The 66,327-nt window shown below is 47.0% G+C and overlaps 2 pseudogenes; one reads left to right on the top strand and one right to left on the bottom strand.

Moving 5' to 3' along the window:
- The first annotated feature begins 3,200 nt into the window (after positions 1–3,200).
- LOC109753571 (G-type lectin S-receptor-like serine/threonine-protein kinase B120) lies at positions 3,201–34,783 on the top strand (annotated as a pseudogene).
- Positions 34,784–35,841: 1,058 nt separating this feature from the next.
- On the bottom strand, positions 35,842–37,450 carry LOC109753595 (exocyst complex component EXO70A3-like; annotated as a pseudogene).
- Positions 37,451–66,327: the final 28,877 nt, after the last annotated feature.

Here is a 66,327-nt window from a genome sequence, read left to right on the forward strand (position 1 = left end):
CAGAAACAAGTATTGTAAATGGACGGTCTTTTATAAGTATGGATGTACTAGCGATTCGTCTGCTTGAGCTCCGGCTCGCAGGCACTTATTGCCAAATCACTTGGTTGCTTCAGAGCGTCGGTGCCTGTTATCACAACCATGTCACTCTCCATCTGGACTGTCAGGCTACTTGGGACAGACTGTCTTTTAGTCAGGTTTCAACATACTTGGATTCCCTTCCCATCACTCCATTTCTTAATTCCAATACTCATATTTTTGTACACTGACCTCTACCCATTGCATGTGTGTTGTAGGTGCACACCTTCCAAGTGTATATCCTGGACTTGGTGCCTAGAGGTGAAATGAGTAAGTCGATCTGTTGACCTGCACTTTTGCCCCTTGTGTTTCAGTTTCGGTCAAGGTGATATCCGTGTGTAGAGGGTCATAAAGCTTCGGTGCTTTGTATATATGTAAACGAGCTTTGCAATATGTTGACATCTACGCGTTCGTGCTTTGTAGTCTATCATCTCATGTACTCATGAACCTCATCCATGTCAATGTCCCTGCTCCGGCCTATGATCAATGTGTGATGTCGTTGTGTGCTCCTTGTGCATTATCCTATTATGATTCATATGTAATGATCTCCAGGTCACTTTGCCGCCTCCTGTTTGTCGTCGTCGTCCCTTTGGTACGTCTCACGCTAATTGCCTTCCTCCAACTGCCCCTTCCATTTTCGACCCATTATCTTGCTAATTTTCTTACCAGTATCTAAAAACCCCTGTATCTTACGAAGAATTCCCTGACGTTTTAGTACCCTTTGGGCTACTTTGCTATCTCTCTTAGAATATATCAATTACTCGACAAAACATTCAAATGCATTAATTGTAAATACCCACATCCATTATCTTAAAAAGTGCTCCATGAAATTGGCTTCCCTTCTTTTTTTGCGAATACGCTAGGCGCGTATCCTTGCATTGATAGAAGGAGAAGAACAACAGTTAGGCACTCCATCACTCTGTATACAGGCGGGAGCTCAAATTGCCTTTCCTTGTGATCCGTAGATCAATTCCTGAACCTTGTACTAGATGCCATAGAAGTAGTTACCACATATGTGTTGAGTTAACTCTCAAGCAAGATTTACTTTTCTAGGGAATACTGTTAAACATATCTGTCTATCCCTTTTGATTACATCAATACCACAGAACAGCTTCAAGCACAAGTTTTATCTTTATGGACTACTAAAAAAGTCATGGATGTGGCACTTTAACTGCAGTAATTTATGTACGATAAAGTAAACTACACAGCAGGGGGTCTTGGAAGGCAGTGATTATGTTGTACTATCTAGCGCCATGTTGCTTTCCAAGTATTATTTTAGCATTCGATCTGTGCTCCGAATAGAAATTGCCCAGTATAAAGCAACATGCTGAGACTGATGTAGATTGTATAATCGTCTAATCTACCGATCAAATGTAGTTATAATATTTCTTGTTGTTCTTCTCAGATGGAATGCGTTCAACTATCCGCTCTATGACGTGGATTGGGTGTCCAGACTCTGTGCGTGCTTGTATCTTGCCTGTGGCATTATCGGGTGGTCTTGAAACTGGCTCTATCAAGCTTATACACTCTGATGTACTTATATATGTAGATTTGCAGGTACCTATGTTAAGCTAAATCTCCTATGAACGTGCAATTTATTATCGACATAATATCGACATGCTTATATATGAACACACGCATGCATACTTACTTATCTATATATTCATTCCTTTTAAGATTGTTATTCATTTTGATTTGTCCATCGCTTCTACCGGGAACGCGTCATACCAATTCACCGAGTTAGAAACCGGACCAGAGCTATTAACCGACGTAAGCCGCGCTTTCCTACTTGGAAAAGAACTTCCCTTTGTGCATAGCTATAGTTTCTGGGTGTGGTTTGGCTGATATGTATTTTTAAGCATACTGCTGCTTGCATAAATACAACCCATTCAAAGTATTGTTAGGTCACCTTCAGCTTTTGAAATTTCATTATCATATACATCGCTTTCAAATCAGGAGATACACCGACCTCCATTTTACATAAATAATCGTGATTATTCTTGTACTATGTGGCGTTTGCAGACACAAGCTAAAAGGCGTTTATTGCTCGGTTTTCTTACTTTAATCTTGATAGTTATGTTTAAATTAATTGTTGTCCTCTAGAACCTTACCCATGATGTTTTGGTTTCGCAGGAAGTACTTCAGGTTGGCAATATCAAGGAGCTGACAGCAATTTAGGAGAAGATTATAATTATTTAGTCAATAGATTAGCACGCATGAAATCATATTTTGTTGTTGTGATTTTGCCTTCTAATTTAGTTGTCCCAATAATATATGTTCCTGTCAATATAATTTACTTTGCTTAATTTTCTGGTGGAGGTTACTGTGCTTGTTTCTTTTTGATCCTGTAAATTGCACTTGCCAGGCACAATGAAAAACCAAATTTGCAAATAGATGAGATTTAAACAGTGTGGTGACCCGTCTTGCATATAACTGGACAAAATCGCAACACACCGAAGTCATCTGTTTTTTCTAACCGTTTATCATTTCTTGTGGCTTACTGTTTGGCAGGCAATGTGTGGCGAGCCGTGCCCCTTATTCGCCTTACCGCTCTGCATCAAAGTTTCTTTGTTTACCTTACTGCTCTGCATCGAAGTTTCTTGGATTTAGGATCCTTGACTTTTGTAGCTCCACAAGACTTATAGTTGGCTCCATGTTTATCTTATGATCATGCCAACCTCCTTATGTATGCCAGATAAACCAATTACTATATTAGATGCAAACTTTACTATCCTCTAAACAATCATTGTTTTGATATATGTTTACAAGATGCCGAGATCATGTCCATTACAATCTCAATGTCCTGCTTATTTGGCCCGCCGTTCGGCGGGCAACGCGCGGCAAGCCGCGCCCTCTATCTAGTTGTGTGGTCATCCGAGACTCCTGCAAATGTGATTGACTGATGAGCTAATTACAACAAAAGCCACACAAAAGCCAGAGCAGCGTTTCCCTCTACCACCTCGTGGCGTCAGATCGTCCAAGGCTCCGATCAAGAAAGCAATCATTCCGAAGCATCTTCATGCCATTCTCCTTCTCCTTCCTTGGCTGCCCACTCTGAAAAGGTCCCCTACCTTTGATCCTCACAGCACAGGCATGAAGTCGTATGCGGAGGAGGCTGAATAGGTATGGCTCCCATCCAAGTCTTTATCCTCCTGTCACTAATTTGTCTCTGCAAATCCGACGACCGCCTTACTCCCGCAACGCCGCTCTCCGCTGGCGACGACAAGCTCGTCTCGGACAATGGTGTCTTTGCTCTGGGCCAATAGCTCCTGTGCGACGTCTTTGATGTGAATTGGAAGGAGTGCGACGTTGTTGGAATGAATGGCTATGATGCGACACATTTGAGCGTGTAAATAGCCCAGGGCCACATGGGGTGTTAAACGTGGTTAAATTGGTCGTCAACCAAGCCCGTTTATGTTAGGACATGTGGGTGCAACTTAATTGGTCCTCAAAACAGCTGACCGTGCCCTGCCGCCTGACCGTGCCAGGCCCGCCACTCTGCCCCCCTTCTTCTCCGGTGGCGGTGGATCTTGTGTTCTCGGTGGCGGCGGCGGAGCCCTCGTTCTCAATGGCGGCGGAGCCTTCGTCCTCAGAAAATGGTGAGTGAATTCGAACCCTAGTCACCCTCCCGTTCCTCTCTCGGACCCGTAGATCTCAGCTCGTTTCTCTCTGTTTTCGCTTGTTGAATCGATAGGTTGTGAGGGGAGCCCGTGGGCATACTGGGATGGAGCCACCAGATTCAACTTCGAATAGGTAATGCGCCTCTCTCCGATCCAATTTTGCATGCAATTAGGGCCTCGTCTGCTCTTTCTCACGGGCTCACACTGTCCGCCACTGACAGAGGGGATGCTGCCGCTCGGACCTTCGAATTGACGGTCAATTTCTTTCCATCAAAGGCAAAATTAGTTGATGGTAGCATTCAGAACATTGAGAGAGCCACAATTGTTAAATGGGAGGTTGAGTTTACAGAGATTGATCCACAAGCTCTACAGAACATGGGAGAGAAGGTAGTGAAGAAATGGGTGGAAAAAATTGGGAAGAATATTGTTTGGGGTCCAGAGCAAGAAGTATCACTGTTGCGGTTTGATGATTGGAAAGGAGAGTATGTGAGAATAGAAGATGGTGAATAGATTGTTGAAGAAATCGATCGGCAAAACGGCTGGACAAGCAAACGGGCTAATTTTTTTGCTGAGCTCGTTGATCTGAATATTTTTTCGAAGGTTGGATATGTGCCATCACAATTGGCTGCGCAGATGGTAGATGATGATTGGGCTACACAGAGGCCATTGATTCCCATGTGTACTGAACTTACAGTAATAGCCGAAGAGGGACAGGTGACTGGAACTGAAACTGAAACTGTAGCAACTGTTGATTGGAATGTAGTTGAATTAGATGAGCCTACTGATTTGGTCATTGCACCAATGCCTGACATTGAGATGGCCAAACTTTTTGGTATTCCAGTCGATGACAGAGATAAGCAGGAGAGGGGCGAATCTAGTTTGCCTGCTAATGCTGATGAAGATGTAGATGGACAGTTGATGGAACAAGCTGCAGATGAAGTAGATGATGCACATGATGATGAGCTGGTGCATGTGTATGACAAAGAAAACCCTGTCATTGAAGTAGGCAAGTTGTTCCCAAGCATGAAGGAGTTTAGGATGTGTTTCAAGACTTATGCAGTGAAACATGAGTTTGATGCCAAGACTGTTTGGACTGATAGAAAGAAGTTTTATGCGAGGTGCAGAGGATTTGATGGTAGTGTCAAGCCTTGCAAGTGGTACATATCTGCTAGACTGCAACCTGATGGAAGTACTGTCAGGGTTAACCAAATTCCCCAATCAACATACTTGTATTACAAGTTCACTGAGAGTATCAACCATGACATCACAACTTTGGGTTGCAGAAAAGATCACCCCAATTTTAGCCGAAACACCAAACATTACTGCCAAGAAACTCAAAGTAGACTTGGAAAAGATGTACCCACCACAGTGTGGAAGGCAAAACAAAGGACAATGAAAAATTTATATGGTGATTGGGCAAATACATTTAGGATGCTTTACAACTTCAAAGCAGAGGTGGAAAAGAGGTCACCTGGCAGTGTTGTGGAGATAGATACTGAGGTATTAGCCGAAGGTGAAGTCAAGTTCTCCAAGTTTTTTATGGCTTTGAAGCCTTGCATCGATGGCTTCAAAGCAGGGTGCCATCCATATTTGAGCATAGACTCATCATTTTTGACAGACAAGTGGAATGGTCAGTTGGTAGCATGCAATGCTCTAGATGGACACAACTGGATGTTTCCTATAGTTTTTGGCTTGTTTCAGTCACAAACAGAGGCTTCATGGACATGGTTCATGATCCAGTTGAAAAGATGCCTAGGGCCAGTGTCACCTTTATCTATACACACAGATGCATGTAAGAGGCTGAAAAATTCAGTGAAAAATGTTTTCCCACATGCTGAGCAGAGGGAGTGCTTCGGTCATTTGTGGATGAATTTGATCAAAAAATTAGAGGAGAAGAATTTGGGCGCATGTGGCCAGCAGCAAGATCTTACACTAGACAGACACACAAATATCATCTTGATAAGATAATGGCAGCATGCGATGAGTTTGGTCCATGGCTGAACACCTACCATTCTTTGTTATGGTACAGGTCAGGATTCAACACTGCCATCAAGTGTGACCACATCAACAACAATTTGGCAGAGAGTTTCAACAACAAGGTGAAGGAGTTAAAAGATTTGCCTGTGTATGACATGGTTGACCAAATCAGGATCATGCTCATGCGGTTGTGGGAATTGAGAAGAAGGATAGGTGATTGTCTGCAAGGTGATAAGCTTCCAGCAGTGGTACAACAGGTGGTCAATAGGAGCAGAAGTCTTTCACATTTGTTTGTTGAAAAATATTCACCTTGGGGTGCTGAAGTTAGAGATAACAAAACTGGAAGGAGACATGTTGTTAACACTGAATTGCATGATTGCACTTGCCTCGAGTGGCAACACACTGGTAAACCATGTGAGCATGCCATTCTTTTCTTAGAATCCCAACCGAAGATAAACATTCACCCATATTTGCATGAATATTATTCGGTAGCAAGATTCAAAGCTGCATATGCTACTCCAATTCCAGCACTTATAGATCAGTCTCAGTGGCCTGAAGTGGCAAGCCTAAACATAGTAGATTCAAGGCATGGTTTGAGAAAGGTGGGAGTAGTAAGAAGGGAAAGAAAGATGGAAAGCCAAAAAGGGCACAAAAAGGTAACAAAAACAGATGCAAGTTGTGCCAGGAACTTGGGCACAGAGTGGGATCTGTCAAATGCCGTTACACTCCTGATAAGCCAAAGTATGTTCTTGTTTATTTGTCTGTGTTTTGATTTGGTGCTTTTTTCCAATTACTATATCTATAACATTTTCCCAATGGCCAGGAGGAAGCGAGCAAGTCAACCCCTTGTTGTTGAACAGTGTTGGCCAACAAAAAAAGCAAGAGTCAATGGCTGTAGAAAGGAGAGAAGTGTGCCTGAGCCTGAGCAGACTGAAGAAAATCCTGCTGCAGTCAACATTCAGACTGAAGAAACTGATGTGGAGGTGCACACCGAAGAAACTAAATTGCAGTCAACATTCAGACTGAAGAAACTGCTCTCGAGGTTGAAACTGAACCTGAGCGTGTCGAGGTTCAGACTGAAGAAACTCATGTTGAGGTACACATCGAAGAAACTGAAACTGCTGTCAACATTCAGACTGAAGACACTGATCTCGAGGGTGTTGGCGAGGTGTTGAAAAGACCAGTGAAGAAAACCAAGATGATCAGTGAACTTGTGTGTGTAGTAGAACCAAAAACAAGAAGTGCTAAGGCGAAGAAGGGCACACGACGTGGGCGTGGTAGGAAGAGGTAGAACAGAGAACAGTTTGAAAATTTGTGTCATGTAATAATATTTGTGACTTGGTGCGTACTGGTAGTCACTATGTATCCCCGTATTTCTATTCGAACTTATTTGTTGGCACCTTGCCTAAACCAGCCAAATAAAATAATAGATAATATTGTGTCATTGTTTTAAATTCAAATTTGGATTCAAATTTGGGCTCAAATTTGAATTAGGGATGGGGTATTGATGTTTTAATGCTATCTAAAGTACCTCAACTGAAATATGTTTGCTTGCTGATCAATCCGAGCCCTTTTGGTAAGTTGAACTCATAGTCATGAAAAGTGTGTTTCAAATGACCTCCAAAGATAGGGTAAACGGCCTCATATTTAAGCAAGTTTTTTGGCACCTTGTCTAAACCAGCCAAATAATTTTTCTACACATCTATTCTACCTATATAGTGTAAATCTAAAGTCTCACTATTTATTGAATTAATTTTCTATTATTTTCTTTTCTTTTTGAAAAAACAAGGTTTAATAGAAAATTATATATAAAATAATTTTAAAACATGAAAATGAGAAAAGTAAGTTAAGATCTTTCTTAGTCAATCCAAAATGAAGTTTTGGTGAGGTTTTCACACTTTTCATTTTCAAAACCCCACCTACTCTCGGGTGCCCACTACTCTCTCCCTTGAACTCCATACTACATTGTTCGAGGAATGACAATTTAGTGAAGGATTTTTCTTAAAAATGTATGTAAACCATATTTATATTTTTTTCTCATTACTATACGACATAATAAGACTATGTGCACAAGTTTTATATTTTTTTGATTTTTTTGAATTAGTTATGCTCAACCCTAATCAGTCAAAACCCCTCGAAACCTCTTAAAACCCCTCAAAACCCCGCACACTACCGGGTCGTCGATCGTTGTGCGTGGACGGTTGAGATCAGGCGCTAGGGTTAGCTACAGTGTGCATCGATCCGCATGAGACACGCTGATTGGTTGAATCAGTGTGCATCGATCCGCATGAGACGCGCTGATTGGTTGAATCTGTGGGGTTTGGATCAGCCTCTCTCGTTGGGGCATCAGGACCGTTCATTTGAATCCAATGGCACGAGTTGACGCGGTGCATGGACCAAGCCTACGCAGTGCCCTTTCCATCGTTGCATGCGTGCCCGTGCCTACCCGCAGCATGCATGCCCACCCGCAGAACTGCGCCCGTGCGTTACATGCATGCCCTCGAAGTAGCCCTGCTCCGCCACCCCTATCGACGCAGTAAGCTGTCACATGCCTACCATTAGCACCGATGCAGCGTCGCATTAAAGCATGCACCCGGCCACAATGCAGCAGCCAGACCCCGCTGAAGACAACCAAAAAGCCAATGGTGCATGGCGTGCTCCTTTTTGAACGACACAATACTGGCATGATGGGTATCGATGCAGTTCAAACGGCGTGCTACCCGTTACAAGATGGGAAAATGAAGGCGTCCATTATTGTCACGTCTCCCATCGACCGAACGTTGCCCTCTAGCCAGGCCCTAGCAAGATGGGCAAATTAATGGGCTACGGCATGCATGCACGGGCGGCACACGCAGAGATCCCGGGGCAGGCGTGTCCCTTGACCCACGACGGCACAGACGCGTGCGTGAGCCCGTCCCCCTTGACCCGCGACCGGTGGCACAGAAGCATCGCAGCCCGTTTCCCACGCTCGTGTACACACTTTCATGGGGCGTCACCAAACGCCGCCCGCCCATTAATTCTACGGGGTGAAACCACATCGCACTTGGGCTATTTAAGCCGGGCACTATCATCTTCCTCTCCCTCCTCATCCATACCCCATCCTCTGCCTCCTCTGCCCTCCTTCTTCCTTCTTCTCCATCAAACCCGATCGAGCCCTCGAGCCACCCCGCCACCATGCAGTACAACGCCCCCACCTACCGCTTCCCCCCAACCGTGCCGGAAAGGCTCTACCCGGCCGGAGTGTATGTAGAGAGAACCCTTAGGGTGTGGGCGATCTCGAGGTGGAGGGGCGCAAGGGAGTTAACGGAGTTCTTCCTTGCGGCCGGCTTCCGCCACCTCCCCCGCGGCTCTCCTCGGATGTACCATCTTGAGGAGGTCAACCACAACGGCGTTGTGGTTGGGCTCCTCGCCACGTTCACTAACCCTTTTGATGTTTTCCATCTCCTCGGGCGAGCGTATTGGGTTGGTTGTGAGTTCATAGCTTTCACCACCTATAATATCTTCACCGACTTCAACAGCATCTTCCCCAACAACGGCGTTATGCACACGCTCCCGTACCCCATCAACAACGGGGAGGAGTGAAGGGCGGCGCCCGAAGGAGCGAGGTGGCGTTGTTCACCCGAAGGAGGAGGAGAAGAAGAACCCGCGTTTGGTGCCCCCCGATCTATTTAGCTTGCTATATATCTATCGTATTAGTTTTTTTAAGTTGTAATCGTTATGCTACTATTATTAAGTTGTATTAATATTTTAAGTTGTAAGGCTATCATGGAGTTGTAAGGCTATCGTGGAACTATGGGTTGCAATCATTATGCTTCTATATAATCATTATGCTACTATATATACTGTGTGTTTCGTGCTATTATTTGTAGATTGCTATGGGTTGTTCTTGCTTATTATTCGTGTATTGCTATGGGTTGCTACGGGCCCGGGTTGCTACACCCCAATCACCACACACACCATCTTCAAAATATTGGCCAAACCATGGACATGCAACTAGGAGCCCCATGCAAACCCACTATGGACATGCAACTAGGAAATGCAAACTAATTTACTTCATGCAAGCATGCAACTCATTTAGTTCATGGAACCGTAGACATGCATAAAAACAATTAACATCTAGTTTTAGTGCATCAAAAAATGATCCATCACAAAATTTAGTGCAAGAAAAAGGCCAAAGTAAAAACAAGCAACATTTTATTTGCCGAAGTTAGAGGTGGGCTGGTGCCCCTACGCGGGTGGGCTGGTCTTGGGCATGGTTATTTTCTCAGGGCCCATTTTCTCATGGCCCAACATCTATTCGGCAGCCCAGTTTTGTTTTTTACCAGAAACTGAATTTGGGTGTGTACTCTGTTAACTGAAGAACAAAAATAGAGGAAACAGAGCATAAACACTGAATAGGGCCCCTGAGAATATCATTACAATAATTCAAGCAAGTTTTGCTTCACACAAATTCAAATTCATCTAACAAATGATCCCCGGCTAACTCAAACTACTGGGCACCCCTGAAACTAGCTGACACACTAACTGAAACTCTAACAAATTCTAGCGATTGATGAACATCAAGTAAAATAAACCCATAGCAATGACACAACAATAAAATGCTCCAGCCATCATATTTGCTTGCTGCTTCAAATTGATCAGATGCTTTAGTTGCTTGCCAATTTTCTTCAATTCACACTTCAGTTCTGCACTGTGCATCATCGGATCGGCTCTGTCCGCCAAATTGGGGGCTTGTTCCACGACAAGCCGCCCCCAAAATTGAGCTCTTGGGTTGGGGTTGATCCCTCCAATTTCAACCTTTCAACATAGTCATCGAGCCACTCAAAATGCCCACATTTCTTCAGAACCTGAAAAATAGGGGGTCGGCGGCGCATGAATCCTAGATCCACCACCCATATCCACCGCCCTAATTCGAGGAAAAAAGAAAGAAATCGGGAGAAATTAGACCATAGGATTGGTCAAGAACACAGATCTAACTTGCCCCGGCTGTGGCTTGCTCAAGCATTTCACAAACTCGCGCCCACGGTTGCCATTTTCTTCCCTCACACAAGTCAAACGCTTCAGAGGCTCCATGCGCGGGCAATCGGGCCATCTTGTCAACGGCAGTGGACCGTACTGCGTCCATGATTGGCGGATGGCCGAAGTCGAGCTAGACATCACTCGCCGGCGGCGCGCTTCGTTACCGGAGCAGAGGAAGAAGAAGGTGGGAAAGGAAAGGGGCAGGGCAAGCAATGGAGGGGGGCGGGTGTGACGCCCCCGATTTGACCGTACACTAATCATACACGCAAACGTGTACGATCAAGATCTGGGACTCACGGGAAGATATCACAACACAACTCTAAAAATAAAATAAGTCATACAAGCATCATAATACAAGCCAGGGGGCCTCGAGGGCTCGAATACAAGTGCTCGATCATAGACGAGTCAGCGGAAGCAACAATATCTGAGTACAGACATAAGTTAAAAAAGATTGCCTTAAGAAGGCTAGCACAAACTGGGATACAGATCGAACGAGGCGCAGGCCTCCTGCCTGGGATCCTCCTAACTAACTCCTGGTCGTCGTCAGCGGGCTGCACGTAGTAGCAGGCACCTCCAGTGTAGTAGGAGTCATCATCGACGGTGGCGTCTGGCTCCTGGGCTCCAGCATCTGGTTGCGACAACCAGGTATAGAAAGGGGAAAAGAGGGAGGAAAGCAACCGTGAGTGTTGGGAATCGTAGCATAATTTAAAATTTTCCTACGCTCACCAAGATGCATCTATGGAGTGTACTAGCAACGAGGGGAAGGGAGTGCATCTACATACCCTTGTAGATCGCGAGCGGAAGCGTTCCAATGAACGTGGATGACGGAGTCGTACTCGCCGTGATCCAAATCACCGATGACCGAGTGCCGAACGGACGGCACCTCCGCGTTCAACACACGTACGGTGCAGCGACGTCTCCTCCTTCTTGATCCAGCAAGGGGGGAGGAGAGGTTGATGGAGATCCAACAGCACGACGGCGTGGTGGTGGATGTAGCGGGTCTCCGGCAGGGCTTCGCCGAGCTTCTGCGAGAGAGAGAGAGAGGTGTTGCAGGGGAGGAGGGAGGCGCCCAAGGCTGTTGTGTGCTGCCCTCCCTCCCCCCCCTTTATATAGGCCCCCTGGGGGGGCGCCGGCCCCAAGAGATGAGATCTCAAGGGGGGGGGGGCGGCGGCCACAAGGGGGGAAGGGGTTGCCTTGCCCCCCAAGGCAAGGGGGAACTCCCCCACCCTAGGGTTCCCAACCCTAGGCGCATGGGGGGAGGCCCAAGGGGGGCGCCCCAGCCCACTAAGGGCTGGTTCCCTTCCACTTTCAGCCCACGGGGCCCTCCGGGATAGGTGGCCCCATCCGGTGGACCCCCGGGACCCTTTCGGTGGTCCCGGTACAATACCGGTAACCCCCGAAACTTTCCCGGTGGCCGAAACTTGACTTCCTATATATAATTCTTCACCTCCGGACCATTCCGGAACCTCTCGTGACGTCCGGGATCTCATCCGGGACTCCGAACAACTTTCGGGTTTCCGCATACATATATCTCTACAACCCTAGCGTCACCGGACCTTAAGTGTGTAGACCCTACGGGTTTGGGAGACATGCAGACATGACCGAGACGCCTCTCCGGTCAATAACCAACAGCGGGATCTGGATACCCATGTTGGCTCCCACATGTTTCACGATGATCTCATCGGATGAACCACGATGTCGAGGATTCAGTCAATCCCGTATGCAATTCCCTTTGTCAATCGGTATGTTACTTGCCCGAGATTCGATCGTCGGTATCCCAATACCTTGTTCAATCTCGTTACCGGCAAGTCTCTTTACTCGTACCGCAATGCATGATCCCGTGACTAACGCCTTAGTCACATTGAGGTCATTATGATGATGCATTACCGAGTGGGCCCAGAGATACCTCTCCGTCACACGGAGTGACAAATCCCAGTCTCGATCCATGCCAACCCAACAGACACTTTCGGAGATACCCGTAGTACACCTTTATAGTCACCCAGTTACGTTGTGACGTTTGGCACACCCAAAGCACTCCTACGGTATCCGGGAGTTGCACGATCTCATGGTCTAAGGAAAAGATACTTGACATTGGAAAAGCTCTAGCAAACGAAACTACACGATCTTTTATGCTATGCTTAGGATTGGGTCTTGTCCATCACATCATTCTCCTAATGATGTGATCCCGTTATCAATGACATCCAATGTCCATAGCCAGGAAACCATGACTATCTGTTGATCAACGAGCTAGTCAACTAGAGGCTTACTAGGGACACTTTGTGGTCTATGTATTCACACATGTATTACGATTTCCGGACAATACAATTATAGCATGAATAATAGACAATTACCATGAACAAAGAAATATAATAATAACCATTTATTATTGCCTCTAGGGCATATTTCCAACATTCTCCCACTTGCACTAGAGTCAATAATCTAGTTACATTGTGATGAATCGAACACCCATTGCGTCCTGGTGTTGATCATGTTTTGCCCTAGGGAGAGGTTTAGTCAACGTATCTGCTACATTCAGCTCCGTGTGTACTTTACAAATAACTATGTCTCCATTTTGAACACTTTCACGAATGGAGTTGAAGCGACGCTTGATATGCCTGGTCTTCCTGTGAAACCTGGGCTCCTTCGCAAGGGCAATAGCTCCAGTGTTGTCACAGAAGAGAGTCATTGGGCCCGATGCATTGGGAATCACCCCTAGGTCGGTAATGAACTCCTTCATCCAGACTGCTTCCTGTGCTGCCTCCGAGGCTGCCATGTACTCCGCTTCACATGTAGATCCCGCCACGACGCTTTGCTTGCAACAGCACCAGCTTACTGCTCCTCCATTCAAAATATACACGTATCCGGTCTGTGACTTCGAGTCATCCAGATCTGTGTCGAAGCTAGCGTCGACGTAACCCTTTACGACGAGCTCTTCATCACCTCCATAAACGAGAAACATATCCTTAGTACTTTTCAGGTACTTAGGATATTCTTGACCGCTGTCCAGTGTTCCTTGCCGGGATTACTTTGGTACCTTCCTACCAAACTTACGGCAAGGTTTACATTAGGTCTAGTACACAGCATGGCATACATAATAGACCCTATGGCCGAGGCATAGGGGATGACACTCATCTCTTCTATATCGTGGTCGGGCATTGAGCCGTGTTCAACTGCACACCTTGCAATACAGGCAAGAACCCCTTCTTGGACTGATCCATATTGAACTTCTTCAATATCTTGTCAAGGTATGTACTCTGTGAAAGACCAATGAGGCGTCTCGATCTATCTCTATAGATCTTGATGCCTAATATATAAGCAGCTTCTCCAAGGTCCTTCATTGAAAAACACTTATTCAAATAGGCCTTTATACTTTCCAAGAATTCTATATCATTTCCCATCAATAGTATGTCATCCACATATAATATGAGAAATGCTACAGAGCTCCCACTCACTTTCTTGTAAACACAGGCTTCTCCATAAGTCTGTGTAAACCCAAACGCTTTGATCATCTCATCAAAGCGAATGTTCCAACTCCGAGATGCTTGCACCAGCCCATAGATTGAGCGCTGGAGCTTGCATACTTTGTTAGCATTCTTAGGATCGACAAAACCTTCCGGCTGCATCATATACAACTCTTCCTTAAGGAAGCCGTTAAGGAATGCCGTTTTGACGTCCATCTGCCATATCTCATAATCATAGTATGCGGCAATTGCTAACATGATTCGGACGGACTTCAGCTTCGCTACGGGTGAGAAAGTCTCATCGTAGTCAACCCCTTGAACTTGTCGATAACCCTTAGCGACAAGTCGAGCTTTGTAGATGGTCACATTACCATCTGCGTCCGTCTTCTTCTTAAAGATCCATTTGTTTTCTATGGCTCGCCGCTCATCGGGCAAGTCAGTCAAAGTCCATACTTTGTTTTCATACATGGATTCTATCTCGGATTTCATGGCTTCTAGCCATTTGTCGGAATCCGGGCCCGCCATCGCTTCTTCATAGTTCGAAGGTTCACCGTTGTCTAACAACATGATTTCCAGGACAGGGTTGCCGTACCACTCTGGTGCGGAACGTGTCCTTGTGGACCTACGAAGTTCAGTAACTTGATCTGAAGTTTCATGATCATCATCATTAACTTCCTCCCCAGTCGGTGTAGGCACCACAGGAACATTTTCCCGCGCTGCGCTACTTTTCGGTTCGGAAGGGGTGACTATCACCTCATCAAGTTCCACTTTCCTCCCACTCAATTCTTTCAAGAGAAACTCCTTCTCTAGAAAGGACCCGTTCTTGGCAACGAAGATCTTGCCTTCGGATCTGAGGTAGAAGGTATACCCAATAGTTTCCTTAGGGTATCCTATGAAGACGCATTTTTCCGATTTGGGTTCGAGCTTTTCAGGTTGAAGTTTCTTGACATAAGCATCGCATCCCCAAACTTTTAGAAACGACAGCTTAGGTTTCTTCCCAAACCATAATTCATACGGTGTCGTCTCAACGGATTTCGACGGAGCCCTATTTAAAGTGAATGCGACAGTCTCTAAAGCATAGCCCCAAAATGAGAGCGGTAAATCGGTAAGAGACATCATAGATCGCACCATATCCAATAGGGTGCGATTACGACGTTCGGACACACCATTTCTCTGAGGTGTTCCAGGTGGCGTGAGTTGTGAAACTACTCCACATTTCCTTAAGTGTGCACCAAACTCGTGACTTAAATATTCTCCACCACGATCTGATCGTAAGAATTTTATTTTTGTCACGTTGATTCTCAACCTCACTCTGAAATTCCTTGAACTTTTCAAAGGTTTCAGACTTGTGTTTCATTAGGTAGACATACCCATATCTACTTAAGTCATCAGTGAGAGTGAGAACATAACGATATCCTCCGCGAGCCTCAACACTCATTGGACCGCACACATCGGTATGTATGATTTCCAATAAGTTGGTTGCTCGCTCCATTGTTCCGGAGAACGGAGTCTTGGTCATCTTACCCATGAGGCATGGTTCGCACGTGTCAAATGATTCGTAATCAAGAGACTCCAAAAGTCCATCTGCATGGAGCTTCTTCATGCGCTTGACACCAATGTGACCAAGGCGGCAGTGCCACAAGTATGTGGGACTATCGTTATCAACTTTGCATCTTTTGGTATTCACACTATGAACATGTGTAACATCACGTTCGAGATTCATCAAAAATAAACCATTGACCAGCGGGGCATGACCATAAAACATATCTCTCAAATAAATAGAACAACCATTATTCTCAGATTTAAATGAGTAGCCATCTGGAATTAAACGAGATCCAGATACAATGTTCATGCTCAAAGCTGGCACTAAATAACAATTATTGAGGTTTAAAACTAATCCTGTGGGTAGATGCAGAGGTAGCGTGCCGACGGCGATCACATCGACCTTGGAACCATTCCCGACGCGCATCGTCACCTCGTCCTTTGCCAGTCTCCGTTTATTCCGTAGTTCCTGTTTTGAGTTACAAATATGAGCAACCGCACCGGTATCAAATACCCAGGAGCTACTACGAGTACTGGTAAGGTACACATCAATTACTTGCATATCACATATACGTTGGGTGTTGCCGGCCTTCTTCTTGTCCGCTAAGTATTTGGGGCAGTTCCGCTTCCAGTGACCACTTCCCTTGCAATAAAAGCACTCAGTCTCGGGCTTGGGTCCATTCTTTGACTTCTTCCCAGTAACTGGTTTACCGGGCGCGGCAACTCCCTTGCCGTCCTTCTTAAAGTTCTTCTTACCCTTGCCCTTCTTGAACTTAGTGGTTTTATTCACCATCAACACTTGATGTTCTTTTCTGATCTCCCCTTTCGCTGATTTCAGCATTGAATATACCTCGGGAATGGTCTTTTCCATCCCCTGCATATTGTAGTTCATCACAAAGCTCTTGCAGCTTGGTGGAAGCGACTGGAGGATTCTGTCAATGACCGCGTCATCCGGGAGATTAACTCCCAGCTGAGACAAGTGGTTGTGCAACCCAGACATTCTAAGTATGTGCTCACTAACAGAACTGTTCTCCTCCATTTTACAGCTGAAGAATTTGTCGGAGACATCATATCTCTCGACCCGGGCATGAGCTTGAAAAACCAGTTTCAGCTCCTCGAACATCTCATATGCTCCATGTTTCTCAAAACGCTTTTGGAGACCCGGTTCTAAGCTGTAAAGCATGCCGCACTGAACGAGGGAGTAATCATCAGCACGCTGCTGCCAAGCGTTCATAACGTCTTGGTTCTCAGGGATTGGTGCTTCACCTAGCGGTGCTTCTAAGACATAATCTTTCTTGGCTACTATGAGGATGAGCCTCAGGTTCCGGACCCAGTCCGTATAGTTGCTGCCATCATCTTTCAGCTTGGTTTTCTCTAGGAACGCGTTGAAATTGAGGACAACGTTGGCCATTTGATCTACAATACATAGTGTAAAGATTTTAGACTAAGTTCATGATAATTAAGTTCATCTAATCAAATTATTTAATGAACTCCCACTCAGATAGACATCCCTCTAGTCATCTAAGTGTTACATGATCCGATTTTAACTAGGCCGTGTCCGATCATCACGTGAGACGGACTAGTCAAGATCGGTGAACATCTCCATGTTGATCGTATCTTCTATACGACTCATGCTCGACCTTTCGGTCCTCCGTGTTCCGAGGCCATGTCTGTACATGCTAGGCTCGTCAAGTCAACCTAAGTGTATTGCGTGTGTTCCGAGGCCATGTCTGTACATGCTAGGCTCGTCAACACCCGTTGTATTCGAACGTTAGAATCTATCACACCCGATCATCACGTGGTGCTTCGAAACAACGAACCTTCGCAACGGTGCACAGTTAGGGTGAACACTTTCTTGAAATTATTATAAGGGATCATCCTACTTGCTACCGTCGTTCTAAGCAAATAAGATGCAAAAACATGATAAACATCACATGCAATCAAATAGTGACATGATATGGCCAATATCATTATGCTCCTTTGATCTCCATCTTCGGGGCACCATGATCATCTTCGTCACCGGCATGACACCATGATCTCCATCATCATGATCTCCATCATTGTGTCTTCATGAAGTCGTCACGCCATTGATTACTTCTACTTCTATGGCTAACGCGTTTAGCAACAAAGTAAAGTAAATTACATGGCGTTATTCAATGACACGCAGGTCATGCAAAATAATAAAGACAACTCCTATGGCTCCTGCCGGTTGTCATACTCATCGACATGCAAGTCGTGATTCCTATTACAAGAATATGATCAATCTCATACATCACATATATCATTCATCACATCTTCTGGCCATATCATATCACATATATCACTTGCTGCAAAAACAAGTTAGACGTCCTCTAATTGTTGTTGCAAGTTTTTACGTGGTTTGTAGGTTTCTAGCAAGAACGTTTTCTTACCTACGTATGACCACAACGTGATTTTCCAATTTCTATTTACCCTTCATAAGGACCCTTTTCATCGAATCCGTTCCGACTAAAGTAGGAGAGACAGACACCCGCTAGCCACCTTATGCAACTAGTGCATGTCAATCGGTGGAACCTGTCTCACGTAAGCGTACGTGTAAGGTCGGTCCGGGCCGCTTCATCCTACAATGCCGCCGAAACAAGAAACGACTAGTAGCGGCAAGAAGAATTGGCAAACTCAACGCCCACAACTGCTTTGTGTTCTACTCGTCAATAGTAACTACGCATAAACCTGGCTCATGATGCCACTGTTGGGAATCGTAGCATAATTTAAAAATTTCCTACGCTCACCAAGATGCACCTATGGAGTGTACTAGCAACGAGGGGAAGGGAGTGCATCTACATACCCTTGTAGATCGCGAGCGGAAGCGTTCCAATGAACGTGGATGACGGAGTCGTACTCGCCGTGATCCAAATCACCGATGACCGAGTGCCGAACGGACGGCACCTCCGCGTTCAACACACGTACGGTGCAGCGACGTCTCCTCCTTCTTGATCCAGCAAGGGGGAAGGAGAGGTTGATGGAGATCCAACAGCACGACGGCGTGGTGGTGGATGTAGCGGGTCTCCGGCAGGGCTTCGCCGAGCTTCTGCGAGAGAGAGAGAGAGAGAGGTGTTGCAGGGGAGGAGGGAGGCGCCCAAGGCTGTTGTGTGCTGCCCTCCCTGCCCCCCCTTTATATAGGCCCCCTGGGGGGCGCCGGCCCCAAGAGATGAGATCTCAAGGGGGGGCGGCGGCCACAAGGGGGGAAGGGGTTGCCTTGCCCCCCAAGGCAAGGGGGAACTCCCCCACCCTAGGGTTCCCAACCCTAGGCGCATGGGGGGAGGCCCAAGGGGGGCGCCCCAGCCCACTAAGGGCTGGTTCCCTTCCACTTTCAGCCCACGGGGCCCTCCGGGATAGGTGGCCCCACCCGGTGGACCCCCGGGACCCTTCCGGTGGTCCCTGTACAATACCGGTAACCCCCGAAACTTTCCCGGTGGCCGAAACTTGACTTCCTATATATAATTCTTCACCTCCGGACCATTCCGGCACCTCTCGTGACGTCCGGGATCTCATCCGGGACTCCAAACAACTTTCGGGTTTCCGCATACATATATCTCTACAACCCTAGCGTCACCGGACCTTAAGTGTGTAGACCCTACGGGTTCGGGAGACATGCAGACATGACCGAGACGCCTCTCCGGTCAATAACCCACAGCAGGATCTGGATACCCATGTTGGCTCCCACATGTTTCACGATGATCTCATCGGATGAACCACGATGTCAAGGATTCAGTCAATCCCGTATGCAATTCCCTTTGTCAATCGGTATGTTACTTGCCCAAGATTCGATCGTCGGTATCCCAATACCTTGTTCAGTCTCGTTACCGGCAAGTCTCTTTACTCGTACCGCAATGCATGATCCCGTGACTAACGCCTTAGTCACATTGAGCTCATTATGATGATGCATTACCAAGTGGGCCCAGAGATACCTCTCCGTCACACGGAGTGACAAATCCCAGTCTCGATCCGTGCCAACCCAACAGACACTTTCGGAGATACCCGTAGTACACCTTTATAGTCACCCAGTTACGTTGTGACGTTTGGCACACCCAAAGCACTCCTACGGTATCCGGGAGTTGCATGATCTCATGGTCTAAGGAAAAGATACTTGACATTGGAAAAGCTCTAGCAAACGAAACTACACGATCTTTTATGCTATGCTTAGGATTGGGTCTTGTCCATCACATCATTCTCCTAATGATGTGATCCCGTTATCAATGACATCCAATGTCCATAGCCAGGAAACCATGACTATCTGTTGATCAACGAGCTAGTCAACTAGAGGCTTACTAGGGACACTTTGTGGTCTATGTATTCACACATGTATTACGATTTCCAGACAATACAATTATAGCATGAATAATAGACAATTACCATGAACAAAGAAATATAATAATAACCATTTATTATTGCCTCTAGGGCATATTTCCAACAGTGAGTACTCATCCAAAGTACTCGCAAGCAAAGAGCTACACTACATATGCATGGGTATATGTGTAAAGGGCCATATCGGTGGACTGAACTGCAGAATGCCAGAATAAGAGGGGGATAGCTAGTCCTGTCGAAGACTACGCTTCTGGCAGCCTCCATCTTGCAGCATGTAGAAGAGAGTAGATTGGAGTCCTCCAAGTAGCATCGCATAGCATAATCCTACCCGGCGATCCCCTCCTCGTCGCCCTGTAGAGAGCGATCACCGGGTTATATCTGGCACTTGGAAGGGTGTGTTTTATTAAGTATCCAGTTCTAGTTGTCATAAGGTCAAGGTACAACTCCGGGTCATCCTTTTACCGAGGGACACGGCTATTCGAATAGACAAACTTCCCTGCAGGGGTGCACCACATAACCCAACACGCCTCGATCCCATTTGGCCGGACACACTTTTCTGGGTCATGCCCGGCCTCGGAAGATCAACACGTCGCAGCCCCACCTAGGCTCAACCGAGAGGTCAGCACGCCGGTCTAAACCCTATGCGCGCAGGGGTCTGGGCCCATCGCCCATTGCACACCTGCACGTTGCGTACGCGGCCGGAAGCATACCTAGCCTAGCAGGCGTTCCAGTCCAATCCGGCGCGCGCCGCTCCGTCGCTGACGTCAAGAAGAGCTTCGGCTGATACCACGACGTCGAGTGCCCATAACTGTTCCCGCGTAGTTGGTTAGTGCGTATAGACCAAATGGCCAGACTCAGATCAAATACCAAGATCTCGTTAAGCGTGTTAAGTATCCGCGAACGCCGACCAGGGCTAGGCCCACCTCTCTCCTAGGTGGTCTCAACCTGCCCTGTCGCTCCGCCATAAAGTAACAGTCGGGGGCCGTCAGGAACCCAGGGCCACCTCTACCGGGATGGAGCCACCTGTCCTTTCAGCCCCCTCACCAGAATCACTTGCGGGTACTCAACGAGCCGACCCGACTTTAGTCACCACATGTGTCATGTATATAAAGTATATAGTATATACCCGTGATCACCTCCCGAAGTGATCACGGCCCAGTGGTATAGCCTGGCAGACGGACAAGAGTGTAGGGCCACTGATGGAACACTAGCATCCTATACTAAGCAGTAGGATAGCAGGTAAGGGTAACAACTGTAGCAGCAATGAGAGGCTATGCAACAGAATAGGATTAACCGAAAACAGTAACATGCTACACTACTCTAATGCAAGCAGTATAGAGAAGAATAGGCGATATCTGGTGATCAAGGGGGGGGGCTTGCCTGGTTGCTCTGGCAAGAAGGGTTCATCGTCGATGTAGTCGATCACAAGGGTACCAGCAGCGGTCTCGGAGTCTACCGGAAAAAGTAACGGAGGGGGAACACAATAAATAACAGAGCAATCAAAGCATCACAAAGCATAACATGGCAATACGCAATGCTAGGGGTGACCTAACGTAGTACTAGGCGATACTGGCGAAGAGGGGAAACATCCGGGAAAGTATCCCCGGTGTTTCGCGTTTTCAGACAGACGGTCCGGAGGGGAAAGTTGCAGGTTCGCTATGCTAGGGACGCGTGGCGGACGAACGGTCTGCGTATTTAGATTTGTCTCGTCGTTCTGAGCAACTTTCATGTACAAAGTTTTTCCATCCGAGCTACGGTTTATTTTATATTAATTTTTAAAGATTTAAATCATTTTTAGAATTTAATAAATTAATTTAATTAGAAATTTAATTAATGCATCAGCATGACGTCAGCAGTCAACGTTGACCATTGACCTGGTCAACCTGACAGGTGGGTCCCACCTGTCAGGGGCTTTTAGCTAATTAACAGTAGTTAATTAGGTTAATTAGTTATTAGGTTAATTAATCTTAATTAGTTGATATTAACAGGATTAATTAAGTTAATTAATTATCTTTATTATTTATTTATTTATTTTTATTAATTAATTTTTTAAAATCATTTTTTTATTAAAACGTTCTCTGGGCGGGGCCCATGTGTCATAGGCCCCAGGGGCCATAGCGGGTGCCAGCGTTGGCAGGTGTGGGCGAGCGTGGGTGTCCGACGGGATAGACCCGAGCGGAGGCCATTGGGGCAGCGTGGGCGGCTCGCCGGAGCGCAGCCACGGCGAGCAGGCGAGGCGAGCCTGGCCGCAGATGCAGCCGGCGAAGGGAGGCGGGTGAGGTGAGCGGGCTCGTGGCCGACGAGGGCTCGCGAGGCGCGCGTGGGGTGCAGGCGCAGGTTTGGCGCGACGGGACTGCGACGCGGCCCGTGTGGGCACGAACGGCGGCGGCAGCAAAGGGGGGGCGGCGGCTAGAGCCAGCAGGCCAGGGAAGGCGCCCGGGATGCGGGGTTGCACGTCTCGGCGCGGCAAGGGACGTGGCCAAGGGCGGGAGCGCGACAACTATGGTCAAGCGCGACGACGAGCGTCGGTGACAGTGGCGAACGAGCTAGGGGAGGGGAGGCCGGAGCGCAGAGGAAAAAGGAGGGCGCGGGGCTCACAGTGAGCCGGAAGGGAAGGCAGCGGCTCGAGGTGGTCGGTGGAGAAACGGAACGACGAGGTGGCAGTCGGCGAGGCGGGCGACGTCGTCCTCGGGCGGTGGCGTCGCCGGGGGGCCGCGGCAAGGCGCCCAGATCAGGAGGGGGCGAGGAGGAGACGAGGCAGTCCCGCAGGGAGGCGGCGCCGGCGTGGTGGCGTCGAACGACGGCGGGGAGCGGGGCGACGGGCGCGACAGGGTCGGGGCACAGCGAGCGCAGGGGCGCCGCCCCCGATCCAGAACGTGGGGGGAGGAGGAGCGAGGGGAGTGGGGATCAGGGGTGCGTGGGTTAGGGTTTGGGAGGTTAAGGGGGCGCCGGCTGGGCCGGCCTGGCTTACACAGTGGCCAGCTAGGCCGAGGCCCAGCGAGGGGGGTTTCTTTTCCTTTTTTTATGTTCTATTTTTTATATTCTATTACTTTTCTGTTTCCTTTTATTTTAGTTTTATAAAATTTAAAAGCGACAACTGATTTGGTGTTATTACATAGGTCACAGCCCCAAATATTTCGGCACTTAAATAAAGTATTTTGCATTTGCTTATTATTTTAAAAAGCATTTTAGATAATTGTTTTATCGCTGTTTTAGTTTATTTAGTGCATTTAAGTATTTTATTAAAAGTTGATTTCTTCACCTACATTTATTATGGATTATTTGCCACATTAGGAACAATTTAGTTTTGACTTTTGAAAACTTTAATTGTTTCGACTTTAATTCAAATATGAATTTGGATCGGTTCTGAACTAACGCGAGATTAGCAACAGTAAACGGGGTGACATGGCATCGTTAACGTGGGATTACTGTTGCTTAATTATCCGGGCGTCACAATTCTCCTCCACTACAAGAAATCTCGTCCCGAGATTTAAGAGGGGAGTAAGGGGGAAAGTTCTGGTTACGATATTCTAACGGATCTTCTCGAAGAAGTTAATCCTTTGGTTGATGTCTTCAATTCTTTATTCCAATGCATCATGATGAAGTCATCGTCCTTTCTTCGGGAACTCCATCGTACTTACGAAGGACAAGGGGTAACTTCGGAATAACAGACCTCTGAACGGTTGACTATCTGGTTGATAACATCGGGGAAGGTGGCGGAAAGTAACTCTCGAATGGAAATTTAAGACAATATCGAGAGCAGAGTAAGGAGGTATCGTGGGGAAGTTTCGAGCGGGCAGGCAATCGTTTGATGCCTGAAGGGTTCAGAGCAACGGGAATAAGTATTGTGTCTGATACCAAAATTGATGATCTCACGAAAGGTGGCACGTGAATTACATACAAAGCCAAGCGTGAGAAATAACCTTGGGAAGAGGGGGTGTACAAGAGAGTCAGGTTTCGATCCTGTGGAACTATGGGTTATGGGCCCACCATGTGGTTTTTTTAGGAGCAGTGACATCTTGCACGGTCATGATAGCAAGGCATGTCAGAGAGTACCCTGTCAGTTATGTCGGCAACACGTTGGTACCAAGAGAGAGGGACGAAGAGAACCATTTTCCTGCTCGTTGAAACGAGGCGGACCAATAGGCAAGTTCTCATCCATCGGTGGCTACCGAAATGTCATCAACAAAAGTAACATGGTCTACTGAGAGAGTGGTACAACGAGGTGCTCAACTAAGCAGGGAATTATCTCTGCTTAGGTAAGTCAGATTACAAGAAAGGTTAAACAAAACAATGGAAAGGAAAATATGATTATCAGAGTAAACAGAACAATGGAAAGGAAAATGTGTTTAAACACATATTTCAAGGGTATATCCTTCCCAAGGACAAGCAGAGCATGATATCCATGACAGGATATAATGTAGAAAACCCTTTAGGTAAGGGGAGAGAAATTTCATGACATTACCCATACAACGGTGTCTGGATAATTGAGCAGGAAACAATTAGCTTTGGGCTTCAAATGTTCCTGTTGAAAATCGGAGTACCATAGACATGCTTCGAGATAGCATTGACATGGTCAACAGGTGAAGATCAGAATTTGGAAACAAAAAGGATCCATCAGGAACAACTTATAGAATAAGTCTTACAATTTCCTCATGGAAGAATAGCTAACCTTGCTAAAAAGGAAAACTTATAACAATAGGTCCTCCCGCCAGGTGTGCTGGGTATCATCACCTTACTGGGTCATAATAGACCAGTGTTATAACTCTTGGAAAAATGTTCCAACCATCATATATGACCGAGATTCAGATATGATCGGTGTTTGGATACCTCAGACTCAGGGTGCCTGAGAAGAAAAGGTGCAAAACAAATTGACGAGACGACATTGTAAGATTCTCGGGAAATGAACTATGGAAGCGAGTTCCGAACAAGGGTTCATCATTAAATCAAGGGGAGGTGAGGAGGTGACTGATTGACTCAGCGACAATCCATTGAGATTTCCAAAAGATGGATTTCCACAACTATGTGACCAAGGAGATAACATTAGCTAGATCGAATGATATAATGAGGTATGCTCGAGGAAAACATACCCAATTAAACATTGGTGGAAAGCTGCACAAAAAATATGGGCTTAGGTAGCATGATCAATGTTGGAATGGTGATTCGATAACCAATAGTCTAAGCATGAACTATCGACCATTAACTCCAAAGCAATAGGATTGCTAGAAGTTTTGTATTCACGCATCATAGTTCAATTGTCGGTATTCAGGTTAGAAACAACACGGGGATCAGAAAACAAATGGAGATGGCGAGAAGTATTGATATATCAAGAATTCTCAAGAGGTGGACAAATTCTCACAATATCCTTGACATAAAGGATGGTAATACTCCAAGGTAGAACATAACATAAGCTGGTTAGCAAGGAGCTCCATAACATGATCAAGTTTGTGATGAAAGGAATGTAAGGATGTTGTCGATGGTAACTCAAATTACCAAGGAACGAGGATGGCACTTATCATCAAGAATTCCATTGATATCCTGGAAGGAGTCAAAATGTTGCTGAAAATCACGACATTTTGTTGTCGAGGGGATCCACCAAGAAGCAATTGATCAGCGACTGCATCAAGCAAAAGGACTGATGCAACAAAAGATTATTGGAGCCACAGATACTACACAAACTCGGGGTCAAGTTTGTTGTTCGAGGTGAAACGATATGACGAGGAAAATCGACGTAAGCTTAGCTCATCGTCGAAAGTGGTGCTCCGGGAATAAGGACCAGGTAGCACAGTTAAAATCATGAAGATAATGATATAGCCAAACAGGCTAGGAATGGCGTGATCGGGTACAAACTCGTACTTAAAGAAGATTACTAAGAGTTGTTGAACCGTAGTGCGGACTCGGTTCAGTTATCGGTGTCTTTGCGTGATTAATAACTCAGAGCCCGTGGAAAATTGGAATCAGTGAGAATGTAGCACTTGATGAAGAACTCATAAGAAGTTATGCAGTTCCATGATAATCTCGAGATACCAGGGGGTAATACTCGACGACAGATCAAGGTAGAGGTTGGACTAGGGTATTGCTCTGCAGAAGACAAGTGCTTAAACTTGCACGAGAAATGGTATTTAAAGGAGAACATGGTCAGAACCACAATTGAAAAAGGCCAGATCCCAGATATAAAGATGAACTTATACCCAGGGAATAATTAATTTAAGAGAAGCTTTAATGATAAGATCTACATCGTGTCCATGGGCATGAACACAAAGTTCAAGGTCGACTCCCACTTCTCCAATGCATAACCTTTCATTCACTTCTCGCATTCGATGAAGTTGTATGGTAGAAAATTATCTGGTAAAATACCAGAAGGGTATGGCTTGTGAAAACCTTCGGGTTCATACGGATTAGGGGAAGGCATAGGTTCAACCCATCGGGCATCTTAGTAACATATACCACAAGTTTCAAATGTAAATACGCAAGCTCGAAAGTAGAGCATGGTTGGCCAAGCAGAGGATACAATTTACCAAAGGCATTATGTATCAGGGGAGGACTCACAAGGTGATTGAATATGAAGGACACTGTCGGATAACAATCCAACAATGGATCGGGCGATCCACAACGGAGCTGATGTGAGTATCGGTACTCACTCAGAGGAAGAAAGAATGCAGAGGCATCAGATTCAAGAATCACCTGATTAGTCTGATGCTTAAATAGAAAGAAATTATGGTTTCCAAAACGAAGGATCAGAAGCAGACGCTCTGATCAAGGATGGATAAGTTGAAAACACTTAGGGGCACAATCAACGACAATTTGATTGGCGAGAACTAGCTCACGTTTAAAATGACGTCTGAGCCGGGAGGATGAATTCTAGGATCTGATTGAGGATTGCGAGCATTCGCAACATATCGAATCAAGTGACTCGAAATGATAGTGATAGAGGATGTCAACGGAGATTACTAGAAGTATGAAATTAACCATAATGCAGGAAGGCAAGGAAATCAAAAGCAATGGGCTGATGAGGATCCTTAGAAAATTGAATGGTATTCCGAGTACTTTTGTGAAACACCTGAACAGCTAGGGATGAGCGGATACTCGGCAAGTGCGAGGAATTATCCATAGGGGTATTTATGTGGCAAGGAACTGCAAGGCAGTGGTATAAGGGATTCTTAAAAGCCGGAGAGCAATTCGATGTATCTGGTAATAACAAGAGAAACCCAGAGTAATTGTATGAACAACAAGTGTATGTCGTTATCCATATGGATATATCGGTAGTAGGGAATTGAAAAGGCAGAGGGCACAAGGGTCTCGGGAATGATCGAAGAGTATCTTCAACATCTTTTGGTGCAGTCGGCGACCATCTGTGATAAGGGGCTCTCCGGGAGAAAGTATTTACGAGACCCTATAGTTAGTCTTTTTAGAAAAATCATTTAACCCGAATAGGAGAGAGTTCAGAGTCCCAGAGTATAGACAAGGAGTAAAAGATCCTAATACCACCCAATGGCGACGTGGGCCCGTAAGCCACACAGCCATGTTAGTAAAACAGTTTTCACTGACTAGACTCAACTTCGGCCAAGGAGTTGGAAAGGGGGATTCCTACAGGCAGTTGGCTCTGATACCAACTTGTGACGCCCCCGATTTGACCGTACATTAATCATACACGCAAACGTGTACGATCAAGATCAGGGACTCACGGGAAGATATCACAACACAACTCTAAAAATAAAATAAGTCATACAAGCATCATAATACAAGCCAGGGGGCCTCGAGGGCTCGAATACAAGTGCTCGATCATAGACGAGTCAGCGGAAGCAACAATATCTGAGTACAGACATAAGTTAAACAAGATTGCCTTAAGAAGGCTAGCACAAACTGGGATACAGATCGAACGAGGCGCAGGCCTCCTGCCTGGGATCCTCCTAACTAACTCCTGATCGTCGTCAGCAGGCTGCACGTAGTAGCAGGCACCTCCAGTGTAGTAGGAGTCGTCGTCGACGGTGGCGTCTGGCTCCTGGGCTCCAGCATCTGGTTGCGACAACTAGGTATAGAAAGGGGAAAAGAGGGAGGAAAGCAACCGTGAGTACTCATCCAAAGTACTCGCAAGTAAGGAGCTACACTACATATGCATGGGTATATGTGTAAAGGGCCATATCGGTGGACTGAACTGCAGAATGCCAGAATAAGAGGGGGATAGCTAGTCCTGTCGAAGACTACGCTTCTGGCAGCCTCCATCTTGCAGCATGTAGAAGAGAGTAGATTGGAGTCCTCCAAGTAGCATCGCATAGCATAATCCTACCCGGCGATCCCCTCCTCGTCGCCCTGTTAGAGAGCGATCACCGGGTTATATCTGGCACTTGGAAGGGTGTGTTTTATTAAGTATCCAGTTCTAGTTGTCATAAGGTCAAGGTACAACTCCGGGTCATCCTTTTACCGAGGGACACGGCTATTCGAATAGATAAACTTTCCTGCTGGGGTGCACCACATAACCCAACACGCTCGATCCCATTTGGCCGGACACACTTTTCTGGGTCATGCCCGGCCTCGGAAGATCAACACGTCGCAGCCCCACCTAGGCTCAACCGAGAGGTCAGCACGCCGGTCTAAACCCTATGCGCGCAGGGGTCTGGGCCCATCGCCCATTGCACACCTGCATGTTGCGTACGCGGCCGGAAGCAGACCTAGCCTAGCAGGCGTTCCAGTCCAATCCGGCGCGCGCCGCTCCGTCGCTAACGTCAAGAAGAGCTTCGGCTGATACCACGATGTCGAGTGCCCATAACTGTTCCCGCGTAGTTGGTTAGTGCGTATAGACCAAATGGCCAGACTCAGATCAAATACCAAGATCTCGTTAAGCGTGTTAAGTATCCGCGAACGCCGACCAGGGCTAGGCCCACCTCTCTCCTAGGTGGTCTCAACCTGCCCTGTCGCTCCGCCATAAAGTAACAGTCGGGGGCCGTCAGGAACCCAGGGCCACCTCTACCGGGATGGAGCCACCTGTCCTTTCAGCCCCCTCACCAGAATCACTTGCGGGTACTCAACGAGCCGACCCAACTTTAGTCACCACATGTGTCATGTATATAAAGTATATAGTATATACCCGTGATCACCTCCCGAAGTGATCACAGCCCAGTGGTATAGCCTGGCAGACGGACAAGAGTGTAGGGCCACTGATGGAACACTAGCATCCTATACTAAGCAGTAGGATAGCAAGTAAGGGTAACAACTGTAGCAGCAATGAGAGGCTATGCAACAGAATAGGATTAACCGAAAACAGTAACATGCTACACTACTCTAATGCAAGCAGTATAGAGAAGAATAGGCGATATCTGGTGATCAAGGGGGGGGGGCTTGCCTGGTTGCTCTGGCAAGAAGGGTTCATCGTCGATGTAGTCGATCACAAGGGTACCAGCAGCGGTCTCGGAGTCTACCGAAAAGAGTAACGGAGGGGGAACACAATAAATAACAGAGCAATCAAAGCATCACAAAGCATAACATGGCAATACGCAGTGCTAGGGGTGACCTAACGTAGTACTAGGCGATACTGGCGAAGAGGGGAAACATCCGGGAAAGTATCCCCGGTGTTTCGCGTTTTCAGACAGACGGTCCGGAGGGGAAAGTTGCAGGTTCGCTATGCTAGGGACGCGTGGCGGACGAACGGTCTGCGTATTCAGATTCGTCTCGTCGTTCTGAGCAACTTTCATGTACAAAGTTTTTCCATCCGAGCTACGGTTTATTTTATATTAATTTTTAAAGATTTAAATCATTTTTAGAATTTAATAAATTAATTTAATTAGAAATTTAACTAATGCATCAGCATGACGTCAGCAGTCAACGTTGACCATTGACCTGGTCAACCTGACACCTGTCAGGGGCTGTTAGCTAATTAACAGTAGTTAATTAGGTTAATTAGTTATTAGGTTAATTAATGTTAATTAGTTGATATTAATAGGATTAATTAAGTTAATTAATTATCTTTATTATTTATTTATTTTTATTAATTAATTTTTTTAAATCATTTTTTTATTAAAACGTTCTTCGGGCGGGGCCCATGTGTCATAGGCCCCAGGGGCCATAGTGGGTGCCAGCGTTGGCGGGTGTGGGCGAGCGTGGGTGTCCGACGGGATAGACCTGAGCGGAGGCCATTGGGGCAGCGTGGGCGGCTCGCCGGAGCGCAGCCACGGCGAGCAGGCGAGGCGAGCCTGGCCGCAGATGCAGCCGACGAAGGGAGGCGGGTGAGGTGAGCGGGCTCGTGGCCGACGAGGGCTCGCGAGGCGCGCACGGGGTGCAGGCGCAGGTTTGGCGCGACGGGACTGCGACGCGGCCCGTGTGGGCACGAACGGCGGCAGCAGCAAAGGGGGGGCGACGGCTAGAGCCAGCAGGCCAGGGAAGGCGCCCGGGATGCGGGCCTGCATGTCTCGGCGCGGCAAGGGACGCGGCCAAGGGCGGGAGCGCGACGACTATGGTCAAGCGCGACGACTATGGTCAAGCGTGACGACGAGCGTCGGTGACAGTGGCGAACGAGCTAGGGGAGGGGAGGCCGGAGCGCAGAGGAAAAAGCGGGGCGCGGGGCTCACAGTGAGCCGGAAGGGAAGGCAGCGGCTCGAGGTGGTCGGTGGAGAAACGGAACGACGAGGTGGCAGTCGGGGAGGCGGGCGACGTCGTCCTTGGGCGGTGGCGTCACCGGGGGGCCGCGGCAAGGCGCCCAGATCAGGAGGGGGCGAGGAGGAGACGAGGCAGTCCGGCGGGGAGGCGGCGCCGGCGTGGTGGCGTCGAACGACGGCGGGGAGCGGGGCGACGGGCGCGACAGGGTCGGGGCACAGCGAGCGCAGGGGCGCCACCCCCGATCCAGAACGTGGGGGGAGGAGGAGCGAGGGGAGTGGGGATCAGGGGTGCGTGGGTTAGGGTTTGGGAGGTTAAGGGGGCGCCGGCTGGGCCGGCCTGGCTTACCCAGTGGCCAGCTGGGCCGAGGCCCAGCGGGGGGGGGGGGGGGTTCTTTTCCTTTTTTTATGTTCTGTTTTTTATTCTATTACTTTTCTGTTTCCTTTTATTTTAGTTTTATAAAATTTAAAAGCGACAACTGATTTGGTGTTATTAAATAGGTCACAGCCCCAAATATTTCGGCACTTTAAATAAAGTATTTTGCATTTGCTTATTATTTTAAAAAGCATTTTAGATAATTGTTTTATCGCTGTTTTAGTTTATTTAGTGCATTTAAGTATTTTATTAAAAGTCGATTTCTTCACCTACATTTATTATGGATTATTTGACACATTAGGAACAATTTAGTTTTGACTTTTGAAAACTTTAATTGTTTCGACTTTAATTCAAATATGAATTTGGATCGGTTATGAACTAACGCGAGATTAGCAACAGTAAACGGGGTGACATGGCATCGTTAACGTGGGATTACTGTAGCTTAATTATCCGGGCGTCACAGCGGGCTGGCTCGGGCTCGTGGCTGGCTCGGGTCGAGGCACGCTGATGAGCACGGGCATGCTTGTGTGGATAAGTTGTGGGTCCCACCCGCATGCGAGTAGCTGGTGGGTCCCGTGTGTCATAACTCAAATCGCTAACCCCTCGTGTTTTTCATTTCACGGTTAAACAGAGCCATGTCGCATTGGAGCTATTATTGGCTTCGAAAACGTCACATCAAAGCCATTCATTCGAACTACATCGCACTCCTTCCAATTCGCATGAAAAACATCGCACGGGAGCTATTGGCCCCTTTGCTCTCGGCTTCTTCTCCCCAAAGAACAAACTGCAGACTCATATGTCGGCATATGGTACAACAACATCCCTGAGCGCACACATGTGTGGGTTGCTAACCACGACAACCCGATCACCAACGCTTCTCCTGGGAAGCTGGTTCTGACCAACAACTCCGACATCGTCTTGTCTGACTCCCAAGGCCGCGCTCTTTGGACAACCATGAACAACTTCACATCCGGAACCACCGGAACTTCGGCTATCCTACTCAACTCTGGAAACTTTGTCATCCAGTTGCCCAACGGCACGGACATATGGCAGAGCTTCCATCATCCAACTGACACGGCCCTCCCCAGCATGCTCTTACCACTGAGCACAGATGATGTTCTCTACACTCGCCTCATTGCTTGGAGGGGGCCTGATGACCCAGCCACCAGCAACTAACTACTCCATGGGCGGTGACCCTAGTTCGGACCTCCAGGTTGTAATCTGGAATGGGACTACACCATATTGGCGCAGATCTGTGTGGGATGGTGAATTGGTCGATGGCTGGTATCAAGGTAGCACTGGCTTCATCATGACCCTGACAATTGTCTACCAAGGGCGTGAGTTATACATGACATTCACCGTCTCCGACGACTCGCCAAGCATGCGAATGGTGCTGCACTACACGGGCATGTTTAGGTTTCTGGTGTGGAACAGCAACTCGTCATCATGGGAGGTTTTCACAGAGCAGCCAAGTCCTAGCTGTGACCAATACGCCTACTGCGGACCATTTGGCTACTGTGATGCCACTGAAACAGTTCCGAAATGCAACTGCCTCAGTGGGTTTGAGCCTGACGGTGTTAACTTCTCCAGAGGGTGCCGGAGAAAGGAGGATCTGAAATGTGGCGGTGGCGATAATTTCTTGACCTTGAGAGGTATGAAGATACCCGATAAGTTCGTATATGTCAGGAACAGAGGCATCGACCAATGCAGAGCAGAGTGCAGCCGTAATTGCAATTGCACTGCGTATGCTTATGCTAACCTGCAAAATGGCAGCACGTCTGATGACGTGCCAAGGTGCTTGATTTGGTTGGGGGAGCTTGTCGACACAGGAAAGTTTCGTGATGGCGAGAACCTGTACCTCCGTCTAGCCAGTTCAACAGGTATACATCTTTCCTTGTACGCTTATTGATTGTACGGCATGACTTGTCCCTTTTATGTTGAATGCTAGATGTGGTTTAGGATGACACATTAATCACGTCAAACACAACATCACAAGAAATGCGCGTAGAATTTTGAAAGCATCATTCTCTTGCTGGGCTATATTTCTGTCTTTCTGCAGTTGAGAAACAGAGTCTAATCACGACAAACACAACACTTGGAAAAAATGCATGTTAGATTTTGGAAGCATCATTGTCTTTCTAAATTTCTGGCTTTCTGCAGTTGCCAAAGAGAGCAATGTATTGAAGATTGCACTCCCAGTAATTGCTACTAGTATTCTGATACTCACATGCATCAGCCTTGTGTGGATATGAAGTCAAGAGGTAAAAACAATATTTGCTTCCCTTTTTCAGGATGCAGTTCATGAGTTATTCGTAAGAAACAATATTGATAAAAAGCTATTTCTGTCAGGCAAACGACGAATCAAGAAAGTTAAGAATAAATATGCACGACAACACTCGAAAAATTCCAAATCTATCGAACTTGAGAACGAAACCATAGAACTTCCATATATTTGCTTTGAAGATGTTGTTACTGCAACGGACAATTTCTCAGATTACAACATGCTTGGGAAAGGTGGCTTCAGAAAAGTTTACAAGGTAAAAGGTTTTAACCTGATCATCATCGATACAGAAAAGTTCCCATCTTTTGTTCAATTGAAGAATGATGTGTTGTTTAGGGACGGTTACAAGGTGGCTATGAAGTTGCTGTCAAAAGGCTAAGCAAGAGTTCTGGTCAAGGGGCTGACGAGTTCAGAAATGAAGTGGTTCTGATTGCCAAATTGCAGCATAGAAACTTAGTTAGGCTTCTTGCTTACTGCACTCACGAAGATGAGAAGTTATTGATATATGAATACTTACCTCACAAAAGTTTAGATGCCTTCCTTTTTGGTATGTTCTGCTCTTATGCTGAAGTCTCCCAAAACATTCTTAGAAACACTGAATTTGTGATGGTTGTTAATGCTTGAATTTTGCACTTTTCTTGCCAGATGCCACAAGAAATTTTGTGCTTGATTGGCCGACCAGGTTTAAGGTAATTAAAGGGATAGCGAGAGGGCTTCTTTATCTCCATCAAGATTCAAGGCTAACAATAATCCATCGTGATCTCAAAGCAAGCAATGTCTTGTTAGATGCGGAAATGAACCCTAAAATATCAGATTTTGGTATGGCAAGGATCTTTGGAGGAAATGAGCAGCAAGTGAACACTATCCGTGTTGTTGGGACATAGTAAGTAATATGTGCACTAGGTAAGGCTTAACATTGTAATTTTCTTCAACTTAATTAATTCAATTTTTTTGGAATGATTCGAACAGCGGTTACATGTCTCCTGAATATGCAATGGAAGGTTCCTTTTCTGTCAAGTCTGACATGTATAGCTTTGGCATTCCTCTGTTGGAGATTGTAAGCGGGTTAAAGATTAGCTCATCCCATCTCACAATGGATTTTCCAAGCCTTATAGCTTATGTAAGTTAACTAATATGCTCTAATTTCTTTGCAACTGAAACACTTCAATAAATTGAGGATTTCATTGGTGTAGGCATGGAGCTTATGGAAAGATGGAAATGCAGGAGAATTGGTGGACTCGTCCATTACGGAGATCTGTCCACTTCATGAAGTTCTGCGGTGTATTCAGTTAGGTCTCTTGTGTGTTCAAGACGATCCAAGTGCTCGTCCACTCATGTCATCCACCGTGTTCATGTTAGAAAATGAAACAGCCCCGCTTCCTACTCCGAAGGAGCCTGTATATTTTAGGCAACGGAAGTATGAAGTTGAAGACCAAAGGCAAGACTATGACCTGGAAATGTCTCTTAATGGCATGACTATGACAATGGAAGAGGGGCGTTAAATTTTTAGTTCCATTGTTTTCCTTTTTGTAAAATTCTCTCTTATGCAGTTGTTCTGTCTTGATGAATTTTCTGCATCCCAGCTTCCTCGGTTAGTCAATTGGTCTGGAACTCTGAATTGCTGTCCTGGTAACAAGGCTGATAAAAACTCAATGTTTTCTCTGGGCTGTGCAACTGCATCATAATGCAGCACGAAGAACTGAGATGGTACACATGTACTCCCTCCGTAAACTAATATAAGAGCGTTTAGAATACTAAAAACGCTCTTATATTAGTTTACAGAGGGAGTATTAATTCAGTGGCTGAAATGTGCCCCCTGAATTATAATTAACCATTTTCCTCTTCAAAAGGCGCCTTCTTTTAGGGTATAAGACATTGTTTGAAACGGGAAATGTGGGCCGTATGGGTCGTAGTACAGCGTGTTGGTTCATGCCTTCATGCCTTCATGGTACGTCGCTTCTTTGAAATTCTGCTCTCATCCTGAACCCTGTACCCTGACCATTATGAGATGCTATGCTCAATGATTAGCAAACCCAGTTATTCTTTATACACTGGCAGCATGTTCTGACCATTATATTACAGTATGTTTTAGCAGTATGTATATGGTTGAACAGCTGGATGTTCTATTTTTAGTGTAAACACTTTTTGCTGATTATTATGACTATTCTGATACAAGTATTTTTGTTATGATTAGCAAAATACACTCCCCAATTGGTTCTCATCCATTCTCCAAATGTACAACATAATATATATGGAGAGCTGCTTTCGAGAAATGGTTTGTCAAGTACATGTCGGGCTTGGTATTTGCAGGCCATGTCCATGCTTATGAGAGATCCCTAAACTCTTCAGTTCATTCTTGAAACAGGCTCCTGATGTGCAAATACATTGCTGAGTTTGGTCTCAATTTTGTATACCTCATCTTTCAGAGTCTGATGAATTTTTTGGCAAAACAGTTTTTCCTAAAAGACATCAGAAAAATTTATTTTATATGAAATGCAAATGATTTTCCAAACAAAGTTTCATTGAAGTGGATGAAAATATGCGTGTATAAAATACTGAATAATGAAAAGTAAACATGACAATTAGCTATGTGAGAGTGTTTAATATGGAATCACAAGTCAAATAAGACACCCCATACAACCTCACTTCAAATACTAGATGAAACATTACTCTGGACTCTTAATAGTTGGTGACTCTGTTCGATGCCTGAAAGAAGTTTTCAGCCTTCAAATAGCTGTCCCAACATCTCTTCCAAGACGGTGGGAGTGCTGTTTCCGCGGCTAGCGTGCTCCGCTAGCTCAGGATGCTTCTTCAGATGGTCGTTGTAACTTGAGATGACTCTCTCGATGATAGCCCTTCGTAGCGCATCCCTGAGCCGAGGGTCCGGAACCTTCCAGAGCTTCTGAGCTTGGTAGGTTTGATGAAACGCTGACTCGAATTTAGCCAGCGAAGAGGTGTTGGTCAACCAGCGACGCAGCGGTCCAGGAGGATTCGATTTCGATACGGAGGAGATCACATGAGCCCACGAAACATCGAGATAACTATCCATGTGGTTTTTGCATTCAGGTGTGAGTTCAAGTCCCTGGTGGTGTTGAGAGTCTCCATAGTATGGCCCACGAACAATGTCCCTGGTGGCTATGAAATAGGAATTGTTGAGCAGGAATAGGTACCTCATGCTTGCATCCAAGCACGGCTCCGATTTTCTCAGAAGCAGATCCTTCAAATGTTTGATGGTGTCATCTATTAGGCCATGAAGATTTCCAGTGTTGTGGCTTGGTGCAGACTTCCGCGTCGACACCAATGCATCCGTCATAGACACGATGTAACCCACCATCAACCGGGTGTTCCTGTGAACCCCGCCTCCTCCTTGCGGAAACTCGATAGCCCACGAGTCATCGTCCTCCATGAGTGCCCTCGCTTCCTCCATTGACGTGGATATAGCCTGGCATAGCTTGTTTCTTTCTGTCCCCAACGAGCGGCGTATCTCGTCGAGTATGCTCTGGGTCTGGGCTTCTGGAGAGAACACATCCAGAGTGAACATGTATGACGCAGTGCAGACACAAATGTGTACATGTCTAGCACGGCCCGTAGCTTCCCCGCCTTGAGCACTGGGATGACGGCGTCGACAAAGACGAGCATCTCCAAGATGCTTGGTTTGCCAAACCTTGCGAGCAACAACGTCTCAACATTGCAGAGCACCTCGACGATACTGGAGATTGTTACCATGAGAGCTCGAATCCACCTCTCGACCAAGTCTTGGAGGAGCCATGACGGCGATTCGGCTTGAAGCTGGAGCTGCTGACATAAGCCGGTCTTGTTGTGGATTTGGAGAACCCAGCCCACGTCAAGCTCCAAGAACCAATTCTCCAGGCTGCCGCCGCCGCAGAATTCTCGGACCATGCGCTGGGCTGGGCGTAACCCTCACTGACCATTTGGATGGCGATCACCGTGAGCTCATGGGCGCCGAAGTCCGGTTCAGCAGCAGAGATGCCGGAGTTGTTGGACGGATAAGAATTCGACGCGCCGGAGTGGTTGGAGTAGCTGGATAGGCTTTGACTGGACCGGGAGTGCTGGAAGAGAGCCGATCTTTTCAGCCCTCCGGACACGGCGACCCGCCGGATCCGGGAGCCGCCGAGACGTTGCTGTTGGTGCTCCCGTCCGGCGCGGCATCAAGCCGCCCTGCCATGCTGGCCGCTGCTCTGTGGAAGGATGGAGGACGCCCGGACCTTGGTCGAGCTCGGTCGATGATATTGGTGGCGGAGTGAACCACCAGAAGTGCAGCGTTCCACAAGGAGTAGCCTGCATAGTGAAACCCGCCTCCTCTGTCTCCTTCCGCCCCACCAGCTCCTTCTTACCTCGACCTCTTCGCCGATGGCGCCGGATGCGAATGGCTCAAGGGGTGGTCAAAGGCCATGGAGGGGCGAGATCCTTGGCAGCCGTTTCAAGCTCCTGCGCAGCCAAATCGGGCGCCGCGGCGGCCAGATCCACCTCCACGGCGGCAGTCGCTTCCATCAGGCAGGACGACGACCGGCCACCTCCTTCGAGGGCATCGCTTCCAGGGCGAAGCGGGCGAGCTCCCCCTTTGGCCGGAGTTGACGGAGAAGACAGCTCCACGCCGGATTTGGGGTGAGGTGAATCGCGGGAGTTCTTGACATCCTCTGTTCTGGGTTCTGGGCTCGCTGCTTTGTGGGCTCAAGCATTTGATGAACTATTTTTTACTCAAAAAATACTACTCCCTCCGTAAACAAAATGAGCGTTACTATATTAGGTTATAAATTACCTAAATCAAGTATGGTATTGTATGTTTGTCTTCTTTTCGTACCTTAAATAACATGTTCAATTGTGATTATCCCAATAAATCTTGACTTGTTTGACAAAAACATATATTTTACTACCGGAATATCAGATTTTGCCAGTGACAACTTGTTTGCAGAGTGCATGCACTCGAAAACTGTTGGGGATATTACCACTGGGCGTAAACCGGCCAGGAGAGGCCGGGTTAACCCCGTAAGTAGTTCATCTGTATCTGAAGTCTATGAAGACAGACGGTGACGCTTCATGAAGGCCCAAGGCCCAAAGCCGGTTTAAGGCCTGTAGACGTAAACCGGCATTGATATGTAAATTTGTGTTGTAAGATAGAAGTAGCAGAGACCGAGCCGGACACGATTATGAGCCGGCCTCGGGATTCTGTAAACCGGCGGGCGTCAACCCATGTGTATAAGGGGACGACCCGGCGGCGGTTCAGGGACAACAGACAACAACTTGAGACCCAGGCAAAGCGTATTCGCTCCCTGGTCATCGAAACCCCATCAATTCCATCACAACTAGACGTAGGCTTTTACCTTCATCGTAAGGGGCCGAACTAGTATAAACTCTCTTGTGTCCCATGTCCGCTTTAACCCCTTTAAGCTAACCCGTAGCGATGGCTCCACGACTAAGTCATTTCTCTAGAACATCTGCCGTGACAAAACCACGACAGTTGGCGCCCACCGTGGGGCTATCGCACGATGGTTTCAAGTTCTTGGAGGGCAACTTCGAAGGACTCAAGGGTTACGCTGTGAGCCGGATGACCAAGAGTCATCGCAGCAAGCTCTACATCGACGATGCAGGCTGGGGCCCCGAGGCCGGCTCAATCGAGTACGGGTACCGGGTCCCCTTTGGTGGCATACACGTTTTCATTGGCAAGATCGGCGAACCGGGCCCTGAGCCGCACATCTGCACCGACCTCGTCGAAACGACTCAGCGTGCGAGATCTGCCCGGGTCAAGCCTGTCATGAAGCGTGCCTTCGTGGGAGTTATCCATGGAGGGGAATCTGAGGATAGATCGGAATCTGGTGGTGAGACCGTCGTTTATTCCGGCAACGAGTCATCGACTGGAGAGACCGAGTCGTTATATCAGTTACAAGATGGCCGGATTGGGGGATGTTCTGATGGCGACAGTATTCCGGACCCCTCTGATCTGCCAAACCGGGTGGCGATCTTCATGGCCGGCACGCAACCAGCGCTCCACTCTTCGACCGCAGCGGCGATGATTTCCGGATCAGCGGCGGCGGCTGGGGCAGGAGGCCCTGTGCGACCGCCGGCTCAGGTTCTATCTGATTTGTTTGATGTGTTGGCAACACTGATGGCGGAGGTTAACCCGGCGGATCAGGATGCACACAATGCGGAAATCGCGAAAGTGAAAGATCAGATCACCCAGGCAAAAGCCGACTTAGCAGCTGAGGATGCCAGGATAGCCGCGGAGAGGGCCGCTTTGGATGCACAAGCTTACCGGATTATGCTGGATCAGAGTGTGTCGAACGAAGTCCTGAAGAGGAGGCACCGATCTCGCCTGCCGCCGGTTTATGACGCTAGAAATCTCTTTAACACCCCAGGAGCAGGGACCAGTAATCCGCCGGTGGTAAACCGGGCAGAGGCACCCGGAGCAAGGGCGCCGGTTCAGCCACGTTTGGTGGATCCGCCTCGTCAGAACAACGTTGTGGTACCTCATGTCCCCACGCCACCGGGTCATTATTCTAACCCAATGGACAACATTGTCGTTGCCGCTTCACGGCTGGTGGCCATCCCGATCGAAGGCGATTCTCCAGCAGCGGTCGAGAAGCGTCGGGTTAAGGAGCTTCTTCAGACAGCCTTGGTTCAACAGGAGGCTTATTCATATAGTCGCGATCGGATTCGTTCCACTCCCCGTCCAAGCCGGAGTTACAGCAGGCGTATGGATGAACCGGCAGTATCAAGCAATGCGCGGAACCGTGATCCGCCCCGTGGCCATAACCCGGCGGGTGGTGCTGGTGATGCTCAGGAGGTGGTGGACCGGGCTCGGGCACGCAGAGAGGCCGAGTTAGCGGCGCAGCACGAGGCCCGTCAGCTTACTCCGGTTCGTCCAACCACATCGGTGGAACCAGGAGTTACCTCTAGTTCCTTGGGAGTGCCATGTCTTGTCCCAGCGTTGCGCAATGTGCGCCTGCCCAAGGATTTCAAGGGCCCGCGCAAGGTGCCGAATTACACCGCCGATTTATCCCCTGAAACATGGGTTGAAAGCTATGAGATGGCCATGGAGATGCTGGACGTGGATGATGCGGCATGTGTGAAGTACTTCACCATGATGCTAGAAGGAACGGCCCGCACTTGGCTAAAGAGCTTACCGGCTAATTCTATCAGGTCATGGGCCGAGTTGAGAGCCCGGTTTATTCAGAATTTCAAGGATACATGCAAGCAACCCATGTCAATTGTGGACTTAGCTGCCTGTGTCCAGGGGGAAGGAGAGTCAACAACCCATTGGGTGCGCCGGGTTTCGGAGATTTTGCATTCATCAGACCGCATCAACGCTGACACCGCAGTTTTAACATTGGAAGGCAATTGCCAGTTTGAACCCTTGAAGTTGAAGTTGGGACGGCTCAAACATCATTGTAATGACATGGGAACCCTCATGGTTGCACTGGTGAAGTATGCCGACTCTGATAGTACCAAGGATCCCGAGCCTGACGATGATAAGACAGGGAAGGGAAAGAAGAGCGGCAACGCCAAGGGGCAGCACTACAACCCGGCGGGTCATGGAAACGGCGGCAAGCATAAAGCGGACCACGGTTTAGACTTTGTGGCTAACACTGATGCACACGACAAGGGCCAGCGGCGTAAGGGTAAACCGCCCCGGCGCAATGGAATGCCAAATCCTAACCCGGGCCGTTTGTCGTATCTGTTGAACCAGCCCTGTCCAAAGCATGGGACGAAGGAGGAACCGTCCACACACCTCTGGAAAGATTGTTACATCATGCAAGAGTTCAAAAATTCTGATTCTTTCCGGTATGATCATGGATCAGGAGGCGGTTCGGGCTCTGGCTCTCATGGGCCGGGTTATGGCGGAGGAAATTCCGGTTCAGGATTCCATGGCAATCAGGGTGGACATAACAATCAAAATAATCAATGTAACCAAGGTGGCTATAATCATCAGAGCAATCAGCAGCAGCAGCAGTCAGGTTACCAGAGCAACCCGAAACAGTTGAATAGCGGACAGTATCATGTCTTCACCACTAGCTTGGACAAGCGCGATCAGAAGCTTCATAAAAGGGTGGTGAATGCTGTTGAACCGGCGGTGCCCCGTTATTTGCGCTGGTCCGAGCAACCCATTATGTGGGGTAGAGAAAATCATCCACCCCGGGTTGACAATCCGGGTCATCTGGCTCTGGTGGTGGCACCTCGGGTGGGAGGTTATAAATTCACTAAGGTACTCATGGACGGAGGGAGTAGTATCAATATCCTTTATTATGAAACTTTCCGTCGCATGGGGCTAACAGATAAAAATCTTAAACCGTCTAGTACGGTGTTCCATGGTGTGGTGCCTGGTAAGTCGGCATATCCTGTTGGTAAGATAGCTCTGGAGGTGGCTTTTGGAGATGAGCATGACTCGAGATCAGAAACCTTGACCTTTGAAGTGGTGAAAATCAGAAGCCCGTATCATGCCCTATTTGGACGGCCAGCTTATGCTAAGTTTATGGCACGGCCTTGTTATGTCTATCTACAGCTCAAGATGCCGGGTCACAAGGGAACTATAACCGTGCATGGAAGCCGCAAGATTGCTCTGGAGTGTGAGGAAGGTGATGCGGCTTATGCTGAGTCGGTTTGTGCAACAGAAGAGTTGAAGTTTTATAAGGACAATGTTGATCCGGCAGATATGACTTCGTTGAAGAAACCAACTACGGAGCATGATCCGGCCCTGAAGTTTAAATCGGCTGAGGAGACTAAACTTGTTGACTTCGTGCCTGGCGATTCGTCCAAGCAGTTTAGCATCAGCGCTAACTTGGATCCGAAATAGGAAAGCGCGCTCATCGAGTTCATCCGTGAGAATCGGGACATCTTTGCATGGAAGCCTTCTGATATGCCTGGTGTACCGAGAGAACTCGTTGAGCACACTCTCAATGTTGATCCTAAATATAAACCGGTCAAGCAGTTTCTCCGCCGGTTCAATGAGGAAAGACGCAAAGCTATTGGAGAGGAAGTAGGCAGGCTCTTGGCGGCTGGATTTATCGTTGAAGTATTCCATCCTGAGTGGTTGGCTAATCCGGTGGTGGTCCTCAAGAAGAATGGCACTTGGCGTATGTGTGTGGACTACACAGATCTCAACAAAGCTTGTCCAGCAGATCCTTTTGCCCTCCCCCGTATTGATCAAATTATTGATGCTACGGCAGGTTGTGAGCGTTTAAGTTTTTTGGATGCATATTCTGGTTATCATCAGATCAAAATGGCAGTTAAGGACCAGGAGAAGACAACCTTCATAACTCCCTTTGGAGCCTTCTGCTATGTATCCATGCCCTTTGGGCTCAAGAGTGCACAGGCGACTTATCAACGGTGTGTGCAGAATTGTGACGCCCGGATAATCAAGCTACAGTAAAACTCTGCTAATGATGCCACGTCACCTCCCTTACTGTTTCTAATCCTTCGTTAGTCCAAAACCGATTCAAAAATCAATTCGAAATAAGGCAAACGATAAAAGTTTTCAAACATTAAAACTAAAATGTTCAAATTGGAACAAATAAATCCTAAGTAATAATGGAGGAGAAACCACACTTTTATAAAATGTGTAAATACTCTAAAATGAGCAAAACAGCAGCTAAAACCAATAATTAAATGCTTTTTATAATATATAAAATATTAAACTAATTTGTTTGGGAGCCCAAGTTATTGTGACAATAGAATAAGTAGTAACACTATTTTAGGAACTAATTTAGCATTTTATAAAACTATAGTAAATAGAAAGTGAGATAAAACAGTAAAAAGGAAATAGATAAAAAAAAAACCAAACCAATAAAAAAAAAGAAAGACCCCCAGGCCAACCGACACAACAGGCCGGCCCAGTCAGCCACCAGGCCAGCCCACCCCGTCGCCTTATCCCCTCACCCCCGCAACCCTACTCCCTCGCTCCTTCCCCCCCCCCCCCCCCCGACGCGATCTGGATCGGGGCGCCTTGCCCCTGTGCCCACCGCCGGCGCCCCGTCGCCCCTGTCCCCCGTCTCCGACCACCGCCGCCTGAGGCCCCGACGTCGGCGCCGCTCCCCCCCCCCCTGTCGCCCGCCTCGCAGGACGCCGTGCTCGCCGCCCCGAGCGCCCTACGTCGTTGCCGACCACCACCCCGTCACCGGAGCACCACCACCGTCACTCCGACTTGCCGGACCTCGTCATCGTCGCCGCTCCTTCCTCGGCTCCACCTCGCCGGAACGCCTCCCCGTCCTCCTCCCCGCGCACGTTGCCTGTACCCTACATTCGTCGTGAGCCGCCACCTCCCTCCTCCTCCCTCTCCTCCTCTGTACGTGTGCGCGCCCGCCGTCATCGCGCTCCCCGCGCGGGCTCCCGCTGCCCCATCCGCCGACCACCTCTTCCCCTGCCCGTCACCCACCTCCGGCCAACCCGCCGCCCGCGCCTTGCCTCCCTCCCGTGTGCCTGCTGCTGCTACTGCCTCGCGCCAGGCCCAGTCCCCCTTCCACTGCAGACGACGTCTGCGTGCGCGCCTCGCCGCGCCCGCCGGAGATCGCCCTTGCCTGCACGCCTCCTCGCCCACGCTCACCCCCTACGCATGTGGCCGCGCCCCCAGTCGCCCGCCTCAGCCGGCGGCGCCCACCTCCTCCCGGGCCTGCTCGCGCCCCCTGTGCCGAGCCTTCCCACGGCCAACACCATGGCCGCCGGCGTCGTACTCTACGAGTACGTACGTACGGGCACAGCCACACCAGAGGCCGATTTGGGCCACTGGCACATGGGCCCGACCCCCCCTGTTAATTAGGGAGGCCCTAATTAGTTTAGCCCCAAACCCCCTAATTAAGCTAAGTAAACTTAGTCAAAAACCTGTTAATTAAAATGAGTCAATGACAATTGGGACCCACATACGCTGTTCACATTGGACTAGTCAAAATATTGACTGGGTCAACCCAGCCCCTGGCCCCACATGTCATACAGATGCACACATTGCTGGGTACACTCCTGTGTACCCATAGCAATTTGTCTTTTTATTATTTCGAATTAAATTAAATGCAGAAATCCCAGGATTTGTTTAAATCTTTGAAAAATCATAGAAAATAAACCGTAACTCGGATGAAAAAGTTTTATACATGAAAGTTGCTCAGAACGACGAGACGAATCCGGATACGCAGTCCGTTCGTCCACCACACCTCCCTAACCTATCGAACTCGCAACTTTCCCCCTCCGGTCCGTCTGTCCGAAAACGCGAAACATCGGGAATACTTTCCCGGATGTTTCCCCCCTTCACCGGTATCACCTCATACCGCGTTAGAACACGTCTAGCTCTGCCTGTTGTCTTGTTATGCACTTGCTTGCTATGTATTTACTGTTTCTCCCCCCTCTTCTCTTCGGTAGACCACGTAACGATGCTGATGCCCCTGTGGTCGACTACGTCACCGATGACCCCTCCTTCTTGTCTGAGCAACCAGGCAAGCCCCCCCCCTTGATCACCAGATATCGCCTATTCTTCTCTATACTGCTTGCATTAGAGTAGTGTAGCATGTTACTGCTTTCCGTTAATCCTATCCTGATGCATAGCCTGTCATTGATGCTACAGTTGTTACCTTTACCTGCAATCCTACATGCTTAGTATAGGATGCTAGTGTTCCATCAGTGGCCCTACACTCTTGTCCGTCTGCCATGCTATACTACTGGGCCGTGATAACTTCGGGAGGTGATCACGGGTATATTCTATATGCATTATATACATGACACATGTGGTGACTAAAGTCGGGTCGGCTCGCGGAGTACCCGGAAGTGATTCTGGTGAGGGGGCTGAAAGGACAGGTGGCTCCATCCCGGTAGAGGTGGGCCGGGTTCCTGACGGCTCACAACTGTTACTTTGTGGCGGAGCGACAGGGCAGGTTGAGACCACCTAGGAGAGAGGTGGGCCTGGCCCTGGTCGGCGTTCGCAGATACTTAACACGCTTAACGAGATCTGGGTATTTGATCTGAGTCTGGCCATTTGGTCTATACGCACTAACCATCTACGCGGGAGTAGTTATGGGTATCCTGACGTCGTGGTATCAGTCGAAGCTCTTTTGACGTCAGCGACTGAGTGGCGCGCGCCGCATTGGACCGTAAGCTCGCGCTTGTATTAAGGGGGCTAGGTCTGCTTCCGGCCGCTTACGCAACGTGCAGGTGTGCATAGGGCGATGGGCCCAGACCCCTGCGCGCATAGGTTTAGACCGGCGTGCTGACCTCTCTGTTGAGCCTAGGTGGGGCTGCGACGTGTTGATCTTACGAGGCCGGGCACGACCCAGAAAAGTGTGTCCGGGCAAATGGGATCGAGCGTGTTGGGTTATGTGGTGCACCCCTGCAGGGAAGTTTATCTATTCGAATAGCCGTGTCCCTCGGTAAAAGGACGACCCGGAGTTGTACCTTGACCTTATGACAACTAGAACTGGATACATAATAAAACACACCCTTCCAAGTGCCAGATATAACCCGGTGATTGCTCTCTAATAGGGCGACGAGGAGGGGATCGCCGGGTAGGATTATGCTATGCGATGCTACTTGGAGGACTTCAATCTACTCTCTTCTACATGCTGCAAGATGGAGATGGCCAGAAGCGTAGTCTTCGACAGGATTAGCTATCCCCTCTTATTCTGGCATTCTGCAGTTCAGTCCACTGATATGCCCCTTTACACATATACACATGCATATGTAGTGTAGCTCCTTGCTTGCGAGTACTTTGGATGAGTACTCACGGTTGCTTTTCTCCCTCTTTTCCCCTTTCTATACCTGATTGTCGCAACCAGATGCTGGAGTCCAGGAGCTAGAGATCCCGAGGATGATTCTACATGGAGTTCGGCTTCGAGGAGTAGTTAGGAGGACCCAGGCAGGAGGCTTTGCCTTTTCGATCGTTGCTACTTTTGTGCTAGCCTTCTTAAGGCAAACTTGTTTAACTTATGTCTGTACTCAGATATTGTTGCTTCCGCTGACTCGTCTATGATCGAGCACTTGTATTCGAGCCCTCGAGGCCCCTGGCTTGTATTATGATGCTTGTATGGCTTATTTATGTTTTAGAGTTGTGTTGTGATATCTTCCCGTGAGTCCCTGATCTTGATCGTACACATTTGCGTGCATGATTAGTGTATGGTCAAATCGGGGGCGTCACAAGTTGGTATCAGAGCCGACTGCCTGTAGGAATCCCCCTTTCCAACTCCTTGGCCGAAGTTGAGTCTAGTCAGTGAAAAATGTTTTACTAACATGACTGTGTGGCTTACGGGCCCACGTCGCCATTGGGTGGTATTAGGATCTTTTACTCCTTGCCTATACTCTGGGACTCTGATCTCTCTTCTATTCGGGTTAAATGATTTTACTAAATCTAACATTAGGATCTCGTTATCACTTTCACCCGGAGAGCCCCTTATTTACTGATGATCGTCTGCTGCACGTGAAGACCCTGAAGATACTCTCCGCTGATAACCCGAGAACTTGTGTTCATCGCTTTTGCAATTCCCTTTCATCGATAAACTCCTATGGATAACCACGTATACTCGCCACTCATACAATGTTTCCCAGTTGATCTTGTTATTACAAGATACCCCGAAATTCTCTCTGTTGTTCCGAGAATCCTTTGAGCTTACTACCTTGCTGTTCTTTGTCACCTGAATACCCCTACGTATAATTCTCGCACTTACCGAGTATCCGGTCATCCCCAGTTGATTCAAGTATTCCACAATAGTCTTCAAAATACTATTCGATCTTCCAAAAATCCTCAGGAGCCTATTGCTCTTGAAATTCTTGTTTGCTTGCATTATGGTTAATCCCATAAGTCTCGTAATCTTATTGGCATCTCTTGTCATTATCATTTTGAGTCCGTTGATTCAATTTGTTGCGAATGCTCGCAATCCTCAATCATATCCTAGAATTCATTCTTCCGGCTCAGACGTCATTTTAAACGTGAGCTGGATCTCGACCTATCAAATTGCCATCGATTGTACCCCTAAGCCTACTCAACTTATCCATCCTTGATCAGAGCGTTGCTTCTGACCCCCCTGAGTTGGAAATCATAATTCTTTTGCATTTGAACTTGAGTTAGTCAGTTGTTTCTATAATCAGATCTCCTGGCATTCTTCTTCCTCTGGTTGAGTACCGATGCTCACATCAGATCCCTTGTGGACCATCGGTTCCTTTGTTGGATTTTATCCGACAGTGTCCTTCCTATTGAATAACCTTGTGAGCCTTTCCATGGGTATATAATGCCTTTGGTAAATTGTATCATCTGATTTTGAACAATGCTCTTCTTTCGAGCTTGTAATAATTACTCCGAAGTTTGTGGTATATGTTCCTAAGATGCCTTGATGGGTTGAACCTATGCCTTTCATAATACGTGTGAACTCGAAAGTTTTCATGAGTCATACTCTTCTGGTATTTTTCCAGATAAAAATTTTCCACACTGCAACTTCATCAAACGCGAGAAGTGAATGAAAGGTTATGCATTGAAGAAGTGGGAGTCGACCTTGAACTTTGTGTTCATGCCCATGGACACGATGTATACCTTATCATGGAAGCTTCTCTTAAAATAATTGTCCCCTTGTAATAAGTTCATCTGGTATCCGTGGACGTCGTTCCGACCATGTTCTCCTTTAAATACCATTTCTCGTACAAGTTTAAGCACTTGTCTTCTGTAAGAGCAATACCCCAGTCCAACCTCTACTTTGGTTTGTCGTCGAGTATTACCCCCTGGTATCTCGAGATTATCACGGAACTGCATAACTTCTTATGAGTTCTCCATCAAGTATTACATTCTCATGGATTCCAATTTTTCACGGGCTCCGAGTTATTAAACACTCAAGGACATCGATAACTGAATCGAGTCCGCATCATGGTTAAACAACTCTTAATAATCTCCCTTGTTTACGAGTTCGTACTCGATCACGTCATCCCTAGCCTGCTCGGCTATGTTATTATCGTGCTGATTTTAACTGTGCTACCTGGTCTTTATTCCCGGAGCACCACCTTCGACGCTGAGCTAAGCTTACGTCGATTTTCCTCGTCATATCATTTCGCCTTGGACAACAAGCTTGATTTCGAGTTTGTGTCGTACCCCTGGTTCCAATAACTTTTCGCTTCATCATTCCTTTGACTTGATGTCATCACCGATCGATTACCTCTTCATAAATTCTCGCTACAAATGTGTCGTGAACATCATCAACATTCTGAGCTCTTCCAAGATATCTATCGAATTCTGGATGAGAAATACCATCCTTGACCTCGATGATTTGTTTTATCATCGACCATTTTATCGCCTTCCATTCAACACAAACTTGTTCGTGTTTTGTGTTGTACCTTAATTTCCTTGCTATCTAGCTTATGATATGTTCTACCTTGGAGTATTACCATCTTTTATGTCAAGTATGTCGTAAGAATTTCACCACCTCGTATGACATCTTGGTACAGTGATACTTCTCCCCATCACCATTCTTTCTTGGTCCCCGTGTTGTTTCTAAAAGGAATACCGACCAATGGTCTGTGATGTGTAAATTCTAAACTTCTAGCAACCCTATTGCTTTGAAGTTATTGGTCTATAGTTTCATTCTACGTCTATGGCTTAATGAATCATCATTCAGACATTGATTGTGCTACCTAGCCCATATTTCGAGTGCACATTGCAACCAATGTTTAACTGTGTATGTTTTCCTCGAGCATACATCATTAAGTCATTCGATCTAGCTAATGTTATCTCCTTGTTCACATAGTGATGGAAATCCATCTTTTGGAAATCTCAATGGATTGTCGCTGAGTCAATCAGTCACCTCCTCACCTCTCCTTGATGTAATGATGAACCCTTGTTCGGAACTCGCTTCCATAGTTCATCTCCCGAGAATCTTCGATGTCGTTTCGACAATTTGTGTTGCACCTTTCTTCTCAGGCATCCTGAGTCTGAGTTATCCTGACACCAATCAGATCTGAATCTCGGTCAGATATAATGGTTGGAACATATTTCCAAGAGTAATAACATTGGCCTATTTATGACCCAGTAAGGTGATGATACCCAGCACACCTGGCCGGAGGCCCTATTGTTATAGATTCCTCTTCAGCAAGGTTAGCTATTCTTCCAGGAGGAAATCGTAAGACTTGTTCTATAAGTTGTTCCTGATGGATCCTTTTTGTTTCCAGAGTCTGATCTTCACCTATTGACCATGTCAATGCTATCTCGAAGCATGTCTATGGTACTCCGATTTTCAACGGGAACATTTGAAGCCCAATGCTAAATGTTTCCTGCTCAATTATCCAAACACCATTGTATGGGTAATGTCATGAAATTTCTCTCCCTTACCTAAAGAGTTTTCTACATTATATCATGTCATGAATATCATGCTCAGCTTGTCCTTGGGAAGGATATAACCTTGAAATATGTGTTTAAACACATTTTCCTTTCCATTCTTCTGTTTAATCTGATAATCATATTTTCCTTTCCATTGTGTGGTTTAACCTTTCTGGTGAACTATATGATCTAAGCAGTAATATTCTCCTGCTTATGTAAACACCTCGGTGTACAACTCTGTCAGTAAGACCCTGTTATTATTGTTGGTGACATTTCGGTAACCACCGATGGACGAGAACTTTGCCTTATGGTCCGCCTCGTTTCAACGAGCAGGAAAATGGTTCTCTTCGTCCCTCGCCCTTGGTACCGACGATGTTGCTGACATATAACTGACAGGCTACCCTCTGCCATGACTTGCTATCATGATCGTGCAAGATGTCACAGCCCTTCCTACTTTTAACCCACATGGTGGGCCCATAACCCACAGTTCCACAGGATCAAAACCTGACTCTCCTGTGCACCCCCTGTTCCCAAATTTATTCATCGCGCGTGGCCTCGTATGTAATTCACGGACCATCGTCCTACTGATCTATACTGGCATCAGACATAGTACTTATTCTGAGTGCTTTGAACCCCTTTCACACTTTGTTTCAGGCTTCAAACGATTGCCTACCCGTTTGAAACTTCTCACGGTACTTTCTTACTTGCTCTCGGCTTTTCTTAAGGTTTAGTTCGAGAGATACTTTCCGCCACCTTCCCCGATGATATTGACCAGATAGTAAACCCTGCAGAAGTCCGTTCTTCCAGAATACCCCCCTTACTCTGTCGTAAGTACGATGGAGTTCCCGAAGAGAGGACGACAACTTTATCATGATGACCTGAAACAGCAGAATGAAGACATCAATGTAATGGATCAACCTCTTCGAGAAGAACAACCAAGACCAAGAACGCTCCCTAGAATTTCGTAACCCGAACCTTCCCCCTTTACTTCCCTCTTAAATCTCGGGACGAGATTTCTTATAGTGGAGGAGAATTGTGACGCCCGGATAATCAAGCTACAGTAAAACTCTGCTAATGATGCCACGTCACCTCCCTTACTGTTTCTAATCCTTCGTTAGTCCAAAACCGATTCAAAAATCAATTCGAAATAAGGCAAACGATAAAAGTTTTCAAACATTAAAACTAAAATGTTCAAATTGGAACAAATAAATCCTAAGTAATAATGGAGGAGAAACCACACTTTTATAAAATGTGTAAATACTCTAAAATGAGCAAAACAGCAGCTAAAACCAATAATTAAATGCTTTTTATAATATATAAAATATTAAACTAATTTGTTTGGGAGCCCAAGTTATTGTGACAATAGAATAAGTAGTAACACTATTTTAGGAACTAATTTAGCATTTTATAAAACTATAGTAAATAGAAAGTGAGATAAAACAGTAAAAAGGAAATAGATAAAAAAAAACCAAACCAATAAAAAAAAAGAAAGACCCCCAGGCCAACCGACACAACAGGCCGGCCCAGTCAGCCACCAGGCCAGCCCACCCCGTCGCCTTATCCCCTCACCCCCGCAACCCTACTCCCTCGCTCCTTCCCCCCCCCCCCCCGACGCGATCTGGATCGGGGCGCCTTGCCCCTGTGCCCACCGCCGGCGCCCCGTCGCCCCTGTCCCCCGTCTCCGACCACCGCCGCCTGAGGCCCCGACGTCGGCGCCGCTCCCCCCCCCTGTCGCCCGCCTCGCAGGACGCCGTGCTCGCCGCCCCGAGCGCCCTACGTCGTTGCCGACCACCACCCCGTCACCGGAGCACCACCACCGTCACTCCGACTTGCCGGACCTCGTCATCGTCGCCGCTCCTTCCTCGGCTCCACCTCGCCGGAACGCCTCCCCGTCCTCCTCCCCGCGCACGTTGCCTGTACCCTACATTCGTCGTGAGCCGCCACCTCCCTCCTCCTCCCTCTCCTCCTCTGTACGTGTGCGCGCCCGCCGTCATCGCGCTCCCCGCGCGGGCTCCCGCTGCCCCATCCGCCGACCACCTCTTCCCCTGCCCGTCACCCACCTCCGGCCAACCCGCCGCCCGCGCCTTGCCTCCCTCCCGTGTGCCTGCTGCTGCTACTGCCTCGCGCCAGGCCCAGTCCCCCTTCCACTGCCGACGACGTCTGCGTGCGCGCCTCGCCGCGCCCGCCGGAGATCGCCCTTGCCTGCACGCCTCCTCGCCCACGCTCACCCCCTACGCATGTGGCCGCGCCCCCAGTCGCCCGCCTCAGCCGGCGGCGCCCACCTCCTCCCGGGCCTGCTCGCGCCCCCTGTGCCGAGCCTTCCCACGGCCAACACCATGGCCGCCGGCGTCGTACTCTACGAGTACGTACGTACGGGCACAGCCACACCAGAGGCCGATTTGGGCCACTGGCACATGGGCCCGACCCCCCCTGTTAATTAGGGAGGCCCTAATTAGTTTAGCCCCAAACCCCCTAATTAAGCTAAGTAAACTTAGTCAAAAACCTGTTAATTAAAATGAGTCAATGACAATTGGGACCCACATACGCTGTTCACATTGGACTAGTCAAAATATTGACTGGGTCAACCCAGCCCCTGGCCCCACATGTCATACAGATGCACACATTGCTGGGTACACTCCTGTGTACCCATAGCAATTTGTCTTTTTATTATTTCGAATTAAATTAAATGCAGAAATCCCAGGATTTGTTTAAATCTTTGAAAAATCATAGAAAATAAACTGTAACTCGGATGAAAAAGTTTTATACATGAAAGTTGCTCAGAACGACGAGACGAATCCGGATACGCAGTCCGTTCGTCCACCACACCTCCCTAACCTATCGAACTCGCAACTTTCCCCCTCCGGTCCGTCTGTCCGAAAACGCGAAACATCGGGAATACTTTCCCGGATGTTTCCCCCCTTCACCGGTATCACCTCATACCGCGTTAGAACACGTCTACCTCTGCCTGTTGTCTTGTTATGCACTTGCTTGCTATGTATTTACTGTTTCTCCCCCCTCTTCTCTTCGGTAGACCCCGTAACGATGCTGATGCCCCTGTGGTCGACTACGTCACCGATGACCCCTCCTTCTTGTCTGAGCAACCAGGCAAGCCCCCCCCCCTTGATCACCAGATATCGCATATTCTTCTCTATACTGCTTGCATTAGAGTAGTGTAGCATGTTACTGCTTTTCGTTAATCCTATCCTGATGCATAGCCTGTCATTGATGCTACAGTTGTTACCTTTACCTGCAATCCTACATGCTTAGTATAGGATGCTAGTGTTCCATCAGTGGCCCTACACTCTTGTCCGTCTGCCATGCTATACTACTGGGCCGTGATAACTTCGGGAGGTGATCACGGGTATATTCTATATGCATTATATACATGACACATGTGGTGACTAAAGTCGGGTCGGCTCGCGGAGTACCCGGAAGTGATTCTGGTGAGGGGGCTGAAAGGACAGGTGGCTCCATCCCGGTAGAGGTGGGCCTGGGTTCCTGACGGCTCCCAACTGTTACTTTGTGGCGGAGCGACAGGGCAGGTTGAGACCACCTAGGAGAGAGGTGGGCCTGGCCCTGGTCGGCGTTCGCAGATACTTAACACGCTTAACGAGATCTGGGTATTTGATCTGAGTCTGGCCATTTGGTCTATACGCACTAACCATCTACGCGGGAGTAGTTATGGGTATCCCGACGTCGTGGTATCAGCCGAAGCTCTTTTGACGTCAGCGACTGAGTGGCGCGCGCCGCATTGGACCGTAAGCTCGCGCTTGTATTAAGGGGGCTAGGTCTGCTTCCGGCCGCGTACGCAACGTGCAGGTGTGCATAGGGCGATGGGCCCAGACCCCTGCGCGCATAGGTTTAGACCGGCGTGCTGACCTCTCTGTTGAGCCTAGGTGGGGCTGCGACGTGTTGATCTTACGAGGCCGGGCATGACCCAGAAAAGTGTGTCCGGCCAAATGGGATCGAGCGTGTTGGGTTATGTGGTGCACCCCTGCAGGGAAGTTTATCTATTCGAATAGCCGTGTCCCTCGGTAAAAGGACGACCCGGAGTTGTACCTTGACCTTATGACAACTAGAACTGGATACATAATAAAACACACCCTTCCAAGTGCCAGATATAACCCGGTGATTGCTCTCTAACAGGGCGACGAGGAGGGGATCACCGGGTAGGATTATGCTATGCGATGCTACTTGGAGGACTTCAATCTACTCTCTTCTACATGCTGCAAGATGGAGATGGCCAGAAGCGTAGTCTTCGACAGGATTAGCTATCCCCCTCTTATTCTGGCATTCTGCAGTTCAGTCCACTGATATGCCCCTTTACACATATACACATGCATATGTAGTGTAGCTCCTTGCTTGCGAGTACTTTGGATGAGTACTCACGGTTGCTTTTCTCCCTCTTTTCCCCTTTCTATACCTGATTGTCGCAACCAGATGCTGGAGTCCAGGAGCTAGAGATCCCGAGGATGATTCTACATGGAGTTCGGCTTCGAGGAGTAGTTAGGAGGACCCAGGCAGGAGGCTTTGCCTTTTCGATCGTTGCTACTTTTGTGCTAGCCTTCTTAAGGCAAACTTGTTTAACTTATGTCTGTACTCAGATATTGTTGCTTCCGCTGACTCGTCTATGATCGAGCACTTGTATTCGAGCCCTCGAGGCCCCTGGCTTGTATTATGATGCTTGTATGGCTTATTTATGTTTTAGAGTTGTGTTGTGATATCTTCCCGTGAGTCCCTGATCTTGATCGTACACATTTGCGTGCATGATTAGTGTACGGTCAAATCGGGGGCGTCACAAGAATTGTCTTCATAAACAGATCGGCCGCAATGTTCATGCCTATGTAGATGATATTGTGGTAAAATCAAGGAAGAAGGAGACATTGATTGATGACTTGAAGGAAACCTTTGATAACCTGCGGGTTTGTAAAATGATGCGTAATCCGGCCAAATGTGTCTTTGGTGTACCTGCTGGGAAGCTCCTGGGCTTTTTGGTGTCTAACAGGGGCATTGAAGCTAATCCGGAAAAGATCAAGGCCATCACCTCCTTGGCTAAACCGAAGTGTATCAATGATGTTCAACGCCTGGTAGGCCGGATTGCCGTGTTGAGCCGGTTTGTCAGTAGCCTTGGTGAGAAGGCCATCCCTTTGTATCAGATGCTGAAGAAAACGGATAACTTCGTCTGGAGTGACGCCGCTAATGAAGCATTTGAGGAATTAAAGCGGCAGCTGGCTAATCCGCCGATTCTCGCTGCTCCAGTGGATAAAGAACCATTGTTGCTATATGTGGCAGCTAATGCTCGGGCTGTTAGTGTGGCTATTGTGGTGGAGCGCAAGGAGGCAGGAAAGGAATATCCGGTTCAGCGGCCGGTTTACTATATCAGTGAGGTACTTATTGAGTCCAAGCAGAGGTACCCGCATTGGCAGAAATTGGTGTATGGGGTTTTTATGGCAAGCCGGAAGCTTAAGCAGTATTTCCGAGGTTATCCCATCACGGTGGTCAGCTCTGCTCCTTTGGGGGATATAATCCAGAACAGGGAAGCAACTGGCCAGATTGCTAAGTGGGCTATCGAGCTCGGGCCTCACGGGTTGAAATAGATACCCCGAACAGCGATCAAATCTCAGGCGCTTGTAGATTTCATCAATGATTGGACAGAACTACAAGCGCCAGAAGAGAAACCGATCATACTTATTGGACTATTCATTTTGATGGGTCCAGGAAATTGGAGGGCTCGGGGGCTGGAGTCATATTAACTTCCCCACGAGGTGATAAGTTTTGTTATGTTCTCCGTTTAATGTTCCCTTGCACTAACAATGCAGCTGAATATGAGGCTTTACTCCATGGTCTTCGGATGGCTAAGGAGATGAACCTAAGCCGAGTTAAGTGCTTCGGTGACTCGGATCTAGTGGCTCAACAAGTGTCCGGCACTTGAGATTCCAAGGACCCACTAATGGCAGCATATCGTCGTGAGGTGGATATTGTTGCAGGTCACTTTAAAGGATATCAGGTGGATCATGTGGACCGGCGGAAGAATGAAGCGGCGGACGCTTTAAGTCGCCTGGGTTCCCAACGTAAACCGGTTCCACCTAATGTCTTCCTGGATGTTTTGCATAATCCGTCCGTCAAGCTTCCTGGTGAAGGAGATTTGGATGTACCTGATCCGGAGGCTCAGTTGGTGGCAGCTCTACATGTTATCCCGGATTGGACGGTTCCATATCTGGCGTATATAAACCGGGGCGAGTTACCAGAGGATGAAACTTTGGCCAGGCAGATAACCCGGCGGTCCAAGTCCATGACTATTATCAATGGAGAGTTACATCATTGCAGTGTGACATGGGCGTTTCAACGTTGTGTATCTCCTGAGGAAGGCCGTGAAATTTTGCGTGAGATCCACGAAGGAGATTGTGGTCACCACGCCGGTTCAAAATCTTTGGTGGCCAAGGCGTTTCGTCACGGTTTCTATTGATTGACAGCTCATGCTGATGCCGAGGACTTGGTCAAAAGATGTGATGGCTGTCAGAAATTCTCAAGACGCGCTCATGTACCGGCTCAAGAATTGAGGATGATTCCAATCACCTGGCCGTTTGCAACTTGGGGGCTGTATATAGTTGGGCCTTTCAAGAGGTCCAAGGACAAGAAGACCCACCTCTTGGTGGCGGTTGATAAGTTCACGAAGTGGGTGGAGGCAGAGCCAGTTAGTAAGTGTGACGCAGCCACGGCGGTTCAATTCATCAAAAAGGTGATTTTCCTGTTTGGCTTTCCACACAGCATTATAACAGACAATGGTACCAATTTGTCAAAGGGTGCCATGAAGGAGTTCTGTCAACGTGAGCACATCCGGCTTGATGTATCATCAGTGACTCATCCCCAGTCCAATGGTCAAGCGGAGAGGGCCAATCAAGAGATCTTGAGAGGCATCAAACCCCGGCTTATGGTTCCTTTGCAACGGACGCCGGGTTGTTGGGTTGAGGAGCTACCTTCAGTGTTATGGAGCATCAATACCACACCCAACAGATCGACAGGATACACACCGTTCTTCATGGTTTATGGAGCGGAAGCGGTTCTTCCTAGTGATATCCGTCATGACTCGCCTCGTGTAGCGGCATATGTTGAAGCGGACAACGAGAAGGCACGGCAGGAAGCTCTTGACCTGTTAGATGAGGAGCGTGACATGGCGGCAGCCCGTTCGGCGATTTATCAGCAAGATCTGTGTCGTTATCATAGCCGCCGGGTTAGAACCAGAACTTTTCAAGAAGGAGATTTGGTGCTTTCACTCATCCAGGATCAGACGGATATGCACAAGCTATCCCCGCCTTGGGAAGGACCTTTTGTGGTCAGCAAGAATCTGCACAACGGGTCATACTACCTAATCGATGTTCGAGAGCGCAAAGACTCACGTAAATCGGAGGAGGAGACCAACCGGCCGTGGAATATTGCTCATCTTTGGCCCTACTATACTTGAGCTACAGGCTCTGCTTATGTACATATTATGACATTGTATATATTATGATCAATATAATAAACCGGAACCTCAGCTAAAGCGGGGTATCTGTTGTGCGTCCGGTTTACCCCTTGATTTGGCTTCTCAAAGCTTGATATTAGATCACTTGGGGGCTTGGTCGTATCCGAACCATAGCTACGCCTCTTGATTGGCGTAATGCCACAGCATCACTTGGGGGCTTGGTCGAACCCGAACCATAGCAACGCCTCTTGATCGGCGTAATGCCACAGCATCACTTGGGGGCTTGGTCGAACCCGAACCATAGCAACACCTCTTGATCGGCGTAATGCCACAGCATCACTTGGGGGCTTGGTCGAACCCAAACCATAGCAACACCTCTTGATCAAATTTGGGGCCTGGCAGCCCGTGAAAAGCCTCGACTACAACGGTTTTATTTGCCTTTTGCTAAGTTTCTTTTTCTTTTGCTAAGATTTGTGATGTTTTCAAACCAGTGTTTATCAACCCGGTTAGGCTGTCAACTACAAGTTGTCAGTACATGACCAAGCTATAATCCGGAGACTATCAGCCCGGTCTGGTTTTGGCTCATAGTCACCAGTATGGAATAAACCGGTGTTTATCACAACCCGGAACGGGTTTATTGTAAACCGGCATTATATAACAGGAGATACTTTTACTCCGGATTTGGGTTATTACCCTCATTACAAGGTTGGTCAGCCAACACTATGCCTAAAAGTCACAGGTATCATATATTTCCATATTTGGTTATCTTTTACAACCTTTGAAAGATCGTGGATGTCGCCTAGAGGGGGGGTGAATAGGCGCTCAATCATTGTGGTGTAAAGCTCCGGGCAAGCGTCGGGGGTCTCCAATTAGGTTGTGGAGATCGCCCCGAGCAATTTGACGGGTACCGGTGACCGCCCCCAAGGGTTGCCAAAGTGTACGGGTTCGGTGACCGCCCCCAAGGGTTGCCATTTGTACGGGTTCGGTGACCGCCCTCAAGGGTCCCTTAGTGGAATCACGGCATCTTGCATTGTGCGAGGGCGTGAGGAGATTACGGTGGCCCTAGTGGCTTCTTGGGGAGCATTGTGCCTCCACACCGCTCCAAACGGAGATTAGCATCCGCAAGGGTGTGAACTTCAGGATACATCGTCGTCTCTGCGTGCCTCGGTTATCTCTTACCCGAACCCCTTACTTATGCACTTTACTTTGTGATAGCCATATTGTTTCTTGTCATATATCTTGCTATCACTTAGTTGTTTATCTTGATTAGCATAAGTTGTTGGTGCACATAGGTGAGCCTAGTTGTTGTAGGTTTTGTGCTTGTCAAATTAACCGCTAGGTTTATTCCGCATTTGTTCAAGCCTAAACCGTAATTATTTTAAAGCGCCAATTCACCCCCCCCCCTCTAGGCGACATCCACGATCTTTCAATTGGTATCAGAGCCAGGTTTCTCTTTGTTAGGCTTAACCGCCTAGAGAGTAAAGATGTCGACTAGGGGATTAGGATTCTCTGACACTCTTAGTTTCGATGGCACAAATTTTGATGTTTGGGTAATTCGCATGCTTAATCTCTTTAGGGTCATGGACCCAAATTTAGAGCGAATTGTAGATATGGGTTTTTCTCCTCCAAAGGATCCCCAAAGATTATCTTTAGAGGATGAGAAAAACTCTTATCTCAATGCTCAAGCTTCTAATGTGCTTTTCGATGCTTTGAGCAATGTAGTTTTATTTCAACTCATGCCGTTCCGGGATGCTCATGAGTTATGGACAAAGCTTCAAGATAAATATGGTGTGACCAAGATTTGTGGGGATGATTGTTCTCCCTCCACCTCCGGCCGTGTTGCCTTCTCAACTTCTTCTACTTCACCTATATGTGGATTGCCACAAGGTAATGTTAGGGTGAGTAGTGGTGGTCATTGCAATGATGATAGTGTGCTTGTTCTTGGTGATTCTTCATCACTATCTTATTGCAATGGTCCTTCTTTGGACTTTAACACTTCGAGCACTCTAAATGTTTCACATGCTTGTGTTAAAAGTTCTTGCATATCATGTAGAAATTGCTTGCTCAAATATCATGATGAAATGCTTGCTATGTCTTGTTGCCATGATGAAAATGTATCTATTTCCTCGAATTGTTGTGCTAACAATGTAGAGGAAACCCAACACTCCATGGAACAAGATGTGGTCTTGAAGGGTGCTTCAAGGGATCCCACATCATCATCTATTGCTTTTTGCCTTATGGCCAAGGCTTCAAAGGTATCTCCCACTTTAAATCCCAATATATCTTGTGATAATATTGATGATGGCAAGAGTGATGATGATGTCGATTTTGATGAAGAGAATGATGATGTTGCCTCCTTAAAAGTTAAGGGGGAAATAATTTTTAAAGCTCTTCTTAAGAATAAAATTGCTCGTTCCAACTTCATGGAAATCATTTCTATTGCTATCGAGGGCAAGAAATATATTGATGAGTTGGAATCTCGTCTTGAGGAGCATGAGGTCACCATTGATAAAATGGAAGGTCATGAGCGTGATTACGCTAATGAGATTGCGGACCTCTCTCAAGCTCTTGAACTTGAACAAACCACCAAGGAATCTCTTGAGGAGACTTTTGCTCTAGAATTGTCTAGAGTGAGGGAATCTCGTGATAGAGCTCTTGAGGTGGCCAATGATTTTGAAACTAAAAATGAGGAGCTTGAAGTTGCGCATGCTAAACTCCTTGAGGACTTTGAGCACCTCGTAAATGGCTCAAGGGTCATTGAGAGTGAGCTCATCAAACTCACCGAGTCTCATGCTCAACTTAAAGCTTCATATTCAAAAGAGCTTGTTAAGTTGCCTTCTCCTCTTGCTATTATTGATAATGCTTGCGCTACTAACTCTATTACTTTTTGAAGCATCCATTTTGAAGGAGAATGTTGAGCTTCGGGCTCAACTTGATTTGCTATCTAGCAATTATGAGAAATTGGAAGAAAGCCATGAAAAGCTCTCAAGCTCTCATGATGATCTTCTAGTATCCCATAATGTGCTAAAGATAGCTCATGAGGCCATGATTTCTAAGGTAACATCTAGTGAGCCTCATGTGGATACTAGCACTACTTCTAGTCAAAATGCTATATTGCCATGTGCTAGTCCTTGTAATTCATCCACTCACAATGTTGGTACCTCTTGTGATGAATTGCTTTCCTTGCCTTGTTGCTCTAACGATGAAGCTTATACTTCCTCTAGTGCTTGTGTTGAGACTAACCATGTAGAGGAAATCAAAGAGCTCAAGGCCCAGGTCACTTCTTTGAAGAAAGACTTGGAAAAGAGTCATGAAGGGAAATTTACACTCAACAACATCTTGAGAGTGCAAAAATCCCCCAATGACAAAGGTGGACTTGGATTCAACTCCAACAAGAACAAAAAGTCCAAGATGAACAAAAAGAAGGGCCAAGAACAAGTCAAGAATTCGGCCAAGATTGTTTGCTTCAAGTGCAAAGTAGAAGGGCATCATGTTAGATCTTGCCCATTGAAGAAGAAGGCCATTAGTGATAAGCAACAAGGGAAGCGGCCACAAGTTCACTCTCATTCTCAACCTCAAGTTGAAGAAAGGCCTCTTCCCAAGAAAACTCAAGCTAATGCTTCTCAAGTTGAGAAATCAAGTGAGAAGAAAGTAAAGAGTAGGCGTTGCTACCTATGTCGTGAAAAAGGTCACGTCGCTTCTTCATGCACTAGTGGTAACTTATCCAACCCAGTTATTATTGATGATGTCTATTCTCTTGGGAAGGATAAGGTTGGCAATGTGTTTGCCAAATTTGTCGGTACTCAAAGTGGTGTCAAGAAAAGAACCATTTGGGTAGCCAAGCCTATTGTGACTAACCTCTTAGGACCGAACTTGGTTGGGGACCAACTAGCTCATACTTGATCAATAGGTGTTGTTGGAGGGCATTGGAGACTTGGCTACATTATGAAGAATTAAGGGGACTTCATCATTCTTATTGTCTCAAGCCAAGTCAATTGAATCATCAAGTTTATATCTTATATCCAATGTGCCTCCTTGCGGTAACTTGTACTTAAATTGCTTACATTGAAAGTTACTTGCCCCCGTTGCATGTTTTGGTTTTGTTCCTTGCATGTGGTTGTATATGATTGTGTCTCCAAATTGCTTATCTTGAGTAATCAAGTATAGGTATGTTGGTTTGCACTTCATGTACATGTGTGTCGCTCGTTGAGCCTTTGTGCATCTTGTTTGTATCTTAGTTGGCTCTTGTGAGAGATTAATGGAATATACCATTATGGGGGAGTGATGTGCTTTGTGCACCTCACAATCCTATAAATGAGTGTACATGAGTAATACCATCTAGTATTGATATTTCAAGATTATCTAGTTGCTATGTGGTATGTCTTCTCATGAGAAATTCAAATTCTAAATAGTCCATTAATTATCTCTTGTTGGATCCGTTTACTTGCCTCTTGTTTATCCTTAATTGGTATCACATTATGGGGGAGTAATATGCTATGTGTATATTACTAGCCTAGAAAATGTGTACATTTGAGATATTGTCACCTAGAGTTGATATTGTAAATTATCTTGTTCCTAGGTGGCATGTTAGCTCTACAAGTTGCAATTTGCTTGTGTTTGGTGTGAAGATGATGTTGGATATCATTGTTATCTACCAACGGAAATTATTTCCAAGTACTTCTTGTCTTTTGACAATTGGTACTCACTTATGTGTGGTAGAGATTATTGATCATCTTCACGTTGGCGTTTGCTTTTGTTTTCCTTATCTCTTGCCAAGTTTGTGTCAACTCCCATTGCCTTCCGTGCCACTTGAGGATCTTGTTGTTTTCTTGATCATGTCTAGTGTTTTCCTTGATATAGTGAACGTGGTGATCCTACCTTGTGCATTTTGTATTCAAATGCAAATTCTCTATAATGCACAACTCGTGGGGGAGCTATCCTATTTTCTATAAAACACTAAACTTGTGATCCATTTTAAGTGTGTGTTGGTGGACGGCAAGCCATTTCTTTTTGGTACTTGTGCCATCATGAAACTTTGTAGAGAGCTTGGTTTGTTTGGAACCATCCTCTCTTTTGGGAGTTTGATATCATTTTGTGGGTTCCAACGGATATCTCATTCCTTGATGTATCTTTTAATGATATCTTCCAAGTGATGATTTCTCCATTTGGTATTCTTTTCACTTGGTATTTCCTTGTATTTTGGTATCGGTTCTTGAAAGTCTTGAGCATGCATATTAACTTCATGTAGTTTCCTTGGCATGCTTTCTCTCTTGACCCAATATATAGGGGAAACTCCACCAAGTCTCAAATTGGATGAGATGTGCATGAATTTCATTTCCATTTCTATATGCACATATTTATGTGGAGTTTGTCCTATGTATTGTTGGTGTTTCTAACTCTTTGGTCCCAATGAGTTTGGGTACCATTTTGTTTGTGTTGTTGTTCTAGGAACAATTGGAGATGCATTGGATGCTCGGCTCACTCACAAGGAAGGTGTTGTCACCATGTGATCTTTGGATTCAAGCTAGGATGATCAATGAACTACGTTGTACCTTCAATTTGTATCTACTACATCCTTCCAATGTCAACTCGGTAACAAGTATCTTCATATACTTCATGCACACATTTCTTGTATCAACCTTGTGTAGGTTGCATCATGGCATGTTATTCATTCTCTTTTGTGATACTTATTTCCTTTCTCAAAGCATCCCGACAATGATCTCTTGTTGCTAGTTGTGATGTCTTTGAGATTGTGTGGTAGGAATTCATTTATGTACAATAAGACCATATCTAGCCATGTGCTATGCTTCCAAGCAAATATCTTATTGGTATATCTATGAATTCCTTTTGGATATCTTGTTCCTTCGTGTTGTAACTATTTCGGGTGTACATCCTTCTTTGTAGATATATATCATCATGATCTCGTCTACCTAGAACCTTATACACTTGAATGAAATTACATCTCTAGTTGATATCCTTTCTTTCACGTCCACCTTGTCTTTCTTGTTATTTCTTTGGTGGCTCCGTGAAAGCTTTTGCCTTGAGTGCATGTCTTATCTCGTTGCATCTTGATGCTCTCTTGTGTGGTGAAGATTATTTTCCTCATGCTTATCTCTACGAGGCTTTTGCCATCTTAATTGGTATCCCTCGTCTTGATGAGGCTTTCATCTTCTATCTTCACCATGGGTTGTCACAAGTGTTGGTTATTCATTTTGCATTTTTAGTGTGCTTGTGAACCCTTTTGCGAGTTTGGTGTGTGTGGGGAGGACATGTCATGCACCTTGTATCTCCACTATCTAAGACTATGTTGATGCTTAATGCTCATTCGTACATTAGTCTTCTCAAGTGCTTTGCCATGACTCACACACATCATTTTGGTTGAGCCTACTCTTAAGTTGCCTCTTTTATATGTTGCTCAACCATTTGTTTGTTGCAAGTGATAGGCTTTGTTTCCTACATGCTCACCTGCACTTGTTGTGAGTTTCTATTGATTTTCGGGGAGTGATGATCCGATTTTGTGCACTTGGTATCCTAATGCAAATATTGTAAGGAGTGCACAAATCATGGAGAGCTTCACTAGTGTCTTTAGAACACTATGTTTCTATCTTGCACTTGTCGTGAGGTTCTATTGATCTTGGGGGAGTGACGATCCTATTTTGTGCTTGTTGTATCCAATTACAAAACTAAATTGTGCACAAATCATGGGGAGCTTCTCTAGTTTCTCTAGAACACTCCTTTGCTCATATCATAATTTATTTCATTCATGTGGCATGTAGGATCATTGGTCTAGTTGGCTCAATTGATATCCGTTGATTGCTTGCTTCAATTGGTATCTTTTGATTGCTTGATTGCTTGTTTCTCTCTTTGGTATGTCTTTGTGGCATATCAATCTTGTGCAATCTTTGGGCCTCAATATAGTTTGTCTTCCTCCATGTATTTACCGTTGGACATGTGTATTGCATTCCACTCTCTTGTTGAGAAATACACAATTTATGGAGGAACACTTTTTATATTGGCCTTCTAAGCTTTTCGCCCATTTTGGCAATCGATGCCAATGGGGGAGAAGTTTCAGAGAGTTTTGTGGAGAAGTCTTCAGAGTTTTCTCCTTGCTTTGGTTTTGTTCCTAAGCATTTGCATCTCATACGCATGCATTTTTGGTTGTTGCATTACATGGTGATGCATAATTCCTTATATAAACTCTCTTGAAAGTGATTGTCATCAATTACCAAAATGGGGGAGATTGAAAGAACATGCGGTGCCCCCATGTTTGGTTTTGGTAATTGATGACAATCTCTATGGACTAATGGTTGCCTTGAGTTATATTTGAAGGATTTGTCCATAGGCATTTCTTGAAGTCCATGTGTTGGTTTCAAGGAGTTTATGTGGTGACCAAGGTGTTATTAAGGAATTATCCAAAGATTGGTCATGTGAGAGTAGAGCTTATTGCAAGCATGTCTTGAAGAAGAAGATTGTGTGATCATTCATGTTTACCTTCAAGACATCATCCAAATGAAGAGAGTTGGAAAGAGTCAAGGTTGATCAAGACTAAGTCAAGAGTGAATCAAGTTGATCAACACACAAAGCGCACAAGATGTACCGAGAGGGATCAAGCGATCCCATGGTGTGGTAAGCATTGCCAATTACGCTTTGTGTACTAACCCATGATCTTCGTGAGAGTTCTTTGTGGGGTTAGGTTGCGGTGTGCAAGTTCAAGTGAAGCATCATGAAGAGATCAAATGCTTGAAGCTTGCCGTCCATTGTGGTGACAATGGACTTGTGAAGATGTGCGGAAGAGTGGCTCACCCATAGTGGAGTATGGGGGAGCAATCAACTAGTCTTCATCGAGCCAACACAACCAAGAAAGGTGGTCCAACTTGAGGGAGTCAAGATCGTCATCATCTAGCTCAAGTGGACCATGTGCAAGGCAAAGGTTTGCTCTTGATAGGTTTTCTATTTTACCGGTCTCATGATGGTAGTTGGGAGACCGGGTTATAGGATCGATTGACGTACTATCAAGGGGGGCTCTCGATGAGTAGCTTGATCGTATCGTTCATAGAGAGCTCAAACCATTGCATCCTTGCATCATCTTTGTTGGTTCTTGTTTGGTTCTTCTCTTTGTGAGTTTTGGAGCTTATGGTCATCTTGATGACAAGCTCGAGTTCATCGAAAACGGAGTTCACTCGCATCTTCTATGATGTTTTCGATGTTGGAGGTTATGCCGGTTCTTCTCGGTTGGAGGTTTCACTCCTCTATTTGTTTTGATGCTACTCATCGTCTTGTATCCAACAAGCTTGAGTTTGCTCAATTCGGAGCTCATATGAAGAAGTTATGGCAGTTCTGGTTTTCTCCCTGCGGTAGTACCGCGGCCAGAGCGGCAGTACCGCTTATCGCCCCAAGCGGTAGTACCGCTGTCCAAAGCGGTAGTACCGCCTATGGCCATAAGCGGTAGTACGGCTACGGTTCCGCGCTGGTACCGCCTCGAGTTTGGGTCTTGCATTTTTCGTGTCGAGTTTTGCAGTAGTTGCACGGCAGTAAGGCACGGCAGTTCCGCCTATAAGCGGTAGTACCGCCCCGATGGGCGGTAGTACCGCCTGTAAGCGGTAGTACCGCTCCGGTCGGGCGGTAGTACCGCTACTGCATTTTTGGTCCCGTGTTCTGCTCCTCCAGCGGTAGTACCGCTGGGGTGCGCGGTAGTACCGCTGGGGTGCGCGGTAGTACCGCCTATAAGCGGTACTACTGCCCCAAGGTTCATGTTTGGTTGCTCCTTTTCCCTGCTTCTTCCGCCAGAGCGGTAGTACCGCTCGTGTGCGGGCTGAGCACATAACGGTTGGATTTTTCCCCTTCTATAAAAGGGGGTCTTCTTCCCCAATGAACCTTATCTTTCGAGCTCGTGTTCTTCCCCCATTGTTGACCTTCTTCGAGCTTGCTAACTCTCAATCCCTCCATGGATTCTTGCTAGTTTTTGAGGGAAAAGAGAGAGCAGATCTAGATCCACATTTCCACCAATCACTTTCTCCTCTTTGTGAGGGGAACCCCTTGGATCTAGATCTTGGAGTTCTTGGTGTTCTCCTTCTTGTTCTTCCTCTCTTTTTCCTCCCTAGCATTAGTTGCTTCGGTGGAATTTGAGAGAGGACTTGGGCACTCCGTGTGCCCTTGCCATTGCATTTGGTGCATCGGTTTGAGTTCTCCACGGTGATACGTGGAAGTTACAAGTTGAGAAGCTTATTACTCTTGGGTGCTTGGTGCCCTTGAGCTTGTTCCTCTTGGGTGCTTGGGCGCCCTAGACGGTTGGTGGTGTTCGGAGC

This window comes from Aegilops tauschii, chromosome 2 (genome assembly GCF_002575655.3).
Source record: "Aegilops tauschii subsp. strangulata cultivar AL8/78 chromosome 2, Aet v6.0, whole genome shotgun sequence".
Classification (NCBI taxonomy): Eukaryota; Viridiplantae; Streptophyta; class Magnoliopsida; order Poales; family Poaceae; genus Aegilops; species Aegilops tauschii.